Genomic DNA, 72,089 nt, shown 5'->3' with positions numbered 1-72,089 from the left:
TAAGACTGCTGCACACTATCCAGGATCAATGTGCCAGGTACTCAATGCCCTAGTATAAAAGGTCAGGAGGGTTTGGTATAGTGGTTAAGGTCTTTACCTCACAGGTACAGGATTTAATTCTAACCTCAGATCATTGGCTAGGCAATTAATAGTCTCCACGCTGATAGCCTAGCATTTACCTATGCACCTAAATCTATCTGCTAGGTGGAGCTGTAGACCTTTTCTTGTGCATTGCATAATTGGCTCTATTCATGACCGATGCAGAAATCCTCTCTGCCTAATGCACAATGTCACATATCTTATTATGTAAAATGGCAGTGCTATTTACAGTCTTATACCTATTATTTACATAATTTTAAAAGCTTACAACATTGGAACACAATGGGTGATATTCAGAAATGATCAGCATTAAACCTTAGTAGTGTCACTGAATGTGGATAGATATGTCTCTAAACTAAATGTGTTTGCAAGCATAACTTGTCACACTACATGATAGAAGTACAGAGTGGGGATATTCTACAGGAAAACTTCTGTTGCATGTCTTAACACATTTATAACACATTTATACGTGTGGGATAAACAGCAGAAGCAGTTGTCTCCAGTAACTTCACATAGCTGATGACATGCATTACTCACTTTGATTTCCCTACATAAACCTTAAGCAGAAGTTGGTGAGGGTGAACTTTTCCAAGGAATAGGACAAAAGCCATTTGGTTTTCTGATTAAATACCTCAGACTGCCTAGGATTTCTATAATCTGTTCACATTTAAATTAACTATATCCTGTCACTGCACATGCGGTTGTACATGTTGCTATTCAGTCTAAATTCCCTACAAAAACTTTCAACACACCTTGGTGAGGAAGCTCTTTTCAAATCAGAAGGAAAGAAGTTGTTTTGTTTTCTGGAAAAAACTTCCCTTGACTACCTGGAATTCTTATTTCCCTTTCAACTTGGAAGATGACTGATAAACCAGTATTACATCCTTTGCAATGTTCTCTGTTTTTCTTTTTTTTTTTTTACTAAAAAATTAGTTACTAAAATGATATCCTATATCGATCTATTTTCATTCCTGCTACAACTTCATCAAGAGATTATATTTCTATTACCACTTCTAATAGTTTCACCCTGTTTTAAAGTTCTTTATTTATTTAGTATATTTTATTTCTTTGCATTATTACACGACCTGAGAAAATCATTGGTACAACTATCAGTGGACTATGTAGTCAAGTCCAAAGCATATGTTCTCATATTTCAAGATGCATTCAAGGATTTAGCACTTTGTTGGAAAACTCACTTCCTATTTGACATCAGAAGGTTAACCACTCTTACAGATTTATAGACTCATAAATTGTAATTAGGCTAACAACCCGCAATGGAGGGGGTCTTTCTAATCCTGGCCAAGTTTTTCGGAGAGAATAATGATGTCCTGTATCTAATTAGCACATTAAAAGTCAGGCATTTGCAAGCCTCCTGTCCATAAGGGACATGGGTGCCAGGTAAATTTCCTATTTCTCATAAAGTTAATATTGTTACCTAGAGTGGGAGCAGAACCCATATACTTCACATCTTCCAGCAGCAAAGGTGTGTGCTACCAATAGGGCCACTGACTTCTGTTTTTCTAGATTTTTTTCAAGCATAAATCAGAGTATAGAGCAGGCCAGCTGTATAATTGCACAAATTCAATATATCTTTTTTGATTCACAAGCCCTTTTAGGGATTCTCTAGAAACTGCTAGCAATGTGAATGATTTTTTACACATGTAGCTGATAGCTTTCAAAAATGTCTGCCTCCATGTAGTTAAGGAGGATACAGATGCTAAACTGTAAAGTAACACTGCCTTATAGTTCCTAGTTCTCCAGCTTGGTTCCAGACTGGGGCACCTTCACTGTGGATTCTGCTTGTCCTCTTTATGTACAAGTGAGTTTTCATCAGGGATTTGGTTTCCTTTCATATTGAATGATATGCTGATAGGTGAATTTGTAGTCTTAAACTGCCAATAGGTGTGTATGTGTGTTTGTGGTTGTGCATGTGTATGTGTGTGAGTCTGCGTGCCTGTATATATGAGTGCATGTAAGTGTGTGTGTGTGTGTGTGTGTGTGTGTGTGTGTGTGTGTGTGTGTGTGTGTGCATGTGTGCGCACCTGCATATATGTGTGGCAGACAGAGACAGTCCTGAAATGGAGAGAGATTTCATCCAGGATTGGTTATCTATCTTATGTCTGCTGTTTGCTGGGATAGACTCTCTCTCTCCATATCACCTTATTTTATTTATTTTATTTTACTTTTGTTTCAATATAAAAAAGCACTTATTGTCAAATAAATGTAGTAAGTATTTTAAAGGAGGAAGTCCAGCAATCATGGAAGATAGACATAATTCCTTAACTCTTTTTAAATGTTTAAACATTTGAATGTTTCTGTAAAACAGCACTTCCTTAATGGAATTTTGGGAGGGGGGGGTCACCAATTAACCTCTCCTTAATTCACATACTGCTCCATCTGATAAAAATTGCAGATTAACAGAAAAAGCTCATATTGTGAAATCCTCGTCTTATCATGTAGCAAGCATGACTCTTTACTAGCTAGACTACGATGATTATATTTCTTTTAGATGGCACACCTTCATTTCTTAAAAACCCTTTTTTTGAGGTGTTAAAATCCAGTGAAATGACATTATTCTGCTACCACCTTGTGGAAAATGGTAGAGGTACACCATCAGGGACATCAAAGATTGAAAGCTGCTAGCTTCTGTAAGTGAACTGTGAATTACATCAACTGCAGAACTGGATGACCTGTATTTACCTTATTAAAAAGAATATATAAGATTTAAGGAAAGCCATAATTCTAAAATACAGCAACTGAAATTCCTTAAAACTGGATTAGCCTTAGATAAGCTGCATATGTAGTTATGTAGTAGAAGCCTAGCAGCCTACAATAACTTAATTAGAAGACTTAAGCAAAGCTGATAGCATGCTAACAGGACTCTATAACCTCTTCCTTGCTCAGACCTTAACCCTTTAAAAAAAACACTTTGATAGACATCTTTTCACTTAGATGTATAAATATACAAGCATATCAGCTGAATAGTGTAGAGACAGGGTGTTTGCCAGTTTCACCTGTTGTTAGGGTCATTCGTGACAGGGAAGGTGAATTGATTAGCTACCAGTATTACATCCTGTGCAATTTCTGGTGAAGATCAGTAGCCTTTAAGCTAGTCTTTTAATATGGTAGCAAGGATGTCCAGTGGTTGAAGAATGGATGCATACATTATGATTTCTGTATGCACATTACTCCCACTAAACTGGACAGAGTGTAAATGGTGGCTCTAGGTACCTCATTTTCAACTCCCCATAGTGGTCCTCTCTTTTAGGCCTCTAGGTGATTGCACTTATGAAAAGATGCAAAATTATTACCCTTAGGGACCAATTGTCAGTGTAAGTGATGCCTGAGAGCCAGCTAAGAGCAGGTGTTTTGGAATCTGGCCCCCCAGTACAGGCCTATTTATAGATAGGCCTTACACTGAAGTAAGTCACTTACACTGAGAGCAAATATTTTGGAATATGTCCCTTAATATCACCAAGCACAAGTAAGCAGTCCAGAACAAGAATACAGCCATAAAATATGTGAATAGCAATAAATAAATTTATTACTCAAAACAAGACAGATTAAGTGCCACACTTTCGTAAAAACTTCATCAGAATTATGAATTAAATCTCAGCACCACTTATTAAATATCCAACCCACCAATTAATTTTGGATATTTAATAAGTGGTGCTGAGATTTAATTCATGATTCTGATGATGTTTTTACGAAAGCGTGGCGCTTAATCTGTCTTGTTTTGAGTAATAAATTTATTTATTGCTATTCACGTATTTTTTGGCTATATTCTTGTTCTGGACTGCTTACTTGTGCTTGGTGCATGTCCCTTAATATGCCTGAGGTAGTATGAAAATATAGTAAACTATTACTAGATGTATTTTTTTCTTTGTATCTGTGTAAGAATGTTTCCTGTCTGTTGTTCTTTAAATAAGCAAATATCCCCTCTCCAAAAAAAAAAAAAAAGCCCTAATCATTAGTGAGAGTGAACTTAAGAAACTTATTAAAAATGAAATTATTTATCTAAGTAGGCAGACGGCTTATAATGCCAACTTTTACTTTACAGACAGAAATCTTAAATCTAATGTTTAAAATCAGGCAGGTTACAAGACAAATAGGTAATCATCATCATAAGAGATATCCTGCTATGTCACATTTACAGAGCTAAGTGAAAACCAAGACATTAACATCAGGGGGGTGGAGCCTGAATGGCTGACTGAAAATAAGCAGATTCTCAGAGCTCCATAAATTAGTATAAAATACAGGAATTATTTTTTTTTTTCAACAAAAATATCAAAAATTGATAGAGGAAAGATAAAAGTATATAGTCAGAAATGTTGATGGACATACGTTAATATTTTCCTGTCAAATTATTAAAGAGAAAATCATAACTTGTAGACATGAGCAACTGGAAGAATTCTCACTCAGACCTGGCTTTGAAAAAAAGAGCTACAATTGGTGACTACTACACTACAAGAACTGTCATCGAAAATGGATGATTTCAAAGAGAACCTACAAAACCTCAAGGAAAATTATCAGAAACAGACACATTTAAAGAACTTATACAGCAACACCAGAATAAAATAACAAACATAGAAACTTCTTTAAATGATGTTGAGGGAGGGTTTAAGGAAGAGGAAACTCAGAAGGAACTCATAACTAAACAACACATTTAGCTACTCAATAAAGTGGATGACTTAGAAAATAGATAGAGAAGGACAAACATCAGAATTTTTGGTCTCTCAGAGAGGGCTGAAGGGAAAGACATTATTTAATTCTTAAAAACATGGATTCCAGAAGTTTTACATTTAAAAGAAGGCCTCTCTTATGACATAGAGAGGGCTCACAGAGCCTTAGCAAGGTCAGCTTCAACCTCATCTTCTCCACCACCAAGGTCAATAGCAATAATGTTTTTATCTTACCTGGACAATGAATTGGTAATAAAAACAGCCTGGAGGAAAAGCCCTTTAAAATATAATCAAAATCCAATAAGATTTGACAATGATTACTCTCCTAGAGTGCTGGAACAACGGAAAAAGCTTGGCCATTACTCAAGTTACTAAAGCAAAATAATATCAAAACACAGCTTGCCTTCCTGCCAGAAATAAGATTTTATATCAAAATGAAATGAAAAATTTTAACAGCTTAGAAGATGCCACTGCATTTATCAAAAACAATAATATTATAGTCATATCTAATAATATCTAAAGATATGGAATGGTCATCTCCTTCTGTAAAGAGAGCCACTGACAAGAATTCATGGACTGATGTTAAAAAGAAAAAACAAAAAAAAAAACAATTAAAAAACAGCTGTCCCTACTAGAGCTCTCAAAGTATCTACCCCATCCTGATTTTTATTTAAATTTACATGTTCCATATTTTAAAATAAGGTATGTACTGAATGTATATGTTGGCATATATAGGTAGAGGGAGAAAGAAGTGTTTTACTCTTTTCAATAGCAGTAACATGATTTTTCATCTAATAGTAACAGTATTTGATAAACTGTTCAATGATTCACTGAACAAAAGAAGTAATAAACCTTATTAGGTAGGACTTCCTTCAATCTCTAAAGCATAGCAGCTAACTCATTTAGTAAATAGTTTTTATATGAATGTTCAAATTTTTAAGATTAGACTTACTACAAACTTGACCTATAGAGCTTTAATGAGAATATGTGAAGCTTGCGTTAAATAAGCATGTTTCTGCCCTTACGAACATTGACTGTCAGCAACTAGGACCAAACCGTTATGGCAACTAATATATTTTTGTTTGCTTCCATATGTTATATAAGCTAAGTTGTGCCAATGTATTTGGATGTAGACCTTTGTTTTTAAATAGCTATTCTCTCTCAATATATTTAAAACTATTACTTTTTATCGGATTGGTTTTTGACATGCATAAACTTCAATATCTTTAGCTCCATTATAGGCTTCTATAACGTGAACTTTGCTTTCATTGCTTCTGTTTTTTAATGGCTTCTGTAAAGAGACAGAAGCCCCTTGGACTGTTATGCTTGGGACTGCAACTTGGAGGGAGCTTTGAGCTGATATTCGAGATTGTCTGGTAGTGGTGATTTTATAGATGTGGACTTGAATTAATAAAAAAAGGGGGGGGGGTGTTATCCCATAACATACGGCTAGGGGAAAGTTTTGAAAGTGTCCATTCTGAGGGAATGCTCGTTTTTGTAGAGGAATGTCTTACGTTGCCTAAGGAAGTTATATATGCATAAGAGGAGGTTGTAAATGATCACTGCTTTATGATTTGGGATAGTGTGGAGCTTTCCTTTGCAGATTCACTGTTATTTCATCATGGATATGTTACGCAATTGTATCCAGATGATCGTTGTCAATGCTGTGGGTAGGTAGATAAAGTAATATTCACACACCGTCTTGTTTAGTTTGAATACAGTGAGATGAATGGTTTTGGATGGAAGGGTTGTTGATAAATTACATAAAAAAGTTGCTGTTGTAGATTGAATGGGGTGTGGTGTCTTTGAAATTGCTGTACACTAAGATTAATGCTTGGTTGATGTTTGTATTACATATCATCAAGATGAGTTGTTGAGTCGGTCCCACTGTGTAATGCATAGGTTTGATGAGATATTATACATTTTAATTGTTTGAGCATGAAAGAGATGTTTAGTATACAAAGATTTGTGGGCTTTGAACTTGCCATGTACCTTTGAGATGTTTTTTTTGTTAAATTCTTAAAAAAGGGGAAAAAATGAAAAATAGGCAGGAAAGCTAAATACTTTAATGTTTAAATGGTGAAGATATTCAGAGCTCTAGATATCTCATGTGACACCCTGTTAATTTAAATATCTCATATTGAGTACTGTATATACTGAAAATGTTATAAGGGATGTAACAATTTTCCTGATTGGTTGCTATATTTACTGAGGGGTGGAAACTTAATCAACTGGAATCTAAGTAAAACAATACACCATCTGGTTATTATCAGGACTTCTGCTGAGACACATATTAATATATGTTTTCATCTAACAAGTTACTGGGACATCCTTCCTAGTTTACATATTTGTTAGTTTAATTATCTTTGCTAAATTAATCATCCACAGCAACTATCACTAACATATGAATATACAGTAATTATACTATGATACTAAAGCATTAGAATAGTCTGTTTTACAATGAAATGGGGTGAAACTATATAAAGAGACTGGACATAATGATTAAGGTATTTTGTTATAGGCAGAAGTTACATTTGATTGTCATTCCCAGCATATGAAATTTAAATAGGTTGGAATGGCTCACAAGGGCTGATAAGCTATTATGAAAGACTTATTCAAATATGATGCAGTAGTGACATTATATCAGAAGCAAAGTATATAATTGCTGGGTCTATGTCAGTTCTTCTAACGCTTAAAATGTCGAACGTTACATGGTCGAGACCAAATGTTCGAAACTTTAAGTGTTCGAAAATTGACTTTTAACAGCACCGTATGGTACAGAATGGGAGAATTTCCCTTTTCTGCATTGAAGTGCAGTCTCGGAGTTGGTATATTTAAGTAGGGAGGGTGTGGGGGTGCAGCGGGGCTTGCCCCCTTGCTTGCACTGTTAAGGTGTGTTTTTTTTCTTTTCTTTTAATTCAAACATCCACATGTCAAACATTTGGTTTCGACCATGTAATGTTCAACATTTTATATGTTCGAGTATTTAACTTAAACCCTAATTGCTTAGTAGTAAACTTCATCCTATATAACTGATTTGAGGCAAGCTCTAGACATACATATACTTAAGTTAGGTCACTTAAAGTAGTCTAAATTGTATAGATTGCTATGTTAGTTTCCTTAGACACTCCTAGAAATTGATAAAAGATTTTCTGAATGCCCTTTACAGTATTGGCTTGTCATCACTGAACTAATGTTGATAGTCATGTGAATTCAAAATTCTTTGCAATTTGGTTATAGTTATATGCTAGATATAATTTTTAATAACTAGCTGTTAGTTAATTTATAGAGAGGTTATTGAAAATTATGAAGTTTGTTATAAATTGTATAGACACAGTATGTACAGTTTACAAATATGTATTGAAATATTTTAAATAGATGGCTGAATTTGATTGTCATAAAACATACTTCATATAATCACACACACACACACACACACACACACACACACACACACACACACACACACACACACACAGACACACACACACACACACACACACACGCACACATACACACACACACACACACACACACACACATATATATATATATATATATATATATATATATATATATATATATATATATATATATACATATGCTCACATGAATATATGCATATGCATTTGGTTTAATTTTTATTGAAGATTTTTATGGATTAATTGAGATCTATTATAGGATCACCTTAATAAATCCAGATGTATGTGAAGGAATGGATGATGAAGCATTCATGTTAACACTGTTATACGCACTTAATGCTCAATAATATAGTTGATAGTTCAGTATCAACACACTACAACATGTAAATAAGGTCATACTTTCTTATTGGGAAGTTTGTTTATAAATATATATATATATATATATATATATATATATATATATGTGTGTATATATATATATAAAGAAAAGAGAATCCAGCAGTGATTTACTGATAAGATTAAATATTAATGTTAATTTAGAAGCATCTCTAGTATTAATTTAGAACATACGATTAATGCCTCACCACTTAATTACTTACCCCAAGCAACAAAGCTACTAGGTATATAAGTCAATTGAACATTCCATGTGATAAAGGGTAAGCTAGAAATTAAAAGCTAATATATGCACACATTCTTCTTGAAATTCAAACTATTAGAACTAATTCTTTTGTTTTTGTATTTGAGACAATTGATTGGTTAATCTCCTTTATAATTTATAATAATATTGTATTTAAGATTGCTGAATATTGTAGTTACAATTTTTATTTCAATAAGAAAATTTCAAAGTGTGGTAAGATAGATAATAAAAGTATAAGTCATCTTATTTATAAATTAGTCTCCTAAATTATGGTTGCTTATGGAGCTCAGAAGGAATAGAAAAGGAAGTTAGGAAAGACAGTCTAACAGATTTATTTTTGTCTGTTAGACTAGGAATGAATTACATTCCATGTTTAGTATGGGCTAAAAGTTATATTAGTTCAAAATTAGTAAATAGATCATTATTTAATTACCTTTTTAGTTCTAACAAGCTTGACGTAAGCATTTCTTTATACACATTTATGAAAGAAGCATGGTTAAATAAGATATCTAATAAATCACTAATTAATACTAAGTTAATGTTACAGGAGGAAATTTATGTATTTAAGAAAATTAATAAAACAATCCCTTTTCTTAAAAGAAATCAGACATGGATTTAACACTGGTATCTTTAAATACTAATGGCTTAAATAATCCTAATAAGAGATCCAATTTATTAAGGTATCAAAAAGTAAACAGAGCCCAAGTAATCGTTCTACAAGAAACCCATTTTAAAACCAATGACAAATTTTCATGGAACTCTAATAAATATATAACATTAGCCAGTTCTTCTTATAAATCGAAAAACAGATGAATAAATATTTTATGGAAAAAGAATTCATTAACTCCAGAAGTCACATATAAATATGAAGACAGGGATGGACTTAAAGCCATTGTTATATTAAAATTTAGTAACAGAATGTGGACCTTAGTAAACTTATATTGGTTTCCAGGTATGGCGGTAGGAAAAGCCAAGAAACACTTAGATCTCACTACAAATATTTCTAAAGGTAACATAATAATAGTTGGTGATTTTAACTATATCATGAATGTTATAGAAACCACAAATAAGTCCCCATGTTTATCATCTACTGCTAAACATTTTAAAAAAATGGATCGAGATCTTTAAATTAAGAGATGCTTATAATGCTATAGAATCTAACTGATTACTTTTTACACATCAAGATTATAGATATGGCACCCAGACAGACTAGATAAAATATATGTTTCTCAAGATCTACATTCAAAAATTAAAAATTTCTCAATAGTTCCATGTCCATTCTCAGATCATAACTCTCTTATACTGAAAATTCATATGGAACTTAAACTGTTAACCATTACTTCCAGGATTTCTTCATACATTACAAAAACTTAAGAGTTCAAGCCATTGTTAATCTTTGAACTTCAATTCTTTCTAGATATTAATTACAAGCCAGAAATTAACATACTTATGGTTTGGGACTCACTAAAAGCTTACTTATATGATAAATACATTAGTTGGTTCAAAAATAAAGTTAAAGAATGGGAATCAGAATTGCAGGAATTGCAAAATCAACTACTATTATTTAAAACCAATAAGAATTTAAATTCTACCAGGAATTAAAAGAAAATAGAAGATGTAAACAAAAAATGACAATGAAATATTACCCCCAAAAATAACTTAGCCATGGAAAGATTAAAAATAAACTCTTATGCTACTTCTTCAAAGCATTTATATAATTTATCTATGAAAGTTAAAATGCAATCTAAAGCCAATAATATTGTTAACATCTTACATGAAGGGAAGGGGAAAAAGTTTTCGGCATAAGTGATATTTTGGATGCATTTAGGAATTATTATGCAAAACATTATAAAAATGAAGCAAATATAATTCAACATTTGAATCTAGAAAACATTAGTCATACCATTATGAAAATTTCTGAGAAATTAAAGACAGACCTGCAAAAACCAATAACTCACAGAGAAATTTTGGATAAGATTAAAGAAAGTAAATCTAGTAAGGCACCAGGGATAGATGGTTTAATCATATAATTATATCAACTGTTCCCCACATCCATAACTTCTCTCTTACATAAAACTGTTCTTGAAGTTCAGTCTCAAGCAATAATCCCTTCCTTATGGAGATATTCCCTAATCACTCCTATTTTAAAGGAAGGTAAAGATTATAATTACTGTAATTCTTATAGACCAATATCTTTGGTGAATGATGATTATAAAATTTTCATGTCAATTACAGTTAATGGAATGAAAATCCCACTGACCAAAAGAATTAACAAAGATCAAACTCGTTTCATATATGATAAACATACTCAGGATAATATTAAAAGGATACTAACTCTAATTGATTATCTAAACAGAGAAAATCAGGAAGCCTTAATAATTGGTTTGGACATAGAAAAGGCCTTTGATTCTTTAATTTGGGATTACCTAGTTAAAATTCTAAATGTATTTGATTTTCCTCTCTCCTTTGCTACATTTATAAAAAAAGGTTTATGAAAATAATTTAGCATACATTAAAATAGGACATTTTACTTCCAAAGCAATTCAGATCACTAGAGGAACTAAACAAAGTTGTCCCATGTTGCCTATTCTTTTCACATTAGCTATAGAGATACTTGCTATTTTAATACATAACAAATATATAAAATAAAAGGTATAGATGTATATATGACCAATATAGCTCTAAAATAATGTTACTTGCTGATGATGTGCTTCTACCTAACTCTAAAGAAGTATTGGACGAAGTAGATATACTAATAGGAAACTTCCAAAAGATCTCAGGTCTCTATTTTAATAAATCAAAATGAAAATGTTTGTTGTTGAGCAAAAAACGGACGTACAAGTAGCAGAGATGCACATTATTGGTAATCAAATCTCATCTCTAAACTATATGTGAATGGTATTGTGTGAGAATATGAAAGGGACACTAAATAATTGTAATATAGTTTTAATCAATACATTGGTGAGCAAATGGAATAATATGTTCATAACATTTGAACATAGATTACAACTGGTAAAAATGATCCTACTCCCTAAAGTAATGCATGTAGCTCAGGCTGTTCTATTATTATCTGAAAAAGATTTCTTAAGAAAATCACGTCAATCTTATTAAGATTTCTATGGTATCCTAAAAAAATAGAGTTGCATTTACACGCCATATTAGACAATGGGAGCAAGGAGGGTTACATTTTCCATATATTGAATCTTACACAAGAGCTTACATATTTAAAACTGTGATAGACTGGGTAGATCCTAATTATTCTTCTAATTGGAAATGGCTGCATTCAGTCATAATGATGAATGAAAATATTTTGACAAAAATTCCTTAGTCACAGATAAAGATAATATATTATGGTATTTTCTGTGTATAAACTTGCAATTTAATATAAAGAAACTACCAAAGTAAATCTAATAAACCATATTTATGCTATCTTCAAGAAGATTATAAATATGAATATGGACATAAAGATTTGGTTTACACTTTTAATCCCATTTAGCATTGCAAAGAATTTCCCTGATAGGGTATACAGAGAAATTTTTATCACCCGGGAACATAAGAATTTAATATGTTGGCTACACTGCATAAAATATTATAAGATCATGATTGGACAATATTTATCAACAACTTATGGATTAACTTCTCATGACCAGTTATTATTACAGAGTGTTTTAACATACACTAAGGATATATGTAAAATAGTAAATAACTCATCTATTAAGAGTAATCCAAAATTTATAAATTGTTTTTTTGAAATTATGTATAACAATGATAAGATAAAAAATGAGTTATCATCTTATTTAATGTAATAATTACTTACAAAATAGTTTCTAAAACAACTTATTGGCAATATATAACTAAAGGACTATCAACTCCTTTATCATCAGAAAAATAGATCAAACATCTTAATTTCAGTTAACCTAACATCCTACTCACAATATTGGAGAATATTTAGTTAGAAATATATACATAGATCCTTTCTTACTCCTACTAAAATTTCAAAAATCAATTTTTCTAGAAATAGGTTATGTTGGAGATGTCAAAGATCATTTAATACAGACTGGTCTCATATATTTTATGATTGTTCTGATATTAAAATATATTGGAATGAGATTGATAATTTTCTAGAAGCAATATATACAGATTCATTTGTCTTGACTAAACCTTTAATTTTATTGAATGTAATTGAAAGTCATCATTAGAAGAAACAGATCTGTATTTAATATGGACAATACTAGCAACAGCTAGGAAATGTATAACTAGGAGATGGAAGATTTTATTTGCTTACTGAAGAAGACAGCACTGATGCAGATCTGAATTAAAGAACTAAGTACTTATCTGAAGCCATTAGTTAATAATCCATGGAGGAAAGTTTTATCTTTGATTGATACCTTGCAATTGGAAATAATCTCTTCCTGAAAGTTTATGTACGATGTACCATGATGTATTATCTATATTTTAGATTTGTTATTGTCCTAATCTGCTAACACCAGGCTAAATGTAAATATTGTAAATAGTTAACTAATTTATTTAAAATGTAAACAAATCTCCATTATGATATATACTTAAAATAAAAATGATTTGAGTAAGAAAAAAAGAGATTGACAATACTGTTTCAAAGGCTCTTGGCAATAGTATTTACTTACTGCCTGGACTCTGGAATTATTCCTGCTATTACTATTAGACAGCACTGGGTTATTTTAAATGCTCATAGGGTTCATAGTGAAATTGGTACAGTAGTTGGAACAGTTATTTTATTCACCAATAAGAAAAAATATGAATTTGGGAGCTGCACTTAAGTCTTCACCTACTGGCAGGGTTCCTAGATGTGATAACAACCATTAAAGGAAAGGTAGTAGCTATGCATGCAGTACATCTATACAATACAGGTTTCTGGCAAGCAGGTACATTAATATTACCAATGGGAGGAAGTATGGAACTGGAGGGCATTTTACCTGTAACAATATACAAGTTGTTTGTTTAGCAGATTGAACTAATCATTCGTTATATTCAAGAAGAAATAAAACAAATGCCCTGACTAGGATGCAGTCAGTTATCTTGACTATAAAATATGTTTTTTTTTACTATAAAATATGTTTTTTTTTTTTTTTATGAGAAAGACAGTCCCAAAGGATGTGATTTTGAGATGAATCTTCTATGAAACAGTACCTTCCTGAACACTGACTAGCTAAAAGGATGAAAAAAAAGTCTGAAACACAGAATGGTGAATAATCAACTCTCCCCACCCTGAACTTATATATACCAATTCCACAGTCCCACCAACTCAAGGAAGGGAAAAAGCTGTCAAAACAATTGAATCTGTTGCACACTTAGAAACCTCACCAGTACAAGAACTACAGGTACTTTTAAAATATAGAGTTAAAACTAAAGCTTTAAATATAAATTCATTGATTTAAAACAGATTTTGAATATGATGCTTTTTATAAAGTTTCTTTATATTTTATTTGTATTGTATGGATAAGTACATTGATCTCATAATTTCCATATATTGTTTATTTTTATATCATGTGGCATAAGTATTAATTCATATTAACATTTATGCTTTTAAAACACTTATGACTGTTTCATTAATTTTAATTATGTTCATTCACAACTACTTACATGTGATGTTATTTTAACATAAAAATAGTTTATATAATAGCAGTATGAATCTGATGAAATTCTTTTTGTAAAATTTTGTGAACAAAAAAATGTAATTGCCATTTTATCTGCTTTAATAAAACTACTCATCACACTGCCTGATTGAGGCTTTTGCTGTTTTTTTTTTTGTTTGTTTGTTTACTTAGTTTTAGCTCTGGCACTGGATTTGGTTCTATGCTATTTGAAGTCACTTAACTAGTTAATGCTTCCAGGTTGCCATTGAAAAGATTAAGAAATAAATTAGATAAAATATAAATAAATATTCTTATGTAAAGGCTCATTTCTGTCTTTACAAAAATTATATTGTGACATTTTTGTTTGTAAATCTTGAATGACCAGAGCTTTCCTCCCCAGACCTCCTGTATAAAAGTGTGCAATATAAGACTTCTTTGTCAAAATAAATAGAGAAATGCATGCATAAATGTGCAAACAAATGAACAATGCCAAAACTCTGAAAATTTAGTGTCTAGCTTCCTACTTCCTTCAGCTCTTGGGAAAGTGAACCCTATCTGCCTAGTTCTGGAACCTTGCTTACTTCCCAAGATACATTGGAAAGTTAAATTAACTGTACTAACGTTTCTCCCATAATGCTGTTTTTTAAAACAGTGAAGACAGTCTTCTTGGGGAAGCCAAGGCCTGTAGCAGGGGAAGAAAACATGAGTGTGAAAATGTATAGTTGTTCAATATTATATTTTGAGGACTCAGGCTATGTGTATAATCATTTGATTGCTCATCCATTAAAAAAATACTAAACTAAAACTTGGCTATTGAATGTGTGAGGGATAATATACCTTCTGCATTCCTGTAAGCACAATGCTTTTTCTTTTTTTTAGGGGGTGATCCAAGATGGGCAGCCACTGTGGTGCAGTGGTTAGCATTGCTACCTTAGAGCAAGGGGATCTCTGGTTCGATTTTTGGGTGGGATGCCTTCTGCGCAGAGTCTGCAAGCCCTCTCTGCAGTTGTGTGGGTTTCCTCCAGGAGATCCAGTTTCCAAACACATGCTGCAGGTGGATTGAACACTTGCAATTGGTCCTAGGTGACAGTGTGTGGCTTCTGTAGAAGGTTGGGCAGCAGGCTGGCAACTTGGCACTGTACAATTCCACTGCCAATCATTCTGCAGACTGCTGTTCTGCTGTGGCAACCCTTAAATGGGAAAAGCCTAAAGGAGAAGAAGAATGGTTGATCCAAGATGCTTTTTTTATCATAATGGAAGTTCGATAACTCTTTAATGATTTGAATGAGGACGATTGTGACAGATAAACACTTAAAGTGCTAGTGAATACTAAGAAGCTCTAACACCTTATTTATTTTTAGTGTTGAAGTTCCTTCATAATTATGTTCTTTGTAAAAAACTGAAACCAACAACATTTTCCTTGCTATTTCTATTGAAAAAAATATGATGAGATTTTAGTTTCTTTCCTCTATAAATACTAGAGCAAATCATGAAATAGCCCTAATTTTTCAGCACCCATTTCTGTCCCAGTTATTTTCTTATTTATCACTCCCACACCCCACCTTTGTAACCCTTTGTTACCTTATACATTAATACACTATTTGTCTCTTTTTTTCAATGAATCACTAAACTGGTGCTCCTTTCTCTAGCTTAGGCATTGCTCTAATGTCTAGTTTTTCTTCTTTTTCTCCTTTAACTGGTACTAATGATCACCTTCTTTGTCCAATTTCTTTATGTTTTCTTTAACTTTTTGCGATTGGGAATTACAATATTTTTTCTTGTTAATGTGCATAATTGTTTCACATGAAGGTTTGCTCTCAGTAATTTCAGCTTTTTTGTGTACCAATTGTTCATCCACCCTTCCTTCATTAATGTTTGCTAGAGCTTTCTTAAGACAATGACCCCATTTCAAAAGTCTGCTGTTCTAAAATTCAGAATGCTGTCTTCTGTTTGCTATGACTGTCTATGTAAACTGATTACAAAATATACTGTATGGAGACCACTCATTCAGAAATAGCTGCTCACTTCTAGTTGATTCACCTTCTGTTTATCTATATCTTAGAACACTAGGTCCAAAACTAGCTGCCTCCTTCACAGAACCAGGAATGTTTCTGGTTTTAGATTTTGTAGCAATTGAAATGTTGACTTTAAGTCTGTCATATTCTCACAATCAGTAATAAGTCACCTTATTCTGTCTTCATAATAATATAACACCGTGTTCTTATTTTAGCTCATTATCTTTGAAAAGGACTGCATTTCAATTTCTAATCTCCACTGAAATGACCAGTTGTCATAATGGGTAAGGTCTTCACCTCTCATGCATAAGGTAAAAGATTCAGTCGTGATGTCTGTCCAGTGCCTGATACGAGTATGCATGCTCTCCCTGCATCTCCCTGCCTTGTATTACTGTAAGATTCCTCCCACCTCCCAAAAACATGCTGAATGTTTCCAGCTCAAACTCACCCAAGAATGGAGCTGTGAGCAGCAGCATAGATGCTTGATTGTGCCCTAAAGTGAGAACAGATGTACAGACCTACTGCTTTGTATATCAGTGGTGAATAGTATCTTCAAAATAGGACAACACAGATCACAGACTGCATACCATATCAGGGGGTGTAAAATTAGCTCTACATTATTCAGTCATGCTGACTAATGTAAAAAAAAATGGGCATTGCTTTTTGCGAGTAATAAGTGGGTTGAGGACCTGGATTATTTCAACCTGCATTTGGAGTTCCTGGACTTCATCAACACAAACACCTTGGATCAGATAGTGCACTCTTCATCCAGAAGCTGAAACATATTTTAACTTGTACTCACCAACATGGGAAGCAGTGCACTCTCCCCACCCATGTCATGTATTCAATGGTGAAGTCAGACCACAAAGCTATCTTCCTGAAATAAAATTCAACCTAGAAACTCTAATGTTTAGAAATTATACTAAAGCAAACTACATCCTATTAAGTGACAGTTTAGTAAAATTCACAGCTACCCCAAACTCTGAGAACATGGTTACCTATGCAGATGTATTTATAGGAATCCTATAAAAACAATCCAACAACAACAACAGGACCAAGAATCAGCCGGAATTCTTTTAAAATCCAACTTTAATTTAAGCACAAAAGCACATAAATGCACACACTAAAACCAGTGTTTTTGTTTGAATCACTTCATCAGATGAGAGTCAGAGAACAATTGATGCCTTTTATAATCCTCTAGGAGGTTAATTATCCAATAAAAAACATCCAATTTAAAACAACATTAATCCTCATGTTAAAACCTTGCATGCAGAAAAAAACACTACTAACCATAAAACTTTGTATAAAATGTTCATAAATATTAAAAAACATGATATAAATTTTACAGACTTAAAAAATACATCACATGAATTTATAAAACCATAAAATGCTTAAATATCTTGGATAACTTAAGTAACTTAAATAAAACCATTTGTATTAAAATAAAAGTAAAATGGTTTTTAGCACGCTCTAGTGGTTAAAGTTAAAATTGCATTAAAATGTGAAAGAAAAGGAAAAGCATCAAATACACATGAGCAGCTAGTACCTTGATATATAATCTTATAATTTAGCTCCCCTTAGTTTCAACAGGGGTACGAGAGATATTCTCATTTAAACCTGGAGGGGATGTAGCTTGAAGTGTTATTTGCCACCTGTGCTCTTTATATTCTATTTTCTCTTCCCATTGTCTCTCTCTAACATCTTTTTTGACCCCTTCCAACACAAAGAAGGAATAATTAGCATTGACATATTAAAGAATGTTTAAAAAGGGCATTTGTTTCCTTCCTGTTTTGCATATCATATAGATGTTCGTATATCCTCCTTTTTAGCTTATGTTCAGTTTTGCACACGTAAAAAGAATGACATACCTCACACAGAGCTAAATAAATAAGTACATTTGAGTCACAGTTAAAATATCCTTTACTACTTAAAACCACATTTCTACTGTTTAAAATGACTTCTTCCTTATTCATTATAAACCTACATTGTGAACATCGACCACATTTGTAGGTACCAACATTCTTCCTTCCATTTGCCTCTTTTTTTGTCATTTTCTAAGGCATTTTTCACACTTTGTGAGTTTTTATATACAAATTTCAGCTCTGTTTTGGTTATTTGTTCCAAATCAGTGAGATTTTTGAATTTCTTTCACTCATCACTGATAATTCTCCTTACTAATCCACTGCTAGCATTGTATTCTAGTACCATTGCTTTACTAAATTGGTTCTGCTATGAGGAGTCAGTGGTACGGTTCTCAACTAAGGGCTGACCAAGGATAGGTTTATATTTGTCATTTCTACCTTTCTGTACTTGTTTTGTAATTTCTTCAAGGAACTCTTTTGGATAGCCCCTTGCTGAAAACAATCCCTTGAGAAAATTGCAGTCATTCACAAAGTCCTTGGTGTCAGAGGTCATACGACTTGCCCTTACATACTGCCCTTTTACTATATTTCTCTTGTAATGAGAAGGATGAGCACTGTTATAGTGCAAAGATGAGTTACTAAAGGTGTTTTTCTATGCACCTTTGAATTGAACCTGTTACTTTCTTTATATATTTCTATATCTGAGTATTGTAGTTTTTTGTCAGAAACATTGAAGGTGAATTTGAGAAATGGGTGGTGATATGTAAAAAATAAACAAATTCCTGAAGTCAATTCTTATTGTCCACCCAAAAAATGCAGATGTCATCCAGGAACCTTTTGTAGAGGCTTCAACAATCTTTATACATGGAGTCCAGAACATATTTTTCTTCGCATTTAGCCAAAATTAAATTAGCATAGGTGGGTGCACATGCAGCTCCTATCGCCACCCCTCTAACCTGTTGGTACAATTCACCTTTGAAATAAATGAAATTGTATTTTAAAACTAATTCCATCAGGTTAAGACACACCAACCTATATGCCTGTGACATTTCTGTTTCCTCAAATACAATTTCTTCTAACATCTGCATTCCTTCAGAGTGGGGAATGCATGTGAAGAGGTCAATTATGTCAATTGTAATGAATTTTAAATCTTTGTTGAAGTTATCCAAGATATTTAAGCATTTTATAGTTTTATAAATTCATGTGATTTATTTTTTAAGGTTGTAAAATGTATATCATGTATTTTAATATTTATGAACATTTTATACAGAGTTTTATGGTTAGTAATGTTTTTTCTGCATGCAAGGTATTAACATGAATATTCATGAGGATTAATGATGTTTTAAATTGGATGGTTTTTATTGGATAATTAACCTCCTAGAGGATTATAAAAGGCATCAATTGTTTTCTGACCCACATCTGATGAAGTGATTCAAATGAAAACGCTGGTTTTAATGTGTGCGTTTATGTGCTTTTGTGCTTAAATTAAAGTTGGATTTTAAAAGAATTCCAGCTGATTATTGGTCCTGTGGTGCCTTGGATTGTCTTACTAGTTTTTTTTGGTACCCGGTGGCTGTTTTTTGGAATCCTATAAAAACATGTAAATGGCTGCATTGACGCTGCCATGCCTACCAGAAATCAGCCCATATCTAACACCAAAAACAAACACACTGGTGGAATCCTTATCTTAACAGGCTATATAACAAAAGAAAAAAAGTCATGTCCAAAATCAGAAAGAGCAACTCTCACAGAAACAAGAGCTGTCTCATTCAACTAAACAAGAAACTAAGAGGTCTAATAAATTCCAGCAAGGTCAATGATGAGATCAGGATAGCCTTCCAGGCTAAGGACAATCACAAGGCCTTCTTCAGCTTGTCAGGAATCTGAAAAGAAGTACTCCGCAGTGTTCAGAACTGGTGGCAAAGGGTACAACCTTCTTGGACCAGGCTGACATAGCAAATTTAAAGTAAGTAATAGGCCCTTGAGTCCAAATTGACTCTATGGATAGGCCTTATAGGTTTCTCATGACATAGTATGGAAATAGATTGCCAAGCATTTCTTCCACACAGATACTGTTGCTACCCAGTTGTGCCCAAACCAGGTTTCAAACACAGGGCTAATAGTTGGTAATCCTGTACCTTAACCACTGTGTATGTGTATTGAGCTAGGGTAAAGCAAATCTACTGTCTTATAAATTTAACTCTAACTTCAACCCCTACTCCCCCCCCACTACCCCTTGTGAAAGGCCTTCTAGCATATCCCCCCAGCTACCAATGTAGAGAAGGTCATCATGGTGCTCACTAAGGTCAAAAATATGTCTTCAATGGGCCATGACAATAGCCCTGGTTGCCTACTAAATAGCCTAAAACATGACATAGTAGGACCACTTGAGTCACTCTTCATCTACAGCCTCAAAACAAGTTACATGTCAGGTGAGTGGAGATCCGCAACAGTCATCCTTCTTCATAAGGGTGGACCATCATTTGACCCTGTGAACTACAGACTCATCAGTTTGACATGCCTAATATGTATAGCCATGGAATGAATTATCATGGAAATGATCAACAAGGATATTGGCAGACTACAGTTATCAACATGGAGCAGGTCATGGAGGTGCTCACTAAGGTCAAACATATGTCTGTGATGAGCCCTGACAATAGCTCGGGTTGCCTACTAAATAGCCTAAAACATGACATGGTAGGAACACTTGAGTCACTCTTCATCTATAGCCTCAAAACAGGTTACGTGTCAGGTGAATGGAGATCCACAATGGTCATCCCCCTTCATAAGGGTGTAGCATAAACTAATCCTGGTAACTACAGACCCATCACTCTGACAAGTCTAATATGTATGGTCATGGAATGAATTATCATGGAAATGATCAACAAGGACATTGGCAAATTACAGACAGTGGATCCATCCCAGTTTGACATTAAGGGAAGGTTGTGCCTACTTAACCTGGTAGACTTCTATGAGAGGGTCACAATGACTATGGATGACAGGAAAATGTTGCAAACTGCCTGCCTTGACCTGGCCAAGGTGTTCAGTACAATAAATCACTCAAGTATTGTTGACAAACTCTCAAACTGGGCATAAATCCCTACATGACTTGCTGGATTGCCAGCTGGCTCACAGATAGGACCTGAGACATCAGTATTGGTGATACCAACTCCAGCAATAGACCAGTCACCAGAGGAGTACCCCAGGTCTCTATGGTGGATCTGCTTGGCATCTACTTCTCAAAAGTCAAGGCTAATGTCAAAGGCCTCTGGCTCACCAAGTTCGCAGATGACTGTAAATTGGGAGTTACCATGGCTACCCCCATGACACCAACATTCTACAAGAGGGTCTAACACAAACAAATGATTGATGTAAAACCAACAGATTAAAGTTTAATGCAAAGAAATGTATTATAATGCCCTCTGGGAAAGCAACTACCCAAGCTAATTACTTAATTGATAAAACACCCCTAAGTGTTGCCCTGATAGTTAGAGATCCGGAAATATATGGAGATAGTAATCTGGTGTTCAAATAACATGTAGCCAAGACAGTAGAAAATTATTCTATTTCACCCAACTCATAAGCCAGGATATGGCATCCAAGTCCAAGGAAGTAATAGTACCACTCTAGTCAGCCCTTATCAAACCCATCATTGAGTACAATGCTCCCTTTGGCATGTGGCTAGCCAGGCACATGCAACAGATGGAATGCCCTCAAAGTTTCCTCACTAGGAGAGTCCAGGGTATGAATATCTAATTCTACACAGATCACCTTAAGATCCTATCTCTGTACTCATTACTGAGAGGCATCTAAGCCTAACATATCCTTGAATCCAGTTCTGATGAATCTCCTGAACATCTGCAAGACAAACAACACCAGAAACACTAGATCCAAGGACCTGAACTTTGTCTGCAGCATAAATAGAACCTGCTGGAGGGACCAATATCTGTCTCAAAGGATGCCCACACTATATAATAAGCTCCCATCTATGTAAAGCAGAGCTCATCCTAGGATCCTGTTTAAAAGAAACCTTGATTATTATATGAGAAATCACAAACTTACCGCTGGCCTGGCCCCCAAGTCTCTGATGGACAGAGGTTGACAGCAAGATAATTAATCCCCAAGTAACATACTTCTCCACAAATAACCCTTAGCTACCCATTTACTAAAATACCCTACCACATAGGTGTCCAAGGAACTGTGGGACAAAATTGGGTTAGGTTGCATGGTTTGGTTTGTAAAGACTCTGGTGGCCATTAACATAGCATAAAGCTATCAACCTATGAACCTGTGCCAGGGACCCATACTAATGGTGGGAGTGATGTATATGCCTCTATTGGCCAGTGTGTACCCAGTATAAAGCCCAGCAACCCTAAGTCAATAAGTTACTAGCCAACTGGTGTCCAGTTGCCCAGCTTGGATAACTGGGATATATTTGTTCATCGAAATCTGGATGTAAAAATAATCAACTTATAGGTTAGTACTAGGCTAACTGCCCTTGCAAGCTATTTTAAGCCTAGCCAATTATCCTCTGTGAGATTCAAACCCTGTACCTTGTGTTTGTAAGGCAAACACCTTAACCATAAGGCCACCCTCCCAACCATGTCAAACATGAACTAAGAACTGCGCAGGTTCACTGATGGACCACAGCTTGGTAGTGGACAGCACCATAGTAAGGAGGAGGCTGGACATCCTATGCATCTAGCAGACAAAATGGAGGGGCAGTACAGCAAAGCAAATTCAGTTGGGATCCAGAGTCTACTACTCAGAAGCAGGACAGGCTAAAAATGTTGTGGGAATTGTGTTGAAGGAGAAGCTTCAGAAGATAGTGAGGAATGTCATAAAAATTAGTGACAGACTCATGGCAATCTGACTTCAGTGTAAGAATAGGGCATTATTCATAATTTCAGTTTATGCCCCACAGCAAGGTTGTGATAATGAGGACAAGTGTGCATTCATACAGCAGTTGCAGGACCTATTAGATAAAGTAGGATAACGTGAATTGGAATTGGTATTGATAATGGGTGACCTGAATGCACATATCAAAACAGATACAACAAAATATATGGACTGCCTTGGTTCCCATGGATGGGGCAACAGGAATAAAGAAGGAGAAGACATTCTATATTTCTGCCTGGCAAATGGCTTGATGGTGAACAACACTGGTTCTGCAAGGCAGACAGTCACAAAACCACATACAAGAGTGGCATCCAACTCAGGTAGACATCCTCCTAATAGGGAAAGGGTACTGGGGTAGAATTAGTGATTGTAAGGCCATCCTTAATTGAAACAGTTGGCCCACAGCATAAATGCTTGGTTGTCACAGTCAGCTGCATGCAGTGATCAGGGAACACTCTAAAGTCAACAGAGACTAAGCTGAAGACCTGCAAGTTGACTGGAGAGAAATCACAAAAGTTCAAGGAATTACTCATTACTCAAGGCACCTCAGGAAGAAGTGAAAATAGCTGGAGATGAAGAAGAATGGTAGCACCTCAAAGCAGCATGTGTAAGGACTACAGAATAGGTATGTGGCCGGATCAGTGTCATTTTGCTGAAAATTTCTGACATAGGGTCCAAATCGCCAAAAATCCATTTCACCGAAAATAGTACTGACAGTGTATCTGTCCTTTTCCCTACTGTAGTAATCTCGGAGTGAGAATATTAAAGTAGGGGAGGTGTGGGGGCCACAGACCCCCCACAGTGGGAGGTGTGGGGGGCATACCCCCGCCACCCAGTACAGTTTAATATTGTCCAGTATTGTTGTCTATTGAGCAGTCCCTATTCAAAGGGTTAGTAAGTAAGTTATAACTGTGTAGGTTGGGGGCTACACCCCCCTACTTTAATATTCTCACTCCAAGATCACACTAAACTGGGGGAAAGGGGCAGATACACTGTCAGTACTATTTTCGGTGAAATGGCTTTTAGGCGATTTGGACCCTATGTCAGAAATTTTCGGCGAAATGTCATAGGCCCATGTGACCAAGTCATGTATGGAAATAAGGTATATAAGGAAAGCTAGTGGTGGAATGCAGAAGTCCAGGAAGTCATTAAAAGAATGATGAAGTGTAGGAAAAAGCTGGAGACAGAGAAGGTCGGCCAGGCTAAGAAAGAATACTGGTTAGCAATCGAAAAGGCTAATTGAGGAGTTGCATTAACAAAGAACAAGGCATCAGAGATATTCTCCCAGATTCTGGAAAGTGACTAGGTAGATGGAAATTTTAATAGGCTGCAAGGCAAAGACAGAAAGATAAAAAAAAACAAACAAAAAAAAAAAAAGATAATAAGAGACCCTTCATAAGGGATGGCAGCAACAACCTGCTTTCTAGCCCGCAGGAAATGAAGGGCAGATGGAAGGAGTACTTTCAGCAGCTTCTAAATGAAGAAAACCCCACAGAAGCTGTACTGCATCAGACATAGCCTATGATGAAAGAAGAGGAGTCCAACCAAGAAGTAAGAACAGCACTAAGGAAAATGAAGTCATGGAGAAAGTTCAGAGGAGGTCACAGCAGATATGATCAGGATGTTGATTGAGATAAGGATGAAATGGCTCCTGAGGGTGCTTATAGCAGTAAGGAGAGAAAGGCATATCCCAGATGACTGGAGAATAAGCATACTAGTGCCTGTGTTCAAGAACAAAATGGACATTCACAACTGTGGACAGTACAGAGGTATCGAACGCCTCTCACACTGCATGAAAGTTTTATAGAGGGTAATTGATAAGTACACAGAGTCGTAGAAAGTAAGATGAGCGATGAGCAGTTCAGATTCAGATCTGGATGCAGCACAAATGAACTGAAGTTTGGAGAAAGCATACGACCAGGTTCCACGAAAGTTGATTTGGGCAGTTCTGTGGTGGTTTGAAGTCCTAGAAACATTTGCAGAATTAGTGCAGGTTATGTACAAGGACTCAGTGACTTAAGTACTAACAGTGTCTGGTCTCACAGAGAGGTTCCCAGAGAGAGTGGGTATGCATCAAGATTCATCTCTGAGCCCACTGCTGTTTATACTGATGATGGACTACATCAGCAAAGAAGCTGGAAGGGCTAGACCAACAAAGTTGCTGCTTGTGGACAATATTGCATCATAGATACACTCTGAGCAAGAAATTCAGCCAAGGATAGGGGAAAGGGAATTAAAAACTGAAGACACATGGGAGGCAACTCGGTACAAATAACACAGTTGTAGTGGCTGCAAATGGGGGAGATCAGAAGAAGTTGAGAAAAGAGATAAAAGGGAATTACTGAAACAGGTTAACAGCATCAAGTATCTGGGAGGGGTGGCTTAGGAAAAGGGAAGTCTGAATGAGAAAGTCAAAGCTAAAATCTGATGGGCTGCAGCCAACTAGCACAGGATGTCAGGGGTAGTTTATGACAAAAGAATGCCAAAGAAGCGGAAATGTAAGGTATGCAAAACAGTTGCATGACCAGTACCACTGCATGATGTAGAAACCTGGGCAGTAAAGGCTAAGCAATTGGGAAAGCTAGGGGTGATGAAGATGATGTGCCTGAGATGGGTGGTAGGATGCACACTGTGGGGCAGATGAAGAAATGAGAGCATCAGAGCAGAAGCCAAAGTAGATCCAATTACAGAAAAGGTGGAACAGAACAGAAGAGATTACAGTGGTTTTGGCACATGTACAGAAAAGCAGAAGACAATCTGGTGAAGAAGATTTGGGGCAGGCAGAAAGAAGCCAATAGAAACTGAGAGCATCCAGCAAAAAAATGGATTAATTGTGTGAGAGAAGAAATGTGACAGACAGACATGACTGACAAAGAAGGTAGGAGAGGGCCACTGAATTGAAGTAGATGGCAACAGTTGACACAACACTCCAACCCCATGAAGAAAAAATGTTGAAGGAGGGGGGGTTGTTGATCATGATGAAGACTGTGACCCATATGGCTTCCTGTCATCATTGGTCACCTTTTTGGTTGGTTGCATCAATCCTTTCCTATATTTATATGGGGTACAGTCTATCTCTTTTTGTTTGCTATACCTTCCATATCTTTGCTCTGTGCTGTCTATCTTATTGCCAATTATGCCTTTCTATATAATGCAGCTAACAAAGTATCCATTCCCTTGTCTTGTATCATACCAACAGGATCAGGTCAAATTTCATGTAGACTACTGAACCTGGAACTCATATTCCACAACTTTTATCATACCAACAGGATCAAGTCAAATTTCATGTAGACTACTGAACCTGGAACTCGTATTCCACAACTTGTATCATACCAACAGGATCAGGTCAAATTTCATGTAGACTACTGAACTTGGTACTCATATTACCTTTTATGCTTCAGTGATCTTGCCATTTTTGTCTTAGTCATGTTGATATTCAATATGATTTTCTTCCCATTTAACACCAATCACCTGATATTGTTCAGCTTACTGGTGTGTAAGTGACCAACTACTCTAATTGTCTGAGATGTGTTTAAGATTTCATTGGTACTTTACTGTTCCCCTCCTTCCTGGCTAGTGTGAATGGCATAAGCTCATTTTATTGATATCTGGATGCATTCCCATACAGATGCAAACCTTCACAGAGGAAGAGACCTGTATCAACTCCCCGTTCTCACTCATGCCCATGCCCTGGTCTATATGCCTGTTTTACAACCAAATACTGAATTTCATGGATGTAGAGCATCCTAACCTTACTCATGTCACAGATAAGTAGTACCTCAAGGAATGTTATTGTGTGTGCTGTTTGTTGAAGGCATATTTCCCAACTTAGAACATTCTTCTTCCACTGATTCTGGCTCACAACCAGCACGTTCTGGATAGATGATGAAGTTAAGCATGCATCCCTACACAGCTACTTCCACAACTGTCAGGAATTACTTTGTGTAACCACAAAACCTCCTTGGTTTTGTGGTTATGTCTCACTGTCATCTTCTCATGTCTTTCCTCTTCTCCTTCTTCTTTTGAGTGCTACATCCTCCACCTGCTGTTTTTAGGTAAGAAAATAAATTCTTGGCATTGTCCTTCATGCCCATTGTTGTTCTCTGTACAGAGGAACTCACCTGGCTCAGGATTAGACAGGAATTGTGGAGAAGCGTAATCAGAGTGGAGGACTTCTGAATTCTTTATAAGCACCCTCAGTCTCCAGCAATCCACAGTAATAAAAATGCCCGATTTCTCTTAACAACTTTTGAGACTGTGACTTCAGCTTCTCTGGTATTCAGGTGGAAGCAATGGTCCTCTGAAAAGTGGCTTACTCTGCCCAGACAGGCTTTTGCAGGCAAGATAGCATAGCACCCTCTTAATATGGCACTGCTCCATATTCAGTGTACTGAGTCACTTCCATATTAGTTTCTACTGCTTTGCTAACGGACTAACTCATTTATTTGCCTTGTGCTTTATTTTTTCTTGCCCATTATTTTCTTCAGAAATGTTGCAGTGTGTATTATGTAAGTTAAAAATATCTGCCATGAAAGTTTCTAGTTTATTTAGAAATGCATGTGTTTAATGTAATATTCCGATAACTACTGGGAGAAGACAGTCCCTTGGTCTCCTCCATATGGATTCACTTCTTGCTACAAAAAGAACTTCATGCTTTCCTATCAAGGCCTGATTCTTTAAAATAGATGTGTCTTCAGAAAGAAGTTAAGAGATGGTTTTGTTGACTAAATCCAGAAAAAAATATATATAAATAGGCCTTCTAAATAAGTGCTTCGTGTTATGCCCTTAAACTGTTTTTTTTTTGTTTTTTTTTTTATTTATTTTTTTGCTTTTCAGAAATCAATATCAAGACTCAGCTTCACTCAACATACTTCTCAACTGTACAGATTTTCTCAGAATGCCCGGATGTTGGCCTCATATTTTTGGTCTGTTTTTCATAAAATTGTGGTTTCCTGGCAAATTAGTGGTAAATCGTTAAAGACTGAAGTTCAAACATAATAACAGACATTCAAGTTTCAGACTTCATATCCTTCTGAAAATTCATGCTAATGCAAAACCTGTTAATCTATCAACTTTCTAAGTTTGTAAGAGCCCTGTTTAAAAATTGTCCCACTTTCATTTATGGCTTTGTCCATATTTCTTGCTCTAAGAGGTTGAGAGGTATGGCAGCATTCGATTCTCTACTGCTGTCTTTTTTTACAAGTCAGACTGAAAGGATTAACTACCTCTAATCAAAATGCTGCAGTCCACAGATCAATTAACTTAGTACTTCATATAACATTCACATGTACCTAGAGTTTGATAAAACTCAATAAAAAAGTAAATTAAAGAAAAACATATTGCTAAATATTTGCTGAGGTCTTGAAGTACACTATGGTAAAACCAGAAAGAAAACATAGACAAGCAAAAAAAATATTCTCAAGTAGTTTCCTCTATTTTATGTTTGCTTACTCATTAGTGTCAGGCGAATTCTGAGCTGCACCTTTCAAATGATTTATAATTTCTTCACCTCTATGTGCTTCTATTTATGGTTTGTTGCAGTAGAATTATCTGCTGAGTCTATGGCATTGGCTCATGGCCATGAGCTCCAACTCTTAATAGTGACCCCTCTATAACTGCCACTTCAATCAGAGTCTGCATACGTCTTTGGCATTTCACTGATTTCATCACAGCTGCAGACCTTCTTGGTTACTGCAGACTGAAGTGGCATAACAGGCTGTGAATAACTCATTACTACTCCTTTTATGTTAACACATGCATCCTAGCATATGTTAATCTGCCTTCACACCTTTGAGACTGTTGTCTTCTTGTGATATAGTACATAGTTCAATATCTGTTTACTGCATTTTGTGTTTGTCCATGAATGAGAGCTGTCTTTCCATTGAAATGTGCACCCTGGATGATATAGCTGTGCATTTTTGAAGATGAATTGGACTTGCAAAGTATGAAATCACCATGTATTTGACAGCTGCCTTTTCTTGTGTGTTGCTTAACATCCTAGAATGTCATATGTCACTATATTCTAACCCTGTAACATAACTGTTCCTGTGCTGTGAGCTGACATATCTTGCTGAGCTGTACATACTCTAGATATCCAACCATTACTGTGTTTTTATGCTATTGCCTTCTTTGGTAATGCTTCACCTCATAATATATTGCATTCTGGTATACAGGCATTGTTGTGCATTGCCACATTATTCATGTTTAATTCCTAGCATTCTGCTTCCTAGTATGGGTGATGACTATGCTGCTGACTGCTCTTATTGTATCAATATATAAAAATTATGGGATCCGCTGTGGTGGAGTAGAGGGATAAATCCCTAACTATGTTCCATCTGACCTGGGTTCGATTAGCAGCTTGGATGAATGATGCAGTGGCAGAGAATGGATGGGCATGTCTATCCTGTGTGGGAGGTTGCCAATTGATACTATCCCAAGGGAGCGACATGATTCAGAGAGGGGAATTGCCCTTAGATGCAGCCAATGAGTGTGGGTAGTGGTGAGTAAATGGAGTGGGTAGGACATAAAGCAAAAAAAAAAAAAATGAATAGAAGCATACATGAGATGAGCTCCCAGTATACCCTTTGAATTCACAACCAGCCCCAGAAATACCACAGTAACTCCAGGGGGGTAGGAAGATAGCTAATAGACCCAATGTGGACATGGGGCACTGGGGCCAAGGCCAGTAAACACGAGGTCCTAGGGGACCAAATAGATTGACAACTCAATAGAAAGAGAGATATAAATTATACAGAATGTTAATAATGGGTTTACAATCAAAATCTTGAAAATCAGTTGAACGTCCTGCTCCTGTTCGAACATGTTATGAGTGACAGTCTGTATGTCGACAGTCAAGTGAACGGCAGTTCAGATGATCATCAGCAGGGCAGAGAAATGCAGCATGTCTGTAAACGGCAACTGTCGACATTAAGATTGAAAACGGACTGTTGATGGTATGTGTCGATCAACTGACCTCATTAATATTCATGAGGTGATGAATTGCTTCGAGGATATGAATGTTTGCGGTTTTGAATTCCACGATTTTGACAGTAAACCTTAACAATGCATTTGAAAATAAGGTGAGAGGCCCTTCAAATTATATTAATTTACTTGTGTCCATTTCATGTGGCTGCTATTTTTCAACATGTTTTCAAGAAGTCCATGCTACTTCTGTACACACCATTAAAATTAATAAAGCTCAAATTATGCTGCCAAATATGTATTACTTTATGTTGATTTATGATCATTTTTCATGTGTTGGTATGCAGTTGCATTTGTTGCTAGGGAGGCAAACGTCATAAACAGAGTATATGTAACCACAAGATCACAAAAGGATATTTGTTACTGATATTCTATGTGCACTTCTTCAAAACTCAGATCAAGTAGGCCTGCTGCATTTTTAAAGTCTTGCTGCTGTTTAATCTTTTTCTGTGTTTATATTCTGTGTAAGATGGCAAGATATGTGTGTATGTTTTTGATCCAGAGAATTATGTTCTGGTTTACACCCACTTGCTTTTTCCTTATTGTTGTGATGATTTCTGCTGAACTATTGTCTGCCCCAAGCTGTTGACCCACAATATTTACTTGTATTTCAGTTAGAGACACTGCTGCTGTACACCCTCTTATGTATCCAGCTTCCTCAATTTCTTTATTGCCCTGTCTGAAAAATTTAAATTTATAGTCCTTTCTTCTGTTTTATTCACTTTATATGATGTACTTTTCCCAGCACCACATGTTTTGACTTTTCACAGCAGTCTTTGCATTTTTTTAACATCAAATGGTACCATTCCTATATAGCCTAGGTCCAGTTCCTAGCTGGCTTTGATTGTTGTGTTGAATTTTATGTTGAGGTAAACCAGTTATGTTTGTTTTTAAACAAGAATCACCTTTATTAAATTATCATGTATGACACAGTCTCAGTTGCTAACATTATACATTCCAAACCATGCAACAGAACTGTAGCTGCAAACATTGTACATCACTTTTAACACATCCAGTCATTGTTAGTCAACCATTCCATAGCTCATTCAAATCCTGCCTTCTTTGAAACCTCCTTCCTCCTCTGCATATACTGATCCCACAATTCCCATGTTTTCCTATGTAATTTGCTCCTACCCTTTTCTAAAGATCCCAGTTCTAGTTGTTTGAACTCTGCTACTATCTTTACTACTTCTAGTAAAGTTGGTTTAGACTTTGATTTCCATTTTGTAATAATTGCTTTTTTGGAGGCCATCATAATTAGACTCAGCAAGTCTTACTATGTCAAGACAATTCTGAGTTTTTATCATAGCTCAAAAAATAATTTTCCTAGTCACTCCAACTTGCTCACCCAGCATATCCAACAGAACAGTCTGCAGGGAACATTTAAAGTCTACCAACTCATTACACTTTGAGAAAATATGTTCCCAGTTGCCTCTTTCTCCCCTATCATACCACCAACATTTGTTGTCTATCTGAGGAAGTCTACTTGGGGTATAAAAATACCTAGGTATGCACTTCCAGGCAAAGATCAGAAATCTTCTAGATTTTGTTGCATATTTGGGAGATATACATATAGACCCCCTTTATTTCTTTGTGAATTGCTTATCCAATCTCTCTTCCCAGTCCTTCCTAACCGCATCTGATTAATTCTTACAGTTATCATAGAATATTTTATATGCAGTCCTAATTATTCCTTTCTTAATGGCAACTTTTGTTCTAGATTCTACTACAAAATTCTACCAGTGCTGGTCTTTTGTTTAGGACCCCCTTACTTATTTCTTTTTGCCTATACACTGATATCACTCCTTGATATGGAATTCAATCTTTAGCCTGCAGTCCAAATAAGTTCTTGGCATCTTCCCATTCTGTTACCCTTTCCTCTCCAGTTACTTGCTCCCAGTTCCTTGGTTCCTTTGCCAGTTTTCTCCAATACGTTTCCATCCTCTCTTGCTTATTGTCTGTATCCCTAATTGGAGTCATCCCTAACATCAGAATCTCCTTTCTCCATTCCCTTGTTGGCTTAGTTCTTAGAAGATCTTCTGCTAATGTATGAGTGTAATATTCGGTATGATTATTGTTGTTCTCCTTAAACGTCTGCATCCAAAATCCCAGTCTCTCTTATTACTTCAGCTTCCTCCCCTGTTTCATCATTTTTTTCCACTTTGAATTCCAGTTTTCTGGTTTGGCAATTTATAGCAGCCTTAACTGTGTTGCTCTGAAATACCCTTCAACTTGGGTAATCCCAAGCTTCCATAGTCTACTGAAAGAATAAGCTTAGCACACTTGACTCTTGCCATCTTCCCCTCCCAGATAAAATCCATCAGCTCTTTATTTATTGCTATCCAACGCTTCTCCTCTGTTTGATAAAAATATGCCTAACGAGTGAGGTAAATCAGTTAAGTTTTATTGCTTTATGGACAAAAGCACTTAACTAGTACAGAATAAGTTCTTTTTTTAAATGTATAAACATTTTTTTTCTGTGTCACTAGAATATTTGTTTGGCATTTCTTTAAGGTTAATTATTTCATATTGTCCTATCACATGACACAACTGACTTGCTGAATCATGTTTTATGTGCAAGTACATAGTTCCACTCAGTAATGAAAAGTTAGCCTTCATCCCAGCTCTCCAAATACAAAGAATGAAGGAAATCCAGATTAAGGCACCTGAAATGGGTCTACTTTAGGATCTTGAAAGTTTAATAGCTCGAATGCATATGGATCGAACCATATGCATCGAACTATTAAACAATCGAAGTCCCCAAAAAATTGAAACTAGTGTAGGCAGGGGGGCAAACACCCCTGCACCCCCCACACCCCCACTACTTAAATATACCAACTCCAAGATCGCACTACATTGAAGTAAACGGAAATCTCCACCTAGAGAGATTTCCGTTTACATTTTCGATGTTTTGCGCTATCAGTGTACTCATGTCGAGAATATCGTATTCGATATTCTCGAACTTCGAGCACATAAAGTACACACCACCTGAAATGACACATAGTCCATGTGTAAACCTACAAATCTGTTTTGAAGTTTCAGTGGATTAGGAATTGATAAATGGGATCTATTTTGCTATTGTCCTATGAATAATAGCTTCAGGAGTTGCTATAAACCTCTACATATATATATATATATATATATATATATATATATATATATATATATATATATGTATGTATATGTATGTATATATATATATATATATATATATATATATATATATATATATATATATATATATGTGTGTGTGTGTGTGTGTGTGTGTGTGTGAATACATATGTATAAATAGATATATATATAGATATACATTTACACATGTCTATATATATATATATATATATATATATATGTATATATGCATATATATATATATATATATATATATATATATATATATATATATATATATATATATATATATATATATATATACACACACACACACACACACACACACACACACACACACACACACACATATGTATGTCGTGTTCAAACTACAAAAAGTTCAAACACTTTGACAACTAAAAAATGTAAACAACAAAGATTTGAAAAAAAAGAAAACATATTTTACAGGGTAGCAGGCCTCCCCTGCACCCCTCATATGGTGGGGGCTGCCGTCACACACCCTGTTACTTATATATACCAACTCCAAGACCACACTACAGTGGAGAAAGGGTAAATTCCTGGTCCCCACTGTTTTGGAATCTTCTTCTTCTTCTTTTGGCTGCTCCCGTTAGGGATTGCCACAGCGGATCATTTGTTTCCATTTCTTCCTGTCCTCTGCATCTTGCTCTGTCACACCAACCACCTGCATGTCCTCTCTCACCACATCCATAAACCTTATCTTAGGCCTTCCTCTTTTCCTGTTACCTGGCAGCTTCATACTTAACATCTTTTTCCCAGTATACTCTGCATCCCTCCTCAGCACGTCCAAACCAATGTAATCTTGCCTCTCTGGCTTTGTCTCCAAACCTTCCAACCTGGGCTGACCCTCTAATATACTTATTGCTAATCTTGTCCACCCTCGTCACACCCAGTGCAAATCTTAACATCTTTAACTCTGCCACGTCCAGCTCTGACGCCTGCCTTTTTGTCAATGTCACTGTCTCCAACCCATATAACATAGCTGGTCTCACTACCCTCTTGTAGACCTTCCCTTTCACTCTTACGGATACTCGTCTGTCCCAAATCACTTCTGACACTCTTCTCCACCCATTCCATCCTGCCTGTACTCTCTTCTTCACCTCTCTTCCACACTCACCATTACTCTGAACTGTTGATACCAAGTATTTAAACTCATCCACCATCGCCACCTCTACTCCCTGCATTCTCACCATTCCTCTATCCTCCCTCTCATTCACACACATATATTCTGTCTTAGTCCTGCTGACCTTCATTCCTCTTCTCTCTAGAGCATATCTCCACCTCTCCAGGGTCTCCTCCACCTGTTCCTTACTCTCACTACAGATCACAATGTCATCTGCAAACATCACAGTCCACGAGGACTCCTGTCTGATCTCGTCTGTCAACCTGTCCATTACCATTGAAAATAAGAAAGGGCTCAGATCTGATCCTTGATGTAATCCCACCTCCACCTTAAACACATCTGTCACTCCCACTGCAGACCTCACCGCTGTCACACTACCCTTGTACATATCCTGTACCACTCTTACATACTTCTTTGACACTCCTGACTTCCTCATACAATACCACAACTCCTCTCTAGGCACCCTGTCATATGCTTTCTCTAAGTCCACAAAGACACAATGCAACTCCTTTTGACTTTCTCTGTACTTTTCCATCAACACTCTCAGAGCGAACATCGCATCTGTAGTGCACTTTCCTGGCAAGAAACCATACTGCTGATCACTAATCATCACCTCCCATCTTAACCTAGCTTCCACTACTCTTTCCCATAACTTCATGCTGTGACTGATCAATTTCATCCCTCTGTCATTACTACAGCTCTGCACATCATCCTTGCAACCTCATACAGCAAAATGCCAGCAATGTTCAAAAAGTTATTTTCAAACACATTATCTGGTATTTCAAATGCTTGAATTTTTGGCAGTTTGAGCACTTGAATTTTAGATTCATGGGTTTTTACTAGGCTAATGACCACCAGGGTCTTTTTAAGTGCATCTGAGCAAGCAAGCTCATTTTTCCCCCAGTATCCTGGATGCCCTTATTGTGGGTGTATGTTAATAAGGAGACAGCTAAGGGTTATGTTGGAGGGGTATGTCAGATGGGAATGAATTTACTTACTGTTGACCTGTGTCCATCAAAGACATTGGGGCCAGACCAGGGGTGAATTTGTAATTTACCATCCAATGATCAAGGTTTTGTTTGAATAGGGTCAGGGTTGGACTCTGCTTCATGTAGATGGAGTAGTTATTCCATAGTGCTCTGATTCTTTGTGAAACACATTAGTTTCTTCAGCATGTTTTATTTATGTCACAGGCAAAGTTCACGTCCTTGGATCTAGTGTTTCTAGTGCTGTTTGTTTTGTGGTTGTGGAGGAGATTTATCAGAGCTGTATCTAAGGATGTCTTATATGCCAGGCATAGGTTGGCTGTTAGTACTGTGGACAGAAATGGGGCCTCAGAGTGATCTGTGTAGGCAGGGTATTCATACCCTGGATTCACCTGGTGAAGAACCTTTGAGCATGTTCTAACTGTTGAAAGTGCCTGTAAGATACATGCCAAAGGGGGCATTTGAATACAGTGGTAATATAACTTCCCTGGACCTGAATGGCATACCCTTGTTTATGAGTTGGGTGACATAGAATGATTTTCTACTATCTTGGCTAAGTGCTGGCCGAAGGCCAGCTTGCTGTCTACATATGCTCCCAGATCCCTAACTACCGGGTCAACTTTTAAGGGTGTTTTATCAATGGAGTGATTAGCTTGGATGGACAGTTTTCCAAAGGGCATTGTAATGTACTTCTTTGCAATGAATGTTAAGCTGTGGCTTTGGCACTAGTAATTTGTTTGTATTAGACCCTCCTGGAGGAAGCCAGTGTCATGGGGGGAATCTATGATAGTTCCCAGTTTACTGTCATCTGAGAACTTACTGAGCCAGAGGCCTTTGACATTAACCTTGACTTCAGAGAAGTAGATACAAAACAAGAGCAGGTGCTACACAGACCCCTGGGGTACTCCAATGATGCCTGGTCTCCTGGTGGAGGTGTTTCACTGATCCTGACTTCTTAGATCCTATCTGTGAGCTAGCCAGCAGTCCAGTGAGTTACCTATGCTAAGCACACACACACACACACACACACACACACACACACACACACACACACACACACACACACACACACACACACACACACACACACACACACACATCTCTTTCTTTATTTATTTCTCTATTTTGAAAGGAATTTGTGTAATAATTACACAACAAAGGTCACCTGTGAACAGCGTATATGAAATGCAATACATTGATTAATCCTGGTCTAAATCAAACATGAGAGGACAGGTTTAATGTACTATAGATAAGGAACATGTGAATGCAGGCTGTTAGATGACTATGGCAAGTACTTGATGTTTCCCAATGACACATGAGCAGACTGGAGTCAGAAGGTCTGTACTCCCATAATTATCTTTGTCTTTCTTACTGCTTTTATTTGGAGAAAAGAAATACATATTAAACTTATTCTTTAAATTGCTTTGCATAAAAAAGATTTAACTTCAGGTACTGGTGACAACAATAATGGAGGAAGACGTCATGGAGGGTTTTGTTTGTCTAACATTCCACAACAATTCTTTATATTTTGACTGATTTAATGGTTAAAAAAAAAAAAAAACTTTATTAAATAATTCTGCTGATTCCCAAAATAGTTCCCACACCAAACTGTTTCAAGCAAAACAAATAAAGATAGCTAAATAAAAGGAACTATATCCAAAGAAAACAGTAATTTTCTGAGAACTGTGCAGTCTGGATTATACATTTTATTGTTTTCAACTCAACACCACAGATATTTAACAGGTAATGAAGGTTTACCAGTGTGTTTAATAGCCGTTAGATTTTTCCATAAGCAGCCATTATATTCAGCAACAGAAAGAAGAAAAAAAGCAGTAACAATTTCTTTTTCCATTACATTCCTTACAGGGTGCTAAATTACCTAGATCTGTTATGCAGTTTTCATTATACAGCTAAACCCATCAATTAATTGTGGGAAGAAAATAAGTTGTAGTGTGGAACCTGATAACACTAAATGATTTAATTAGAGCTTTCCTGTTACTGTAAGTTCTCAAATCTGAAATTAAGGGGAGGGTTTAAGTTTCCAGACAAGTACTTTAGCTGCAATAAATACAGCTCAGATCAGAACAGAGACAACAACAAATAATTTCTGAATTTCTCTGGCTTATCTGTGCAAGCTGAGAAGGGAATTATGAAGGTACTGCTTTTGACTGCATTGGTCCTTGCTGTGGCCATGGTGGCTCAGTGCAAACCATTCAGAGATGGTGATGAACGTCCTCCTCCTCCTGGTCCTGGTGTCAGACCTCTCCCTTCTCCTGGTCTTGGTGTCAGACCTGACCCTCCTCCTCCTTTTAGTCCTGGTGGCAGACCTCCCCCTCCTCCTCCCTCTGGTCCTGGTGGCAGACCTCCACCTCCTCCACCCTTTGGTCCTGGTGGCAGACCTCCCCCTCCTCCTCCCTCTGGTCCTGGTGACAGACCTCCACCTCCTCCTCCCTTTGGTCCTGGTGGCAGACTTCCCCCTCCTCCTCCCTTTGGTCCTGGTGACAGACCTCCACCTCCTCCTCCCTTTGGTCCTTTTGGCAGACCTCCACCTCCTCCACCCTCTGGTCCTGGTGGCAGACCTCTCCCTCCTCCTCCTTCTGGTCCTGCTGGCAGAGACAGACCATTTTCTCCATTTAATTCTGATGACAGTACTTTGCCTCCTCCTCCTCCCAGCTATGACAGCAACAGACTTTTTACCACACGTGGACAAAAGGATCCATACGAGCCTGGAACCACTGGTATGTTTACACTTTTATATGATGCTGTATTTATGTTTAGCTTTTTATGCGTTGAGTAGGTGAGGTGAAAGATGATGTATGATACTACTTCTGTGTGCCAAAACTTTCCCTGGATTTGAATTTTTGTGCTATAATACTCCAGAAAACTAGCACTGTGTTAACTGAATTGGCAGTTATGAATACTGGCACAGGAGAAATCCCATAGGCCTATTAACTAAGGCAGTATAATGCTGTTCTGTGTTTCACTGAAATGGAATTCTACATGAAGAACTTTGTTAAACTATTTGCCAAAAAAGTGACATATTTAGTTCACATTTTCCTTAAATGTCTAAATATTCCCTATTGTTGTAATACTTAATATAGTAGAAGAAGAATACATTATCAATTCAATCTGCAACATACATGAAGTATATAACCATAAACTATAACATATTCATATGTAACTTGATTGTCAAGTGTTTTGACCACTTTCAAAGCCATAAAGTTCTTAGCAAGCTCTGTCAGAAAAACAGTATAACAAGTTTTCTTATGTTATGGGAGGTCAGGGACATAGTACTGGCAAAGAAATCAGGCAGAATTTTGTTTTTACCTCTGTTGCTGTCATCTGCTGGTCAATACTGGCAGGTTTAATTGTCTAGTGCAACACCTGATCTTAACAACTGAAACAGGGGTGCTTAACAATTATTTAGAGGAGGTCTTGAGATATAGAAGCACTTAACTGATTTGTCTTTTTCTTGATATTAAAGCATAATTACAGTGCTCATGTGCTCATGTACTACATCGATTTTTGAAAAAGAAACTGACATACTCACCACTGATATATATATATATATATATATATATATATATATATATATATATATATATATATATATATATATATATATATATATATATATATATATATATATATATGAGTCTACTTCATATGATCAAAATTCATTTGGCTGAGACCAAATGACCTAAACTTCATTTGACCTAAAACTCATTTCAGTGACGATGAGCACTGGCAGTCTGTAGAGCAATGTAAGGCAAGTAAAATGTATATGCCTGTTCCCCACTGTAGTGCGACTCTGGAGTTAGAATATAGTTAGGGGGTTGTGGGGGGGGTGCAGTTTGATTATATATTCTGTGGTTTGATTTTATATTGTTCAGTAAAACTGAACTTTGTGGGGGGCTGTGCCCCCCACACTGCCCAATGTGGGGGGCTGAGCCCCCCACACCCCCAAAATATATAGTCTAACTCCAGGGTCGCACTACAGTGGGGAACAAGCATATACCTTTTCCTTGCCTTACAGTGCTCTACAGACTTCCACTGCTCATTGTCAGCGAAATGAGTTTTAGGTCAAATGAAGTTTAGGTCATTTGGTCTCAGTCAAATGAATTTCGATCATATGAAATTTAGGGTGGCCATGGTGGTGCAGTGGTTCGCATTGTCACCTCACAGCAAGAGTTTCCCTGGTTTGATCCTCGGCTGGGGTGCCTTCTGTGCAGAGTCTGCATGTCCTCCCTGTGGTTGTGTGGGTTTTCTCCGGGTGCTCCGGTTTCCTCCCAAAGATATGCTGTAGGTGCATTGGACACTCTAAATTGGCCCTAGGTGTGAGTGTGTGTGTGTGCCTTCTGTGGAAGGTTGGGTGCTGGGCTGGCAACTCAACACCATAAAACTCCACTGCCAATCATGAGTGGACATGTGATCTGCTGTGGTAACCCCTAACCAGGAAAAGCAGAAAGAAGAAGTAGACTTATATATATATATATATATATATATATATATATATATATATATATATATGTGTGTGTATGGGTATACTTTTCTTATCAAAAGCTCATGCTTTTGAAAAGAAAAAGTACGATTCCATTTACACGAAAGTGCACTTAAACAAAAGTGGACTTTTGTGAATACTGGTTCACTGAACCGGTAATATTAAAAAAAAAAAAAAAAACACTGCAGTACCGAAGCATGCTACAGAGGTGATAAGGCAATATACCTGTTTCCCCACAGTAATGCGAATTGAAACGGTTTTTATTTTATTCCGTTGCAGCAAAACATTAGAAAACTGTTTTAACTGCTCTTTAAGTAATTTCTTTTAAATTATTAATGTATGTCTATTCTTCAATATTTTGCCCAGTTTACCTCATAGATCACTATTTTATATTCTGTACTATATGTGTTTTTGGAGAGCCTACCTTATAAGAACATTGAAAGAATGAATGCAGTACATAGTATGACAAATAAAATGCTGCAGTTTCTCTAAAAATCTCCAGAGCAAAAGATTTCTGTACCTGAACATACCATATCTAGAAGAATGTGGGAAGAGCCAGGACACCACAGAATCTTTCATGCATCTAATGAGAAACAACAATGTTTAGGAGTATAGAGCACCGCGATGTAAAAAAAAAGGAGAAGACGAGAAAGTGGGGGATTTTCTTTTGCAGTATTGAAGACAAATGGAGCAAGAATAGTAGGAGGTCAAGAGTTCTGTAAACATGAATAGATAAAAAGGAGCAGATAATGGTTTAAGTAATCATATTTAGTTTCATACCTGCAGGCCTCTTTGTAACATGGATGAGCAACTAATCTAGTAAGTAACAAAATAAGTGGAATGGGAGAGTGATGCTGTTCTTATGGTTTACTGAACCCTGGTCACTGTGAAAAATCAGCCTATTACTAAATTTATATTTTACAAAAACAGAATTTGGATATGTCTTTTGCAATGAAAGCATTTGATTGCATTTTTGTCACAGTGGAACACAGAGTCCATAAAATATAACATGTCTCACTATATACTTATTTATTTGAATTTGTTTACTTAGGTGCCTCTCTGATTTCAATGGATGACTTTCAGTCAAAGTGCAGAAGTACAGAAAGTATCCTAACAAAAGAAGACAAGAGCTTGCAATAAAGTAAAGATAGCTATAGTTGAATACATTCAAACAGGAAATGCAATCCGGTTTAGTAACACACTTAAAGGGCTGTATAAAGCAAATAAGTGCACCATTTTTATACACACACACACACACACACACACACATATATATATATATATATATATATATATATATATATATATATAAAATAGTTTAAAAGGTAGCCTTGTAACTCAGTCCAAAATGATGGGTAAGAGGTGATTTCTTTCATAAATAATTATCTTAATAATAATTACGAGGTCACTGCCAAAAAGTGCAATTGTTTATTTGTATGTTTTCACAACATGATGATACAGTATTTCCCCAAAAATAAGACTGGGTCTTATACGTTTTCTCCTGCCAAAATGCGCATTAGGGCTTATTATCAGGGGTGCCTTATTTGGGTCTATCTTATAACATCGAAGTCTTACAACTTCGAATGTTATAATATCAAACCCAGTTGAGTGAAACAGCAGAAAACTGAACAGTCAGAATAGCAAATTTTTTTCCCAGGGAAAAAAATTTGCTGTTCCGACAAACATACACGCAACACAAGCACACCAAAATAAATAATCCACACACACACTTTACAAAACCCTACACTAAACCATACATGCATCACTAGCTATCCACTTACCTTAACCCAATCCTAACACTAAGGTCCGTCACTATCGCACGCTCACCTTACCTGCTCCCTAACCCTAACTCACCTACCCCACCTGAACCCTCACATCCACACAATCACACACTTACCTGATCCACGCCATAACCCTAACTCACCTAACCCACACCCAATCGCACACTCACCTTCACTTGCACACTTACCTTAACCCGGTCCGTAACCTTCGCTCCTCAGTCGAGGAAATAGCGAAGCTGCAGAAATGGCCCACCAAATACTTCCCTAGGAAAGTATTTGGTGTTCTGCAGTTTGCTATTTCAAGCATTCGCTCTACTGGGTTCAATATTATAACATTCGAAGTTGTAAGACTTCGTTGTTATAATATAGACCCGCCTTATTTATCCCCCTGTACAACAATCTACATTTATTCATTTAATAAAAAGAAATAAAGAACCATGTCTGAAGCATAAGGAATAGGGTTTATTCGGAAAACGTAACAAAAATCATATGACTTCACTTACTTAGCAACGCATTCTACATGGGCAAAGCTGTCCGCAGGTTAAAAGATAGGATTGCAGAACACCTGAGTGCCATAAAAAAATAAGGACACACATAATGCATTATATATGCACAGTACACACTGTGTTGATTTCAAGAAATTTATTTTCTTTGTCATTGATAGGGTGACACACCTCGAGAGGGGTGGGGATGAAAGGTTGAAGGTAGAATTATTAGAATACAAATGGCAAATAATCTTGGATGCTACAACCCCACCGGATTTGAAAGAATATATTTCTCTAAAACCTGTTTTGAAAGACAGGGCCAACAGAATATAATGTAAACAATGGGTTATAGTTACCATTTAACTTTTTTAACTTTTATATTTCACATTTGAATGTTTATGTTGATGTTTGAATATACGTACACGTTAGATAAGAACATCCTTCACAGTATTAGCTTGGATAACATGGCTTTCATGTTATTGTGCGTGGACAAATTCAATGTTCACATTCATCCATTTATTTATTTAAATTAATCTATATTTTATTGTTTTCTGTTGTATGTTGATGTGATTGGCTGCATATTTAATGTATGGAGTTTTTGATTTGCATTTACTCTGATGATGCCATGTGTAATGGTGAAAGTGCTAAGTAAGTGAAGTCGTATGATTTGTGTTACGTTTTCCGAATAAGCCCTCTTCCTTGTGCTTCGGACCTGGTTCTTTATTTGTTTTTATTACATTTATTCATTTATTCATGTACAAAAATTGACATTTATTCATGTACACAAATCGACAGTTATTCATATACAGAAATTAACATTTATTCATGTAGAAAAATTGACATTTATTTATGTACACAAATCAGCATTTATTTATGTACACAAACTGACATTTATTTGGTATGTTTCCATTATTGGGCAACAGTTCTAGGTAATGCGTTAACAGCTATGTGAGAATTCTACATAAACAGTGCAACAAACATTTCAACTTCAGAATATCTGCACCTTGGCTTTCACAGTGCAATATTTCAGGGTTCCTGTTAGATGACCGAAGATGCATTCTTTTGAATGCATCTTGGTCGAACTTGAAAAGACAAAAAGGCAAAATGATGAAGTGGCATATAAGTAAATTCTTTCCCTGGGAAAGAAATCACTTGGCCACATCCGTTACTTTGACATTTTCTTCACTGTAGTGCGATCTTGGAGTTGGTATATTTAAGTAGGAGTGTGTGGTTTTTTTTTTTTTTTTGGAACTGCAATTTTTTTCCCTTGGCGAAAAAAATCACTGTTCTAAGCATTCAAGTCTGTAAGCTTTCACTTACATGGGGGTCAATAAATCATTTTTCGCTTTTCTAAGCATTCGATGGTTTAATTTAGACCCATATTTCATGCTAAACAGAAAGTGCAGAAAAATCTCAATACATGTGTATTGGAGGAGGGGAATAAAACAGGTGAATAACTACCACTTTGTGAGTGGTGATGCTTTCTTTATTCCTTACCCAAACCATAAGAGAAGAATGATGGAAAGTCATAAAAATGAAGTCTGGGAACTAGTGACAGCTGTCAGTGACTTTATCCCATGAATTCTTCACACAAGTCACAACCTCTTGCAGGCTAGGCTTCACAAAGTTTCCATGCTGATTTCTCTCCATTTTGTTTTCAGTGTAGTCATTGTGTTCCATGCACAAATGGTTCTTGAATGGCTTGCTTACTGCAATATCAAGAGTCTGGAAATAGGCAGTTATTCCTGCGGGAATTATATTATTTGATCTATTCTTCTCTGTGCAAGGAAGTTCTTTATGTCTTTAGTGAGGTGAGTGCTGGCTGAATCTCAGACTAGCAGACCTCTTTCACCACCTCACAAAACAAGTGACAGCATTACATCGACCCACTTCCTTATAACTGCTTGTGTGCACCAAGCTTTTTCGGTTTTAAGAATGTAAATGCCTGAAACACGTTCAGTCTTATCTTTCTTGCCCTTACTAATGATTAGAGGTAGAGTTTTCTTTCTATCTAGATGAATTGCCAAAATACAGGTAACATGTGCACTTTTTTAACCAGTGGAGAGAATGTAGATCGACGAGGCACCCCTGTGATCAATTGTTGTTTGAGATCCTTGCCCCATAAACACTGCAGTTTCATCCATAACAATCATGTTGGAGAGTTGATATTTAGAAAATTCGATGCCATCAACAAAGAACTTGAATGCAAGTGCACGTTTAATAACTTCAGTATCTTCAAGCTTGAACAGTGTTGTCAATCTTATTAGAGACAGTTCATATCACTGAAGGAAGCCATCTAGCCAATGTTGTGATGCTTTGAATTCTTCTGGGGATATTTCTAACTGTGGTGCCATTGCAAGGGCAAATGCTTGAATATCAGCCTTGTGCACAACCAAAGCCTTTGCTCTCCTGTTAGCAATCCATTCACAGATGATGTCTTCCAGCTCAGGAAATAATCGTTGCTGAACTGATCCACACTTGCACTTCTTAGCATTTCCCTCGTTGGCCTGTTGACTGAGGTTATCATACTCTGCTCGCCATTTTTGGACCATTCGGAGATCCAACTTCTTCTCTTTGCAGAAAGCCATCAGATTCATTCTCTTGGAGTCCTCCACAATTCCTTTCGTGTACTCGATGGAATAGCTCTTCTTTTTATACTCATCTTGTCTGGGGAGGGGTTAATTGAAAACTTACGAGACAGGAGTGGCAACACAAAATGGCTACGGGTAAGAAGACACAACCACTCCTGTTCTTTATCAAGTGAACACGTTTTACGTGAGTTGTCTGTACTTTGACCAATCAAAGTACACTTGTCAGTGTTTATGGGCCAAGGATCTCAACTGTCAAGTGTGAGTGAGGATTAGGGTTACAGTAAGAATCATGGAGGACTCCCGAGGAAAGAATCTTATAACTTTCTGCAAAGAAAAGAAGTTGTATGTCCAAATGGTCTGAAAATTGTAAGCAGAGTACGATAACCTCAGTCAACAGGTGTCAATATTATTATTTTATAATTCAACACATCTGTCTTATGTTGTTGACAATCTTAACTGGGGCTTATTTTTGGGGTAGGGCTTATATCATGATCACCCTGGAAAACCATGCTAGGCCTTATTCTCTGGTTAGGTCTTAATTATGGAGAAATATGGTAGTTGTTGTTTAACAGTAGTATCTACAAATTATATAAATTATTTACTACATACACATTGCCTCAACCTTCTGCAATACGTTATAATTGTTGATTGTCATTCTTCAGTCTATTGGACATCTTTCCATCAAAATATCAGCCAGATATTAAATGTTTAACCTTCTCCAATCCGTACAATAAGTAAAATCATTTGGACTGTTATAATTGTTGATTATGTTTAAATACTAGTGTGACAGACTTCTGAAGGCATACAAATGCACACACTCACACCTAGGGCCAATTTAGAGTGTCCAGTCCACCTACTGCTTGTCTTTGGGATGTGGGAGGAAACTGGAGCACCCAGAGGAAACCCACGCGACCACAGGGAGGACATGCAGACTCCGCACAGAAGGCATCCCAGCTGAGAATCGAACCAAATAACCTCTTGCTTTGAGGTGGCAACACTAACTGCTGCACTACCATGGCCGCCTTACTAGTGTGAAAGACTAAACAATAGAATAGAAGCATGCATTACAATTCTGCAGTAATCACTACAAGCAGTACAATGGTACTGTGCCACTGAGATTATTTTTAAATATTTTTATATAAATGTTATTAACTGTTAATACTCACTTCAACAACCTCACACTGTTGTGTGAATTACTGACTTGCTGAGATTCTTACATTGCACAGTTAGAAATGATGGAAAGCCTCTGATTTTCTACAAACTACGGGAGAGTTCAATGTCTTAGTTATCATAACTTTAACTATTTTAATATGTCAGTAACCTGTAGTGTCATCTGAGCTGATGTGAGCAACATTAATCTTTTACTGTGTTGTCTGCATTCCCTTTACTTTATTATTTCAATCCAGATATATGGCAACATGACCATACAGAGTGAATAAGTAAGGAGTGTGTGAGTTTGTAACTTTGATGGACTTGAAGTGACTGCAGTTTTTTTTTTTTTTGCATACAGCTGTAAATGCACTGGTATTTTCTCATTCATATAGATATACTATAGGTTCATAAGTCCATAGATAAATACTATGATAGATGCCCTTGCAGGCTATTTTAAGCCTAGTCATTTTCCCATTTGGTGCTTGAATTAACCTATCTCATTTGGTTAGAGATTGGCTTTATCCGTCCTATGGTTCATAATTATATATTACTCTGATGAGAATAACTAGGCTCATACCATAGATAATTTAAGGGGAACCATGCATGTGATAAAGCATGTAAGCACTACATCTATCCATTAGTAGTACAGGGGCAGTCCTGGGGTACATTTTCTGTTTCCCATTCATAAGTCCTTGTCTTGGAAGTTAATGGAGGTAAATGTCAATCTTTAGGTCTAAGTGTTTTGCCAGAAATACTTATTAGTAAGATGACCGCAAAATAATTGTTACTCATTTCTCATTTGTTCTGTGTAACTCTAGACGTGACTATCTGTGGTGTAAATGGTGAGCATAGTTTTTACTCTGGATGCACTAATGTGTGACAAAGTCCTCTGCATTGTAGAGCACTTTCTGGTTTTGATTCTTATGTATCATAGGAATTTTGTTATTGGCTATTCTACTGATTACCAAGGGACAACAAGATGATTTAGGAGCAAAATATTATCTGGGAAGGCATGGAGAATGTGAAGGGGTAGGAAATTACATTAAGCCAGCTGTCATATTAAGGAATGTAAGACATTTCCAGAACTGTGGTGTCATTTGTAAGTAGTGGTCAATTGGAAGTTTGACAAGCAGGTGGAAAAATAATGAACAAAGCGTTGAGATATGAACAGACAATAGCATGCCGGTACTGTGACCTCTATTACCCTTCTTTGCATGCAGGGTATACATTGAGAATTCCAGGCAGGTAAAACACTGTGACAGCCCATTGGACACTGATGGCAACTCCATTTTGAACTACTCTGTTTAGATATGAAGGGGTCTGGTCTACGTACACAAGTGCATAGGTGGTCAGATGGGGATATAGAGCCATACCAAAAAGAACCAAAGTTGTGATGCAGTATAGAAGAATATGAGCCATATATACGTATTTTCAGTCTGTTAATTGTTCCTTACCAATGAGCAACCCTCTTCTATGGTCAGATAAGACATGCACCATAAGTGGGCTGTGAGTTCATGGAAAACTACTTGGTATCCTAGTGGGGGGGGTCTGACTTTTTGTTCTGAATGCAGTATTAATGTACTATGTGCATTATGCATTCTCAAGCCAGTGTTCCAAAACATTCATATTTTTTTCCAGAGGAAATATAAATACCTGTTATACTACTTTGAAAGAGGTATGGTTATAAATCAGTTTGTGATTACAGGTTTGTGCTTTGCAGGATCACTTGACTGGCTCCTTTTTGCATCTGTTAGATCTATTTTGCTTTCTTGTTTTCATTGCATTAATATCAAAGAGAGGAACTCTCTCTCTCTGTCCTAAGAGAACAATTTGACATCAATAAAAGTTAATACATCTTGGACCAACATTCTCAGAAAATCATGTCTTTTGATCATTTAATTTCCTTTTTGTATCAAGTTATCAGTATTTATTTATGTTTTGGTAATTTGATGAGACCCTGTAAACACAAACATTGTTTTTCAAACATATAATTTGAGTACTGATTTAGTAATTTGACTTGTTTATAGATACAGACTATGAAAGGGGTTGTCGTGGAATTCAAAGCACATTAAATAACCAAGGTCATTTAACATTTACAAATGATACAGTGAGTTATTTCATTGATTCCAAAGAGGAGAGTGCATGTGACAACAGGCACTGCAAAATGTTATGCTGCTGTGGTCATATTAACTATGGTGATACAGTAAGAGGTCCAGAACTTAACTATAGGCTATGTTCTAGAAGATGATGAAGAAATGGACATTGGTCAGAAGCAGAGTTTAACATGAGAATGGTAGTCAGGATAGAATATGGACAGGAGACACAGTTCTCCTGAAAATGTGGTAAAAGAAAATTTACTCCAGGACCAGCCCCTGTACTACTAACGGACAGGGGCAGCTCCTAAATACTTTATCCCGTCCAAGGGTCCCCTCAAATTATCTATTGCATGATCCCAGTTATTCTCATTAGGGCTAATATATAATTATCTACCATGGGATGGGTAAGGGAAATCTATAACCTAATGGGACAGGTTATTTAAAACACAAAAAGGAAAATGAACAAGGCTTAAAATGGCCCACAATGGCAGGTAGCCTAGTACTTACCTATGAACCCATGACCCTATAAGGGAATATAGCTTAAATGTACAGCGGGGAAGATTATACATTTTTTAAAGTAACAGTTATGTGACTATATGTATCATTGACAAGTTTATAAGAAATGCAAACTGGTAACTAGGGGAATATGATGATAATTGTTTACATGTTGGACACGCTGATTGGCTGATTCATAGGGGTTACCAACACCTGAAGTAAGCAAATGTGGTATATGGAGATAAATACAATCACATCAAAAATATTTTGATAGGTAAGCCATACCAAGTTAATATATATCAGACAAAGTACAAATGTCTAAATTGTATATATGTGAACAAAACTTGATTATGCAGAAAGTGAACCTCACAATGATTGGTAGAACTAACCACTACGGCTAAGTGCCCATTAGGTGGAAGCAAGATGTTGCAATATCATCTGCTGAATGGAACAGTCACACATAATAAGCCTAGAATGGTAGGACAGTAAAGGGGTTATGTGTGTGTGTGTGTGTGTGTGTGTGTGTGTGTGTGTGTGTGTGTGTGTGTGTGTGTGTGTGTGTGTGTGTGTGTGTGTGTGTGTGTGTGTGTGTGTGTGTGTGTGTGTGTGTGTGTCTGTATGCATGTGTGTGCGTCTGTATGCGTGTGTGTGTGTGTGCATATCTCTGTGTGTGTGTGTGTGTGTGTGTGTGTGTGTCTGTATGTATGTGTGTGTGTGTGTGTGTGTGTGTGTGTGTGTGTGTGTGTGTGTGTGTGTGTCTGTGTCAGCTTGTGAATATGCATATAAATAATATATATGTGTGTGTGTGTATACATATATATATATATATATATATATATATATATATAGGTTTACCATTAAAATCACGAGTGAAGGTTCGGTGACTACGGGATGTCGAATTACAGTTGACTGAATCCTGTGTTGCTGAACCTTCATGTGTGTGAGTCCTGGTTCAGCGAATGCACTGTGCATTCGCACATATGTGGTCATTCGTATAATTAGTGATTGTGGTACAGTGCTGATCAGAAAATGTACCCTTTTCCCCACTGTAGTGTGATCTCAGAGTTGGAACATATAATTTGCAGGGGGTGTAGGGGGTGCAGGGGGGCTTGCCCTCCTGCAAAAACATGTAGTTCAGTGTTGTGCAGTATGTTCATACTGCTGACAACTTGAACTTCCTTTGCTATTTTGGAAGGTGTAGGGAAAACAGTATGTTGAATAATTCCGAATTCGATTAATCGGCATGCTGTTTGACATACTGATCCAGTCAATATTCCATGTTCGGTGTTGTGGGTCGACAACATGAACATTTTTTTTTTGTCTGTTAGAAATTTGATCGCAAACTTTTATATATTTATATAGAAATATAGATGTAGATATAGATAGATATGGATCTACTTTGGAAGCTCGAACTTTCAAAACTTTGAACTTTATATGGTTGACACCATAACATTGAAGTTTTGAAAGTTCAAAACTTCAATAAATAAAAAAAATAAATAAAAATTTTTTTTTTTTTACTTTTATGCAGGGCAGCAAGCCCCCCTGCACCCACACCCCCCCCGCTAATTCGATATACCAATTCTGAGATCACAATACTGTGAAGAGAATGGTAAATTTCCTGTTCTGCACTGTACGGCAATCTCCATTTAAACCATTCAAAGTTTCAAAACTTCGATCTTATTGTCTCAACCATATGAAGTTTGAAGTTTTGAAACTTCGAGCTTCTAAACTAGACCCATCTATCTATCTAGCTATATATATATATATATATATATATATATATATATATATATATATATATATATATATATATATATATATATATAAAGATATATTTATATAAGGGCTGTAAGTTTTGTCATCTGGGGTAGCGCACTAATTCCATTGGACCAATTTTAGCTTTAGCCCAGAATGTGAACACATATCAAGATGAAAAAATAAAAAATATTTATACAATAAAAGAACATAGTCAAAACTAAGGAATAGTTAATATACAGTAGAAAAAAAATGAATCAAGTAGGCAGTCAGCAGAAGCCACAATGTACAATATTTACATCAGTTAGAGTAGCAACATGTTAAGAGTTAGAGTAAGATATGCTATAGTGAAAATTGTAGGTAGTTTGTGTAGGAGATTAGAGAGATTAGGTTAATGTGACTTGAAGCAATCTATTTGCTAGCAGCTTGTGGTGTGAAATGGTCTTTAAGTTGTGCATGAAGGAAGGAGTACTTAAAACAGTCTTTAAGATTTGAGGGAAGATCCTTCCAGAGCTTGGGTCCAAGGGTGGAAGGGGAGTAGCTAGAGTACTCTTATTATGAATTCAGGTGCTTTCAAGGGAGACTCTGGGTGGCTATGAGGTCTAAGGTTATATGACAAAGGCTGTCTAAGTAATCTAGAGGAAAGAGAAGGACAGGAGTTTTCTTTCAGTAACTAGAAAGGTTGGCAGCCAAGTAGCAGATTTCCTTCTTGCTGAATTGACAGCCACTTGGCTTTGGCTAATGTAAGACTATGGTGTTCATACTTTGGGGAAGGGGTAATGAAGTGGCAGATGGAGTTGGAGATTGTTTGGATGGAAGTAGAGTTTCTTTTGGAGGCAAATGCTAAAAGAGGTAGGCAGTACTTAAGTTGGGCTAGAAGAAGCCCTTTGCTAATAGCATTTCTTGTTGGGCTGGAGAGGAAAGAGGAGATTTTGGTGGTCTAGAAGAGTTGGGAGTTTGTCTGTTTCTGACTGTTTTCAAGATGATGGTGGAAGTTAATAGAAGGATCATGCCAGACTCCTAGGTATCAGAAGGTGTTAACCTGCTCAAAGTTGGAGAAGAGAGGAGGTACTCACCATATCACTAAAACAGACCATTTGGCAATGTTTATAAAATGGAAGCTAAACACGACAGAGTTAGATATAAGTTTTTTTTATTTAAGTGAAATATACTCTGTTTGCTGTTTACTGCTAAGTCATCCTTTACTGACACCCAAAGCGATGTATAAGGCAAACTCTGATATTCCGTGGTACTGACAAGTCACTTGTCAATTTTATCCCTTCACCAACCCCTACTTACACCTAACCCCCTCACACACATAAAAAAGCACATACACACACTGACACATGGACAGCAACCCCCAGATGTACTAAAAGTGTACTACTTAAATATGTAACTTGAATTTGTCTTGAAGCTTCATTCCAACAATGTATGTTTAACCAAGCAATTCCACTGAAATTGCATAATGGCCCTTACCTCATTGCAGTTGCTACCGCCCTCCACAGTTCTTGAACATCAGATTAAAATATTCCTTCTGAATACTATCCAGTCACTTTATTTTTATAAAGTGCAGGAGCTTGTGCCATTAGTTCTTTCATTTGATAAGGTGAATAAATCACTTTACCTTGTAAATGAAATTCATTCCTAACAACATTTAATGGATGCCTACATTTAAATCCATTCTTAACCAGGAAGAAAAAATATTATAGAATCTGTGGTAGGAACACTGGGAGGTTTTGGTCTGTGATATAACTTTCTATCTCTTATTTAGGAATCATGCTTTTCAACATCTTTATTAATAACCTTCACTCTGTCATCCCTGACACTACAGTCATCCAATACGCTGATGACTCTACCTTGGTCTGCGCTGCCCCTCATATTCCTGAACTACTGAACAAAACTCAAATAGCTTTTTCCACCACTGAGAGCTGGATGCACCAAAATCACCTTTCCCTCAACTCTAATAAGTCTAAAATCCTAATATTTCTCCCCTCCAAGGTTCTCTCCTTTGACAAAAACACTTTCAAGGTACAAAGCAAATCATCCACTGCAACAGAAGTAGTCCCCTCAGCAAAACTCCTTGGCATTACCATAGATGAACACCTCAAATTTGATCTTCACATACTACAAAACATAAAGAAAACCCACCCAAAAGCTAGGCATGCTATATAGGAACAATCAATTTCTCTCCAACTCCTCTAGGCACACCCCGGCAATAACCTACCTTCTACCCTCTCTTCTTTATGGAGCCCCTCTACTAACCAATCTGTCCACATCCATCACCTCTAAACTAGAAGCTTGCTACAATAAGATCTCCAAATTTGCCACAAAATCCAAAACTTCAACTCGTCACTGCCTCTGCCTCCAATCCCTGAACTGGTTAGAACTCCCTAACCACTTAGACTATCTCCAGCTAACCAACGCTCATAAACTAATATTCTCCCCTGATAAATGCCCAGCCTTAAAGAATATTCTTCCCCCCTACATCCCAAACAGATCTTTGAGATCTGAACATCAAAACCTAATCTCTATTCATAAACCCAAACGTCCCGCTGCTCAGCTTCTACTCTCCTTCTCCCTAGGTAAAAAATGGAACTCTCTTCCTTCTTCACTTAGGACTATCCCCAATACTGAATTCTTCAAAAACCAACTCTTCCTTCACCTATCTTCCAAATGGAAATGCTCATGCTTTCACCCTACATAAACTTTCCCTCCAAGCTCTACTTGCTCTACTTACCCCTGCTCTATTATACTCTCAAGCTTAATCCCATCTATCCAAAGAGCCTGTACTAGCAGATGTCAAATTAACTACTACCCTGTGAATATATTAAAAAAAAAAAAAAAAAGTCTCATCATGTATATTAAATTTGAATTCTTTTTTTCATTTTTTGAATTTATAACCTACATTTCGTAACTTTTTTGTTTTTCTTTTGTATTTTGTACTTCTTCTACAACATTTTGTAACCTTTGTATTTTGTAACCTACACTGTATTGTATTGCACATGGAGCTTTTCTCCCCGGGCCTCCACTGAAAATGGGCACTTCTTGGCCCAGTGGACTTCCCCGGTAATCAAACTGAAATAAATAAATAATAAATAAATAAATAAAAGTAGTTATATTTTAACATACTACTTTAAAAAATTATATGTGCCTACAAGCAGAAAAGGACATGAAAAAACATGGAAGATGCTGCCATGCATTTGTGGTCAAATTAGTCAATACAGAACTAAGGCAAGCTCAGTTGTACAGTTTTTCTTTTACTATGTTCTGTTGTTTTAAGATAGTTAACTGTACAGGAAAGCATCGGCTTACATGTACTCTAACAAAAAAATGAAACAATCACTGTTTATTCTCTTCAGCTCCCTACATTTAATGCCCTGATGTTGTATAATCAAACTGTGTGACTCTAAATACATGATTTAACCAGAAATTGGGCTTGCATCACCATAGATTGAGTTATGAGCTTTAACAAAATAAAGCAACATACTCTCTGGACTTCAAGAAGGGTTACTATGAGTAGTAAGCCCTACTGTAATTGGCTGACCTCTCACAAACAACCCTTTCTGATTCAGAGACAGATCCACTGAAATGATTTTCTATGATCAAAAGGATATCCATAATAAATGGTCCTGGTAACTATGTTACAAGTTAATGGGGCATTGGAGGGGAGTAGCTAATGTGAATTAACAATGTGTTCTGCCCCAGAAATGCTTGTGGTAACCAATTTACACTGTTAAGGGATTCATAGAATCACTCAGCTGAGTGAATTAGCATGGCCAGCCATAAACATTAAATTAGCCAAATGCCATGGCCACCCATTGTCATCAATGGGAGAGAACACACTGGAGGTAAGATTAGAAAAGTTCAGTAGAGAGGAAGTAGAGAGGGGATGTGAGTGTGTGTGCATGTGTATAACAATGTGTGTTCATGTTTGCAGAAGTATGAATGGATTAGGAAGACTGTGTGTGTGTGAGTGTTTGTCTGCCTGGGTGGTCACAGTGTGTCATTTGCGTGCATGTGTGTGCGTGTGTGCATGTGTGTGTGTGTGTGTGTGTGTGTGTGTGTGTGTGTGTGTGTGTGTGTGCGCGTGTGTGTGTGTGTGTGTGTGTGTGTGTGTGTGTGTGTGTGTGTGTGTGTGTGTCCGTATCCCACAAAACATTGGTACTGTACTCAGGATTCACATCTCTGGTTTGTGGCCACTAAACACCAGTATAGACTTCAGTTCCTCTATGACTGTGAAGTAGATAACGCAGATTATCATCGAATAAATCATTTCTTCATTCACTGTTTCTTAAATGTACAATTACTAAATGGTGCAAACTGTCTTGTATAGTGGAAGTACACTTAATGCCCTAATTTTGAAAAAAGGTAAAATGTAGTTATACTACCAATCTAATAAGAATAATTTATTTTATATATAAAGAAACCCACAAGCCATGGCATTATTTTCAGTCATTTTATGCCAAAAGATTCTAGACTATTACTAACAGACTTTTGTTCAATTTTGTTGCAAGATTGTTGCCTTAAAGCTTCAGAAATTATGAATTATCAACTATTTTAGATTTCTATAATTGAAACCATATTAAAGGTGATCTATATACATGTTTTGCCTACTCTAGACATTCTGCTTCCTTGACCATGTCCTCTACCTGATTTGTGGCCATCAAACAGAGGTGGATAGGTAAGTGTTTGGAAAATTAGTGAATTAATAATAAACTACCTTTTGTCACCTATCTAGCCTGTCACTGCATCTCATACTCCCTCAGGTTCTCATTTACTCTAGACCTCTCACTAGTTTCCCCTTCACTATCCTATATCCATAATATTAACCTCCCCCAGTCTACCTTCCTTGCATGCATTTTTTCATTTCTTTTAAAGAGCTTCAGTAGCACCCCAGTTTCCTAATTATTTTTCTTCTAGTATATTTATTCATCTTTATATTCCTCTGATTTCCTCTCACTAGCTAAAACTTAACACTTTCTTTATGGGCTTGCAACCTCCTCCTATTTGTTTTTGTTGTGTCACTTTTTCTTTTCTTTTCTTTTATCCATCCTAATTTTCTTCTTACATGCTTTAAGCAGAATGCTCTCCTCTATATGCAAATAAATTTAACTTTATTAAAGTCAAAATGCAGGAGTTATAATCTTGTTGGTCAACATTGTTCTTTCCATTGCCTGCTATAGAGTGGTTAGCTCATAAATATGAATGTTTTCCTTTATAATATTATTGGTATCTATAAATACTACTCTGTCATTTTTCAATAATGGTTTATTATCTGAAGTCTTTGTTAGTGAACTCTTTTTTTCTAATCTGTCAGATTTTCCTATGTAAAGTCCTGTAGTGATGTTATTTCTTATAAATAATGATTAGACATTTTCTTCTAAAGAATCTTCTGCCTAGTTAGATTTCTCAGGTTGGCAAAATATCCCAAATAAGATCCAAACTACAGGGTAAAATATTTTTCAGGCACTCTAATATGTATGGACATCAGGCTTGATTTTAAGCTCTGTGTTTTCAAAGTATAGCCAAACAATCAAATCATGATGTACTGACCAGGTCAAAAAAGGCCAAAACATGCATGTCTACAGTTAGTGGGGCTTGGCTGTATTGGCTTGAATGTACTCATGAATAATTAGAAAGTAAAAAGTTGTGGCCATTCAAAAGCAATGAAGGTGAGACAGTGTTATGTCTTTAAGGGTGATTTGCTTATATCCTATGCAGTTCCACTATATAAAGTTTGTGGTTTTATACAGTTAAGACTTTACCTTGTCTGTGTATTTCTTGCAGTTTTTACTGATTTCTTTGTCATTTTAACCTTTTTACTCAATATTTTGTGTCATTTAAGGATAAGTGAGACCACTGAATGCATTGTCGAAGGCATTAGTACAACATAATTCATCAGAGGGGTGCAGGAAAAAAAGATGGGCAGAGAAAGAAGTAGTGTGACCTGCTTAGTGGCTACTGTACTACTCAAATATAATTACAAACCACAGATTTTCCATCATCATTTTCATATGCTTGCATCTCACAATCTGTAAAACGACAATATAGTTTTAATGGTCCCTGATCCTTGCCTTTTTTCTTTTCTAATAATGATCTTGACCTTGATTTCTCCTGCCACTGACAAAACATTCACCATTTATATGTAAACACTGGACCAATCTCATTTGTATTTATTAAGGGCAGGTCATGCTTACCCAATGTGGTGGAGTTTTGAAAATGTCACCAAAGCAATGGGTGAAGGTAAAGTGGTCCATACCACATTCTGTGACCTGGTTAAAGCTTTTGACACAATCCCTTACTCAGGCATAGTAGAAAAGCTAAAAAAACACCTGCTGGCTTGCCAAATGGCTCACAGATAGGATGCAGGAAATCAAAATATGGGACTTTACCACAAAGAGACCATGCGCCAGTGGAACCCCCCCCCCCGAGTTCTTGCTGGGCCCTCTTTTACATCTACTTCTCTGAAGTAAAAAACAATACCAAAGGGTTCTGGCTGACTATGTTTGCAGATGATTGCAAACTAGAAGCAGTCATTGAATCTCTGAATGACTTAGCCATCCTGCAGAAATGTTTGTCCCAAATAAATAATGGTGCCAAAATCTTGGACTGAAACTAAATGAGAAAAATCTACTCTGGTGAACTACCACATTGACAATATGCCACAAAAAGATGACCAGTTGTTCAGAGTTTGGGAACTTATGTGGATAGTGACCCAATTTTTGACCAATGTGTATGCATTGCCTCAAGAAAGTCCTTCTATATTGCACAGCTTATAAGCAAAGGGATATCATTGTCTACCATTCTCAGCCCTCATTAGATAAATCATGAATATAATGCCCCTTTGGCATGTATCTGTTCAGACACATGCAACAACAAGAACATTCCCAGAGATACCTTACTAAAAAGACATAAGACCTAAACAACTTGCCCTACATGAACCATTTCAAAGCTCTGTCACTATGTTTCTCAGTGGTGCAGCAGTTAGCATTGTCGCCTTATAGCAAGAGGTTTTCTGGTTTGATTCTTGCCTGGGGTGCCTTCTGTCTGGAGTCTTCATATCCTCCCTGCATTTATGTGGCTTTCTTCCCACATTCCAAAGACATGTGTCTGGAGTGCTTCTCTCCAGGCCTCTGCTGAAAATGGGCTCTGTCCCAGTTGGTTTTCTGGTAAACAAATGTCAAATAAATAACTGTACAAAATCACCAAAGCAACCAGGATGACCTAAAATAAACATATAAAGTTTTATTGCTTAAGCTTTTTCATCTCCTACACCAGAGACTTCATCAGAATAATAAAATCCATTGACAATCTCTCTCAAATAGAACTAAAAACAACCCTATTAGTAGTAAAAAATGTTCATAATAAATCACCATTCCAGTTTTAAAGGGACAACAAGATAAATACACAATAAGACAAAGTAGGTTACACAGGGAAACAGCAAAGTAAAATGAATTAAAATAAATTAATTAAAATACACAAGATAAATATGTAAAATATCACATATAAATACATTTTGGTTGAATATGTTCCCCACAAATAAATAGATTTGAAAAAAATATACATTTGAAATAATATATATATAACTCTGCTAAAAGGTAAAACACATAAAATAAATTTTTAGCACTTTTCATACTCCAATGTTTTCAACTTGAGAGCTAGAGTAATGGACAAATAATCATTTAAACCTGGTAATGCCCCTGCATGTAAACACAATTGCCACCTCAACTCACAGTATTCCAATTTTAACCCCCAGTCACCCCCACTTTCATGGGTATAACCTGTTCCAATATCCAAAATCTAAAATCAGCACCTTTATATACCAGATTGTGTTTGTATAAAGCATTGTATTCTTTTCTATGGCCAATTTTCCTATAGGTGTTCATAAATACTCTGCATTAAACTATGTTCTGTCTTACCCACATAATAATTAAATAAATGAATGAATGAATATACTCCGCATCCTAAAGATTACTAAGAGGTGACCTGTGTCTGGCATATAAGGCATCTTCTGACCTATTACTGATGTATTTACAAAACATTATGAAGTCAAAAGGCATCACAAATACTTGGTCTAGGGATCTAAACCTTTTCTGCAACATAAACAGAATGTTTGGAGGGACAGGTATTTCTCAGAGAGGATGCTGCCGCTGTTCTGGACATACTCACCATCCATGTAAAACTATGCTCATCCCTGTCCATAATCAAGTGTAACTTGGATCTATGGATGGGAAAAAGAAAAATTTCCCCAAGATTGCCCCCTGTATTACTAATTGACAGAGGCAGCTCCTAAATGTTTTATCCCATGCATGGGTTTCTCAAATGATCTAAGGTATGATCCCAGCTATTCTCACTGGGGTAATATATAATTATAGACCATGGGATGAATAAGTCCAGTCTAAAACCAAATGGCAGAGATTAAAATGAGCACCAGAAGAGAAATTTGCTGGACTTAAAATGGCCCTTAAGGGCAGCTAGCCAAACACTTACCAATAAATCTATGAACCCATGAACCTATGTAATATATTTATTCTATTTATTCTAACTGAGGTATCCTATTTGTGCAATCCAAATGTGCTATTTTACCATGATTTGAAGCTCTATCACAAGAATGGACCAGATTTTCATTCCTGTTCATATTGGACATATACCTTTCAATAATGAATAACTAATGTGAAAACAACAGATGTTAAGTGATGCAGTACAAATGCAATATAGTACTATGCAACAGAAATTTCATGCCAGGAATACCAGAGCAAGAACTCCCATAATTGCACAAAACACCACATGTATCAGATAGCAGACTGCACTAAATTCAAACTAACATTTTATGATATTCATAACTTAATGGAGTGTGATTCATTAAAGACAGATATTTTACACAGAAAATGACATATCCCTGTTTAAAGAAGACAGTCCCTTTTTGGGCAGCTGTGTCCTGTGAAATAACATGAAAGATGGCAAATGCCCTGACATTTTAGGGCAAAAAAAAATTTCCAGAGCCTCCTTTAATAGTTGAATAAAACAACCTCTTTGAATGCAAAATACCTTAATATTGTATCAAATAACATGAATAACTCAAATTTTACAAGAAACAGCTTTTAATTTGGCAAAAAGTACAGTCCATTCCTCTGAACTGGTCGGGGTGTGTTTTGTACTGCAAAATGTCATGTTACATAGAAAGTTCTCTTTTGGGCATTTGAAGAAATGGCAGTCATTTCTGAAAAGCATGAAGGGAGAGGTGACCTCCACATATAATAATGATATAAATGTTTTGATTTCAGCTGCTAACTGGCTTTGCTGTTGAACAATGACTTTTCACTTTAGTTTATCTAATCATGGATTTGGTGAATTATAGCTTGGTAAATTCAATGACTTTTCACTTTAGTTTATCTAATCATGGATTTGGTGAACGATAGCTTGGTAAATACAATGACTTTTCACTTTAGTTTATCTAATCATGGATTTGAATGATAGCTTGGTAAATACAATGACTTTTCACTTTAGTTTATCTAATCATGGATTTGGTGAATGATAGCTTGGTAAATACAATGACTTTTCACTTTAGTTTATCTAATCATGGATTTGAATGATAGCTTGGTAAATACAATGACTTTTCACTTTAGTTTAGTTAATCATGGATTTGGTGAACAATAGCTTGGTAAATACAATGACTTTTCACTTTAGTTTATCTAATCATGGATTTGGTGAATGATAGCTTGGTAAATACAATGACTTTTCACTTTAGTTTATCTAATCATGGATTTGGTGAATGATAGCTTGGTAAATACAATGACTTTTCACTTTAGTTTAGCTAATCATGGATTTGAATGATAGCTTGGTAAATACAATGACTTTTCACTTTAGTTTAGTTAATCATGGATTTGGTGAACAATAGCTTGGTAAATACAATGACTTTTCACTTTAGTTTAGTTAATCATGGATTTGGTGAACGATAGCTTGGTAAATACAATGACTTTTCACTTTGGTTTATCTAATCATGGATTTGCTGAATGATAGCTTGGTAACTCACACCACACTGATTTGTTCCTTGTTATGCTCATTGAAGTGGCTTTATAGTAAACTGATCTTCTACCTAAGAAGAGTTTGTTATTCCTTTTCTGTCACAAGCTGTAAATTATTGATATGAGTTATGCCTTTTATATCTGCTGATCTGTTCCTTGTTTATCAACAAAACTAACACCGTTTATTCAGGTTTATCACAGCCGCTACTTCAATCACATCACTATGTTGTAATAGGATGGATGCATATACCCCTAACTGTTCTTAACAACTAATTCATGCCTCTGGCTCCCACCCTTCTGTTTTTGTCACATCATATTCTTTATTTCTTTATGTTTTCAGTTAGAGTATACTCCACTATTTCCTACAGAAACGACATAGCCATTGGACTGTTTTTCTAATCTTATTTCTCTAAAAAGCAATCAGACAAGTTTTTCTTCCCTTTTTAGGTCTAATTTATCTTCATGCATTTAATTTATCCAACTTAAATTGTTTTACAATCAGCCTCTATGCAGCATATATCTTTAATAAGACGGTATTCTTCCTACTATGTGACCTGATGTTCTGTATAGCAATGGTTTGAAACAGCTGGGTTTCAATGGTCTGCCACCAGCTTTTAATGTCTTATTCAAACTGCAGATGCCATCAGCTGTTAATGTCTTATTCAGACTGAAGATACCATCAGCTGTTAATGTCTAATTCAGACTGGGGCTACTATCACCTGTTAATGCCTTTTTCAGAGTGAAGATGCCATCAGCTGTTAATGTCTTATTCAGACTGAAGATACAATCAGCTGTTAATGTCTTATTCAGATTGAAGATGCCATCAGCTGTTAATGTCTTATTCAGATTGAAGATGCCATCAGCTGTTAATGTCAAATTCAGACTGGGGATGCTATCACCTGTTAATGCTTTATTCAGAGTGAAGATGCCATCAGCTGTTAATGTCTTATTCACACTGGGGATGCCATTACTTGTTAATGTCTTATTCAGACTGGGGGTGCCATCACCTGTTAATGTCTTATTCAGACTGGATATGGCATCAACTGTTAATGTCCTATTCAGACTGGGGATACCATCAGCTGTTAATGTCTTATTCAGACTGGATATGGCATCAACTGTTAATATTTTATTCAGACTGGGGATACCATCAGCTGTTATGGTATTATTCACAGCGTGGAGATGCCATCACCTGTCAATGTGCTATTCACACTGAAAATGCCATCAGCTGTTATTGTGTTATTCAAACTAAAGATGCCATCAGCTGTTAATGTCTTATTTAGACTGGGGATGCTATCAGCTGTTAATGTCTTAGTTAAACTGGGGATGCCATCGGCTGCTAATGTCTGATTCAGATTTAAGATGCTATCAGCTGTTATTGTCTTACTCATATTGAAGATGCCATCAACTGTTAATGTCTAATTCAGACCAGGGATGCCATCTCCTCATAGGTTCATAGGTTCATATGTGTTTACTAGGCTAATGACCACAAGGTCCTTTTTAAGCATAGCCATGCATTCCAAATCTCTGAGAGTTCTGATTCCTTTGATAAGTGTAAGCATGGGCCTGGGAGATGAACCATTTACAGGTTACCTGTTTGCATCAGAGACATAGGTGCCAAACCAGGGATAAATTTCCAGTTTCCCATCCAATTGTCCAAGTTGAACTTGAACTGGATTAGGGAGGAACTCTGCTTTGCATGGATGGAGAGCCTGCTTCATAGACAGGGTAGTCTCTGGGATAAATACCTATCTCTCTAGCAGGTCCTATTTATATCACATGCAATGTTTAAGCCTTTAGAATGAGCAATTCTGGTACTGTTTGTTTTGTGGATATGCAGGACGTCCATCAGAGTGGGGTCTGATAATGCCCTGGATGCCAAGCATAAATCTCCCCTCAAAAGCCTGTAGGAGACAGAATACAGGGACAGGGCCTTGAGGTGGTCTGCATATGACATATTACTTATGCCCTGTATTCTTTTAGTGAGGAACCTCTGTGGACATTCCAGTTGTTGGATATGCCTGGTTAGGTAGATACCAAAGGGGGCATTGTACTCAGTGATAGGTCTTATGAATGCCAAATACAGTGGAACAATGACTTGCTTGGACTTTGATGTCATACCTTTGTTTATAAGTTGTGCAGCATAGAATGATTTCCTCACCACTGTAGACACATGATGATCAATGGCTAGATTACTATGTATGTGTGTCCCTAAGTTCCTGTCTACTGGGTCAACTCTAAGGGGTATGTTGTCAATATGATAGTTGCCAGGAATGGATGACTTCCCAAAGAATACTATTATGCATTTCTTGGCATTTAGTTTTAATCCATGACTCTGACACCAGTTGTTTGTCTGTGTCAGCCCCTCCTGGAGAACATTTGTGTTAGTGTGAGATTTAATGACAGCTCCTAATTTGCAATCATCTGCAAATTTAGTCAGCCAGGGACCACTGACATTGGCCTTGATGTCTGAGAAGTAAATGCCAAAAAGGAGCTGTCCAAGGACTGATCCTTAAGGGACTCCACTTGTGAATGGCCTCTTTGTAGAGGTGGACTTCCCAATTCTAATTTCCTGGGTCCTGTCTGTGAGCCAGTTGGGTGATATACAGGTTTGTACCTAACCTCCTGAGTTTGTCAACAATGCCCGAATGGGGTATTGTGTCAAATGCCTTGGACAGGTCAAGGTAGGCAGTGTGAACAATTTTGCCCTCATCCATTGTTTTGGTGACCTTCTCAAAGAAGTCCACCAGGTTGAGTAGGCATGATCTGCCCTTTACAAAATGTTAATGTCTTATTCAGACTGAAGATGCCATCAACTGTTAATGTCTTATTTAGACTGGGGATACCATTGGCTGTTAATGTGTTATTCAGACTGAGGATGCCATCACTTGTTAATGTCTTATTCAGACTGGAGATGCCATCAGCTATAGGTCTTCTTCAGAGTAGATATGCCATCACCTAGCAATGTGCTATTCAAACTGAAAATGCCATCACCTGTTAATGTGTTACTCAAACTAAAGATGCCATTAGCTGTTAATGTCTTATTTAGACTGTGGATGCCATCAATTGCTAATGTCTTATTCAGATTGAAGATGCCATCAACTGTTAATGTTTAATTCAGACTAGGGATGCCATCTCCTGTTGATGTCTTACTCAGACTGAAGATTCATTCAGCTGTTAATGTCTTATTCAGACTGGGAATGCCATCAGCTGTTAATGTCTTATTCAGACTGCAGATGCCATCACCAGTTAATGCCTTATTCAGAGTGGATATGCCATCAACTGTTAATGTGTTATTCAGACTGAAGATGCTATCACCTGTTAATGTTTTATTCGGACTGGAGATGCCATCCCATGTTTATGTCTTATATAAATTGAAGATGCCATTAACTGTTAATGTGTTATTCAGGCTGAGGCTGCTATGAGCTGTTAATGCAATATTCAGACTGGGGATGCAATCACCTGACAATGTGTTACTCAGACTGGGGATGCCATTGGCTGCTAATGTTTTATTCAGACTGGGGATGCCATTGTGAATATCAGGCTTCAGAGGCTGCATTTATTGCAAGTTAAGCAGAAGGATCAGAACTTCAAGGATACTAAAATGGCTAGTGCAAATATAAATCAATGCAAAATATTAGATGTTCTATATTTAGTAATTGTTCATTTGTATTTCACTGCACTGTTAATCATATAAGTACTGCATTTCAGTAATGTTTAATTATGTTGCAGTTGTTAAATTCCCTAAAGTCCCCCCAAAATCAAAGTAGAAATATTTATCTTTTATGCAGCAGTGGGGTGCATCATTGTATATTATACTTCCTCTAAACATCAGCATAACAAATGAGAGCAATCTATTGCTATTGTTTGAATATGTTGAGCTTGTGTTCTATTTAAATCTTTCAGAAAAAAACAGCAATTAAACAGAGCAAAACAAATATGTTCTTAATTTATAGAATAATTTTATTCGCACATTTATTTTACCATTAGGTTAAACATGTGGCTTGAAATCAAGATTCATACCTGAGGAGGTTAAATATGCTTCTTTAGGAATACAGGTGAATCTTTTTAGGGCCAGATTCTAAGACAATTTATGTAGTGACAAGATGTTACTCTAGTCTTTTCAGAAAATGTTGAACAACAGCAATTCCAAAAGAAGATGTGTGTGTATGAAAGGAAATGAGAAACCATGCAAGTATTTTCAAGATGAGTGTTCCTCCAACCTAGTTTGAAATTCTTGATTCAGATCACGACCCCAGTGGGAGTATAAACTGGTGCAATAATAACAGGAAACACGGCCTGCTCATGAATATGGCCCTTGCTTGTAAAAATCTGGAAGTGGTCATTGCAATATTAAACAGTGTAGCATAGGAAGGATATGCAATAAAAAAATAATATAAATCCTTTATCCTGATACAGATATGTCATATTTCATTAAAGTAAATGTCTATTTACTGTCACAGTGAAGTTATGCTGACATGCTCTGTCTTTATACAGTATATTGTGCTGCTAGCTGTCACTTTTTCCTTTATCATATGATGTTGCTCTCCCTAATTACTTCCATCCATTCATTGCCCATCAGAATCCACTGCCCATATAACACAGAACAGGTTATCATTATATTCTGATGTAGCCTAAAAAGACATTTCTCTCTATATGGCACATAGAGAGGGTGACACAATGGTTAAGGTGTTTACCTCACAACCACAAGGTTTGAGTCACTGTCTGCTTATGGCTCCACTTTATAATTTTGAAATACTGAAAATTCGAATTTAAGTATATCGAAACCATATAGGCAAACGCTTGAAATCCTGAAACCCTAAAACCGTGAAACACAAAATCGAGAACATAAACACACCATATACCACACAACAACTACACCATCCTACCCACATTACAACAAATAAACAAAACACACACAAACACAAATCAACAAACCTAGACTACATATAAGCAGGGGGGAAAGCCCCCTAGCACCCCCCCATGTGGGGGGTCTGCATCCCCCACACCTCCACTACTTATATATACTAACTACAAGATTGTACCAAACAGAAAAAGACAGCAAACTCACCACTAGATACTCTGCAGTACCCTCACACACAAACACCACCACTTTCAACACATAAGCACTCAGACTTTTACCTGCCTACCCTAATCCACACATAAAACTTCCAAACACACTCACATACATTCAAACAAATACCTAAAACCATAACAAAATACTCACTTACCTTACATACCAGCCAAATCCACACACTAAACCGTACATGCTGCACATACTACATCCCGTGACAAATACCGGAACACCATAACCATGAATTTGACATTTCCGGTTTTGCGGTTATGGAGTTTCATGATTTAAAAAAATTGACTTTATGGTCTCAAGATACTGAAATTCAAGATTTCAGTATTTTGAGATTATAAAGTGGAACCCTGCTTATTGGCTAGGTTTGTAATACTCTGCAGGCTGATTGCATAACACCTCTAGGGGAGGGGTTTGCATAATGGCTAAGGTCTTTACCTCACAAATTAAAGTTACAAAGTTTGATTCTCACCACTGGTTACAGGGTAGTCTTTTAACAGTCTAGAGACTGATAGCTTAGTATGAGCCTATGAGCATTTCTTATTGCATTGATTACCTGAGCTTAATGTGTGTGACACAATATATTTATTTATATTTGTTTATTGGGGTAATGCACTGATCAACACTGACCAATTTCAGGTTCGGCACGAGTGTAGTACAACACAGTTCACAAACAAGAAAACACAGTAATGTAAGCAATAACAGAGTAGTTCAGACTAGTTAAATAGAAAAAAAATGTATATATGCATTCTAGTGATCAAGCACATTTCAGTGCACAACACGTATCTATCTATCTATCTATCTATCTATCTATCTATCTATCTATCTATCTATCTATCTGTCTATCTATCTATCTATCTATCTATCTATCTATCTATCTATCTATCTATCTATCTATCCATCCATCTATGTATCTATTAGTTTCCACAGTGAGCCAATCTTCAGTAAATTTTGAGAGAGGAGAGGAAAAGAAAGAGGAGACGGGGATAGTGTTTTAACTGATATGCCATTTGTTGATGCAGGTGCATTTGGCTTAGATGACAAAGTACTTTTTGAGTTGCATTCTGAATTTAGAATTAGTATTGATTTCCTTTAGGTTGATCAGAAGAGATTACCAAAGAGTAGGTGTCTGACAGGAGAAAGCATGTGTGGTGCTATGAAGTCTGGTTCTAGGGGAATGTGGCATGGCTTGTGAGTAGGGTCTCAGGTTGTATGAGGATATTTTTCATGAAGTCTAGCTGAAAGAGAAATAAATGTGTGGAGTCAGAGTAGCGTTTAAAGTTGGAATGCTAACAGTACGTTAGATACTTGTTTTATGGGTATCCATTTCACTTTTTCTAGAGTAATTCAGCATTGTTCACAGAGAAGTGAGCTTGTAATATATCAGCAGATGCTGTTAAGAGAAAGAGATAGTCTTGAGTGTGGTGATGTCTTTCTTGGAGACAAAAACAAAAATTAGAAGCCTATATTCAAGATCAGAAAGGAAAAGGAAAACTCCTTTGCCAATGGCTGTTCTGGCCAGTTGGTATAGAAAAGAGGAGATCAGTTTGCCCCAGAAGAGGAGGGAGTTTATTTTGGTTCTCACTTTGTCTATGTGAAAATGGAAGTTTAATGACTGATCAAGCCATAGTCCTAGGTATTTAAATGTGGAGGTTGTCTCTGTGGATATAGTTGTCTAAATCAAAGATAGTTAAAGAGTCAGCTGCTTGGTGGATTTTCTGTGGAGTTCCAGAAAGCATAGTTTTGGACTTGGCTGGTTTAATAAGTTGTTTATGTTTTATGAGCCATTAGTGGAGCTCATGTAAGTCTGAAGAGAATTTGGATTTAATGTTGGTGTGAGAGTGACCTGATCAGTAATGACCACATCATCAGCATAGAGGATAAGTGGGAGATGGGGGAAGTCACAAGGAACATTTGTTAAAAAATATAGAGAACATGGGAGAGGGGGCAAGAATGGATCCTTGTGATACATCTTTGGTAAAATGTGCAGATTCTGATTGTGAGGCTCCTATTTTGACTCTGAAGTGTCTGTAAGCGAGGATGCTTTTAAACCAGGGAGTAGTGTATAGACTGATATCAATTTTATTTGGTTTGTTTTAGAGAAGATAGTGATCAATGAGGTCAAATGTCTTTGTCAGGTCTATAAAGAGGGCACCTATTAGAAGGCCACTATCTGAGTTTTGCAGGATGCAATCCTTTAGGGACCAAAGTACTGTCACAGTACTTCATCCAGGCCAGAATCTTGGGTATTTGGAGGAGAACAGGTGACACTGCTGAATACATAGAGAGTGTGTTGGGTGTAGACTATCTTTTCTAGAGGTTTGCCCAGAAATGGGAGGATGGATATTAGATAGAAGTGAAAGGTATCTTTCGGGTTGGTTTGCATTGGGAGGTGTGTACTTAGAGCAGTTTACCAAAGCTGTGGCATGATTTTTTGCATGAGATACAAACTTACCATAAGGTGAATGAGGCTGTCAAACATGACCTGTGATCTGAACAGTCTTGGTCCATAGTACATGAAACCCCCATAGACAGCTTAACCTCCATTCCTCCTAACTCACCCATTTTTCCATTTGGCACTGGCATATTGCAAACCCTGTCTTCCTTTGCCATTCAAAGGTGTTTCCTGCAAATTGTTTCTCTTCCTCATACCTTTTTCACTGATATCACCAACAGCTGTAAAGACAATAGCCTTACAGACACCGCTCATAGTGCACTCTTTTTATGTTACAACTCCACTTATTTGTAGCCACATGCCTTCATGTACACTTGGAATCCATCATGAATATCTACTTCTTTTTATGCAGAATGTCTCTGTAACATATTATCTGATCCTGGCACTTCAAAAAGGTGTGCAGCATTGATCACAAACTAAATTCCATTCTTTACTGTTGCTTGCCTTCTATTTTTTCTTCTTCATATTTGTTTGTGAGTCTCACTAGAGAGTTTAAGCAATGTTTCCTCATCTTGGATAGGCTCTCTTTTAAAATCTGACTCTAAGTTTATGATATGCAAGTCATAAGAGCAAACCATGTTATCACTTTTCTTTGGGAAGAACTGAACCCTGTAGATGATATTAGGACATTGGAACTGTAGTAATTGTTATACCTTCACTGAAGTATTAAAGCAAAGTGATTAAAAGTTTGTTGAAATAGCACAGTACTTAATGAATCTGCATACCAAAAGAGAATATTTAATTATCAATGCATATATTTTTGTTCTTCCAGGGTAGACACTGAAGAAAAAAACTTGTCCAGGAAGATGCAGAGCTATGGAAGAAACATCATCAAGAAATTTCTTAAATTGTTCACATTGTGTCCTTAATCCTGCATTCCTAGATGAAAACATATCATTATTATTTTTGAAAGCCAATAAAATATTGCATTTTAAATGTATGTTAACTTTTCTTGTCTTGAATCAGAGATCCTTGTGTGTTCTGTTCTTCACTTTCATTGCCTTGAGTTATAAAGGTTAAGACTGAGCAATGATCTCAGTTTCTGCTCTAGCAGAATACAGCAATTGATGACAACAAGACTATAAATGATATTATTAGTATTTCAGGAATGACTTATGAAATGTATTCCAACCAAGCTTACAACAAGCCAAGAAGAGCTCTAGTGCTGATGTTGACTGTATATGATAGCACAGTGACTTAAAACAGCCAGGTCAGTGAACCACTTATCATAGTTCTTACTATTTCAATCATACCTCATGACTTCTTCTGATAATAATTCCAGGAAAAGCCAAAATAATGCAAGAAAACGGTCTAAAACCAGGTCAGATTTCAAATTTTGTTTATATAAACTTAAAAACGAACTAGAATAACACATTTTACATTAGCATATATTTTCTGACATTTATGAAGTCTAAAACTCAGATGTCTACCATTATTTATACATCTTGGTATATACCAAATATATGAGGCAAAAATCTGGACATTTTGCAAAAATCTGAATAACTGAGAGGTATGATTAATTTCATGAGCATGTAATGAACATTAGAGAGCTAAGAGGCCATGCATTTTTATTTTCTTCCCATATGTAAGCCTGCACTTGAATAGATAACTGATTTGTTTTCCAAAAATGTGCTTGAGTTGGGGTAAAGCAGTGTTGAAACACAAAAACAACGTCTATAAATCCAAAAAGACCACCGACCATGGACAGATGTTAAAAGCTTTATTTGTTTCAAAAAAGATAAGGGTTTCATTTCATATCAAACAAATTGCTTCATTAGGCACTCAGTATTTTAGATATAGCAACTTTAACAATTATAGTCTTCAATTGAAAGTAAAAGTATATTCTAGTGGACGATAATATAAAGGATTATGACGGGATCTCCAGTCATAACCACCTTGTTATATGTTTGAAATATGGATGTAAGAAATTCACTTTAAGATACTTAAATGTTCAGAAGACAGAGACACCAAAGACATTGGTAATTTCTAAGTTTCACAACCCAGAACAACATTGAGAGCCTTTAGATGAATAAATACTGTGCCTCAATCTCATTAAATATTGTATTCATTTATTAATTAGGAAGGAGATCTGGCATGAAAAAAATATTTTCACCCATGGCTAAGAGCAAGAAATAAAATTAAATGAATACAATCTAACTAAATAAATAGTTAAATATAATACTCACATTAAGATTTTACTTAAACAGTTAAGACAATGAGCTTCTGAAAATATATATGCTGTATCTGTGAATTTTAGACCTAATGTCTCCACTTAGATGCCATGAGTCTCTGAGCAATTCACTTGAACAGGGTATACTGGCTGGTCCTGAAAACAGACACTTGTATGTAAGGAACCTTCCCAGTTAAGAAATAAGTAAACAGAATAATGAGACACTGCACCATGTTAAGACATATAGATGGCTTGTTTTAATAATTTCCCAGTTCAGAGTTTTTATTATATACTTTTGTATATACATATGGTCAGTTTTCCTAGAATTCTCAACTACCTCTGATCCAAGCTTTTGCTGTAATACTAATGAACCTGGGAAGTGTTATTGTTTAAGATTTTTGTCTGCTAGCCTTACACAGATTGTTTGAGAAAGATCCAGGATGAATCTTACTATGAGCTGCAATTTGAAACAGTTTATTCTTAGGACATTGATCTGTCTCAAGCAACGTATTCCAGCTGTCATGATTTCAGTTCCCGCACAAGACTGGCATGCTTGGTATGGTAATGCATGCAAATGAGGGACAATTCAAATCCTCATGTTTGTGTGTAATCCAATGCCTAAATGCATAAAATCTACTTGGATTGCTAGCCCATAAGTTCAGACACATGCAGATAAGTAGATAATGCTTCCAAAGCAAGGTACACATTGTATATACCCTGTGAACAAAAAGCAACAGAACCCCCCACAATAAAAATATTTGTCTGGGCTTAAACAAGATGACCAGAAAGCATACCGTAATGTATAATACTCACCCATAAGAGCATTTGTCATGTGGTACAGCTGTACTGAACAGATAGTGAGTGTGACCCTAGTGGCAAAAGATAATTTTTTGGGTAGCGTAGGCAAGGTAAGTAAATGCATTGATATCAACACAAAGTGTTATTTTAAAACAATTCATGATGTACAGTTTGGTTTTATAACATGTTAGTGGTTAGCTATACTTCTCCAGCCCTGTGATCGATCATGGATGTCAGTTCTCCAGTGCTGAAAATGTTGTCATTGCACTATCATTGTCAGAGCAGCGGGGGGTGTTTGGTCAATTGCTGTATGGGCATGTGTTCTGAGAAGGTTAGAACCCCATTTGGGTTGTGTTTGGGTTTATTGCAGCTTTTGTACCACATCAGCCCTAAGTATTATAGAGGGTCCGGTCTATGTTAATAGGCATTTTATGCAGGTCTATATTAGTTAATGTCGGTCAAACACTGACTGTATCTTTGAACCATGTACTTCTCCGCTATATTGTCTGGTTGGACCACATGACATCTTGGATGGTCTACTGCTCATGGTTAGTCCGTGATGGCCAGCATTAATACCTCTCATTACAAAATGAGTAGAAAGGTGTTCTCTCTACCATGGATATAGTTTCCATCCCCCCTTATTACCTGGCCAACATAAATAATGCAGCTATATCTGGAATACAGTGTTGCCTTTGCCACTCCTTGTCTGAACTGAACTTGTTTGCTGTGCACACCATAGCATCTACTGTCAACAGCAGATATTGAGATCCATGCATTGACTGTGTGTCTACTTCCTCAGACAGCACTGCTTTGTCACTGTACTTACCTGAAGGTCCTCTGAATGGTCCCCTGTCCCTTGCAGACCCATCCCTGCTGATTTTCTTTTGTAATATATGAACCCTGCATGCCTGGAGAATAACCACGCCTATTTAGAAACAGTACTATAGATCCTACAGATCTTTCCTGGTTTCCATTTGACATAATGTGATGGAATTTGTAGGCAGATCTGGTGACAGCCAATGCACATTTAGTTTAGATATATTTCTAACCATATTTCTTAGTTTTACATATAATTTTAGTTGCTGGCCTCTGCATTTTCATATAGAAGTTGAGGTTAGCTACTTATCTGATTGCATTCATATTTGTATTGCTCAAGAATGATCATGTCAACAGGTGGCACGGTGATTAAGATCTCTGGTTCAAAGTCCAGGGTTCACTCCTGATCTTTTGCAGGAAT

The 72,089-nt window shown here is 36.5% G+C and overlaps 1 protein-coding gene across 1 annotated transcript; it reads left to right on the top strand.

Annotated features, from left to right (window-relative positions):
- Positions 1 to 37,617: 37,617 nt before the first annotated feature.
- LOC122808235 (proline-rich protein HaeIII subfamily 1-like) lies at positions 37,618 to 38,265 on the top strand. Its single transcript, XM_044079198.1, has one exon. It carries the CDS (start codon positions 37,618 to 37,620, stop codon positions 38,263 to 38,265), a length of 648 nt encoding a protein of 215 aa, XP_043935133.1.
- Positions 38,266 to 72,089: the final 33,824 nt, after the last annotated feature.

The sequence above is a fragment of the Protopterus annectens genome, chromosome 8.part0 (genome assembly GCF_019279795.1).
Source record: "Protopterus annectens isolate FY-2018-M chromosome 8.part0, PAN1.0, whole genome shotgun sequence".
NCBI classification, from domain to species: domain Eukaryota; kingdom Metazoa; phylum Chordata; order Ceratodontiformes; family Protopteridae; genus Protopterus; species Protopterus annectens.
The sequence above is the reverse complement of the archived record's forward strand: the minus strand, read 5'-3'. Positions and strand labels throughout refer to the sequence as shown.

What these genes read in the sequence shown, in the direction of transcription:
- LOC122808235 (XM_044079198.1), top strand. Translation starts at nt 37,618, where the DNA reads ATGAAGGTACTGCTTTTGACTGCATTGGTCCTTGCTGTGGCCATGGTG.